This window comes from Bactrocera tryoni, unplaced genomic scaffold (assembly GCF_016617805.1).
Source record: "Bactrocera tryoni isolate S06 unplaced genomic scaffold, CSIRO_BtryS06_freeze2 scaffold_25, whole genome shotgun sequence".
Taxonomy (NCBI): Eukaryota; Metazoa; Arthropoda; class Insecta; order Diptera; family Tephritidae; genus Bactrocera; species Bactrocera tryoni.
Genome location: NW_024395977.1, coordinates 11850920 through 11923008, shown reverse-complemented (window position 1 = coordinate 11923008; position 72089 = coordinate 11850920). Strand labels below are relative to the sequence as shown.

Below are 72089 nucleotides of genomic sequence, written 5' to 3'. Positions count from 1 at the left end.
TTCCTAATGTACTATATATTATACAGAGAAGGCATCAGATGGAATTCACAATAGCGTTATATTGGAAGAAGGCGTGGTTATTAACCGATTTCGCCCATATTTCGTACATGTCATCAGGGTGTTAAGAAAATATTATATGCCGAATTTCATTGAAATCGGTCTAGTAGTTCCCGAGATATGGGTTTTGGTCCATAAGTGGGCGACGCCACGCCCTTTTCAATTTTTAAAAAAAGCCTGGGTGCAGCTTCCTTCTGGCATTTATTCCGTAAAATTTAGTGTTTCTGACGTTTTTTGTTAACGCACTTTTAGTGATTTTCAACATAACCTTTGTATGGGAGGTGGGCGTGGTTATTATTCGATTTCTTCCATTTTTGAACTGTATATGGAAATGCCTGAAGGAAACAACTCCATAGAGTTTGGTTGACATAGCTATGTTAGTTTCCGAGATATGTACAAAAAACTTAGTAGGGGGCGGGGCCACGCCCACTTTTCCAAACACATTATGTCCGAATATGCCCCTCCGTAATGCGATCCCTTGTGTCAAATTTCACTTTAATATCTTTATTTATGGCTTAGTTATGACACTTTATAGGTTTTCGGCTTCCGCCAATTTGTGGGCGTGGCAGTGGGCCGATTTTGCCCATCTACCAAGTTTCATCATGATATCTCAATTTTTACTCAAGTTACAGCTTGCACGGACGGACGGACGGACAGACAGACATCCGGATTTTAACTCTACTCGTCACCCTGATCACATTGGTATATATAACCCTATATCTGACTCTTTTAGTTTTAGGACTTACAAACAACCGTTATGTGAACAAAACTATTATACTCTCCTTAGCAACTTTGTTGCGAGAGTATAAAAAGTGATTGTACCTTTCAGCGTCTAAAATATCAGCTAGTAAAACAATTCCGGTATATAATAGAAACTGTCTTAGTTCTGTAGCCTTAAACCTCTCAATTTCTTGTAGGGTACGTGGATGTCTAGCAAATTCTTTGGGAACCTGGTTACTTAAAAATAGTATTTTAGAATTTAATGAATTAATTTGGGCTGGTTTTAAAGAGTACAATCTATTTTTGTGCCTAATCCAGTCAAGAAGTAAGCTTTTCATGACACCTAAACACACCACATGCATATAGTCATATGGAAATGACTTCACAATGTCGATTGGTAACTTTTCAATAGCTATTTGGTCCAATATTTTATGATGATTTACATTACTTCGTGAGCGAAAATCTGTATCTGTTCTATTCGGATAGATTTCACTACGGAAAATTATCCGATGTCCAACAGATTCGCCTCAACAGATCTGCACCCAAAACATGTTATGCAACAAAAAAAGCCAGTGTGTCCTTTAACATCCAATACATAGGATCTTGCCGGGGCATCACAAATAAACGACCGGTAATAAATTGAAAAATGTTTACCATTGAAGTTTAAACCATGTTCTAATAAGTACAACAGTTCATGACAACTGGTTCCCCATTTACGTTTATTAAAATAGGCCAAGCTCGCAAATTAGAACTTTTTGCGAGTGGAAGGCCATCAATATTAATGTTGAGGTGAATTTCGGTGGAATCAAATGATTTCCTCAATAAAAAATCTGTCAGGGAGTCTTCTATGCCGTAGTGAATATACTCTCCTGTTCCCATTTTCTCTATGGGTGAAATCTTAGGAGTACACTTTAAAGTTTGTGCATCCTTTGGAATATCTCTAGTATATTTTTCTAGAATTCCTAACAGACTACTAGTTGCAACGGTGGAAATCTTAAATTTGACCGCCCACTCCGCTAGCTCTTTCCTAACTGAAGTGTTTGTCACGTTTAGGTTGGATTCCTCATATACATACACTTCACTTTCTATATCACTAAACTCATATTCCACCCTATTGGAAATAGAAGGACTTTCCTCCATAGTCGCATCTACACGTGGGATCTCCAGGCTTTTATTTTTCCCTACTCCATCACTATCTGTGAGCAAGTCAAATATCTTCCTCACTTCACTTTTTATTTTCTTTGTAGTATGCATTTTCTGTTTGAAATATCACAATTATAACAAATATTTATAATATTATACTTCCTTTCACTTTTATTCTTCAAAATTGCTGCACATCACGATTACGTTTCTTTAATTATGAATACTTTTTGACAGATGATTGATTGATTATTGAACGGAATGAAACGGCATGCCGTATATTGGAGAAAATGATTTTTTTCAAATTGTAAAACGATGGAAACAAATTTGAGAAATAGCCTTTGAGAAACGTTTGAGAAAATGTTGTCTTTCAAATTGAATAAATGATGAATTTCAAATTGAAAATTAATATTTTCTCCAACGTTTGAGAATTTCAATTCCAGTGTTTGTTGGGTATTTATATGAAAGCTTTGAGGCATATTTGTTAATTGCGGTAAAACAATAGCGTCTGGTTGATTGCGCTTATCCGCTTGGGGGAAATTAGGGAAAAGGGGCAAATTTTGTTGAATTTTATACTAACCTTCCGCCCATTTTCGTAATTTAGCTAGTTTTGTTGGCAGTTGTAGCCTAATTTGTGCCCTAGACGCTATAAATGATCGTTGAGATCCTTGGCCTATTAAGACCCTAAGCTTAAACAGTTCTCATCAGTGCTCGATGGAGACCACTGTTTTGGATTTCGTAGAGGCTGAGTTTTGTAGAGGCTGAGTTTTTAATGCCTTTCAGCAGCATGGTGCTTATTGGAATTTTATAAGTCGAGATTTGCTGTTGCAATTAGTCCCGCAGCTCTTTTAACACTAGCGTTATTTTGAGCGAAGAGGGAAATGGCAATAAACGCAATTAAATTTGCTTTCGCCATCTTTGAGCGTATGCGCACGTGACAAACGGTTGGTACAAAGTTTTTTGTTCATACGAAATTGTTTCTTTCGTTAGTAATTAATTTTTTAAATTTCTAACAAGATTTCAGCTTGTGCCTTCCTTGAACAGTTCGCATGACTATGTTTGTTTTGTTCTGATGTGAACTATAGTGTTTTAAAAAAACTACGATTTAAGTTGTTGTTGTTACTCGCTTGGGGCCTAATGAAGTTTCGATTTAAGTCTTGTTGAATGTATTTGGTTCTGACCATTTTTTTATCTACCCTTTCCGCAATTTCATATTGGTTAGTTAAGAAATTTTTCATTTGTTTTCACTTTTTTCGTGATGAGAGCGATTACTCCCACAAAAGTAACGATTTTTATAGTAATACAGATGTGCACATATGTATTTACCAGAATGGGGTCTCAATTGTCTGTGGGAATATTCTGTGTCGCTAGAACCTTCTTCACTTATTTCTTTCTGAATTTTTAGTAAATTCATTAACATTGCCACTTGTTTGTCGACTAATATTCTTTCGTTCTCGTAAAAAACTTTCAGAGCTTCCCAAGTAAAGTTGAAATTTTCGTCATTAAGAGCGAACTGTTTGATTATTACGCCTGCTTGTTTAGTATCGGAGGTGATGCAATTTTTGCGCTTGTGATTGTTTTGGATTGTTTATGTACACGGCTGTAAACATGTCCCGGAAGGATGACCATTGTTCATAACCACCATTAAAAATTTCAAAATGTCACATACGGGCACCTTGAGGTGGATGCTCGAATTCCCCTCTTGGCTTTGAACTTGTGGCAGCTCTACTCTCGGTTGTGGAGTAGGTGCAATTGCATTAAGTAATTTCAATTGATAGCGGATCATAGGTTTCGTCTTTTCGTACTGGTCTAAGCAGTTTTCATATTTGGCGTATGCTGAGGATTTGAAATTTTCAAATCTTGTCTTGGTTTAGATTTCTTGGGATCTCCGCTCATTTAGTTACTATAAGAGGTGAAAATAAGAGAAAAAATAAATTCTCTCATATGCTTAAAATGTTTTGTTTGCAATCTTGCCTGCTTGTATGTACCCAAGAACAAGGGTATTGCTGAAAATGTGCCGATTTGGTCTTTGAATATACAATAGATAATTGAATGCCAATACGTATGCGCTTCTTCTACCAATTCTTAATTTCTTTTTCCTGTTTTATTTTGACCGTATATATTTATTATTTTTTTGTTTTTAATTAATAAAAAGTAAAATTTGTAATAATTAAACGTTCGCATTTACCGCTCCGTTTAGTTTTTCGAAATTCTTTAATTGTTTTCGAAAAGTTTTAAAATTTTAATTTAATTTTGTGCCCTATGTACGTTATATATACCGGCAAGGCAAATTGTATGCCGTATATGTGTGTGTATATTATTTTGCAGTACGAATAACGCGGGAAGAGAAAATTGGTGATGTGCAGGTATGCACTTTTAGTATACATGCAATTTTGTAGAATTTAGACGTTGTTGTTGATACATACATATGTGTGTATGTTACATTAGTTTGCTTTCCAACTTTGGTAATCTATGTAATATAGGTATGTACATACGTGGTGAATATTGTGCACATATGTATTGTAGTTTTTGTCCATTTTACTTTTCTATTTTAATTTTTGAAATTGCCATAGTTTACTTTGCGCAATCCTGCCTATATATACTGTTTTGAGTATAAGGGGTATTGCCGGAAAATGTTGTCAAGTGAATACTTGATTTTTTTTTTTTTATAAAATTTGTGTGTTTGGATATACAAGTGTAAGCATAACTAGGCCTTTTTTCAGATATGTATATGCCAGTATGTACATTATACTATAATTATATATTATACTTTATACTGTTCATACATATATTTGGATGTACATATGTACATATGTAGTGTATCAAGCTGTTTTGGGTTTCCCGAAAATTAACCGTAAGTTCAAACAGTTTGGTAGGAACCGTTCTATTAAAATTATAACAGGATTGTATGTATACAGTTTTTAGAAAAATTAACTGTAACTTTCAACATATATATGTATATGCCAATAAAGACAAACTTTATAAGAATAGATGGAGTCGATACACTCACTTTGTTCCGCTTCAAGGGGTTAAGTATTGGGGAGTTAGGTTATGCCACTGCGTCCAATTTGTTTCCTCTCGGTTTCCTGTCCGTTTTCTGCTGATGTATATGTTCCGTACTTATGTACATATGTATTGTTCCCAATATGTTGGTAGTCTTTGTTTTTTATTTTTGAAAATTATTGTATTTTTAAAATTATTGTATTTTTAAAATTATTGTATTTTTAAAATTATTGTATTTTTAAGCTTCGCGCCCGTTTACATTATTTAACAAATTATTTTTCGCGCTCGGTTTTTTTATATTTTTTTTTTTGTTGATTGATTTGTCACTACACTGTTCGTTTTTTTGTAGCACAGTATATTTCTTTTTAGACTACCCTTTTCAGGTATATACATATGTATGTTTCTATCACTTTACGTACATGTATAATATTCTTTTTTTTATATATATTTTATATACAATATTTTTATTGTATATATTTATCTAAAATATGTACACATACATTTGTATATGCTTATATTTTGTAACAAAAAGGTTTCGTTTTTCTCCGTTTTAAACCAGTTTTTTTTTTGTTTTGAGCTCCAAGAATTGGTTTGTTATTTTGGTTACAGCACAGTTGTAGTCTTTCCCGTTTTTTAAACAGTGTTTTTGGCTTTGTTTTGTTTTAACTGCGCTCACAGTGTCACAAGTATGTAGGTATATTTTTCACCACACCTTAATCACTTTGCTTGATTTTATTTTATTATATTTTTTGAGTATTTCTCAGTGCCTTTCTATCCGGCTCGTAGAACCAATGTTAATATTCTTACCCGTTTCACTCTGTTCACTTACCACTTGATTTAGTAAAGCACCCGGTTTCTACTTCACAATAGGCTCGGATTTACTTTGCAATATACTTGTAAATTTGCTTTACAATTATTGTTCGCAATGTATTTCGGATAATTTTGATTTCACAATACAAATATGTTTTTTTATTATGCTTAATAATTATGGAAATCACTAGCGTAAACAGTGAGTAGCGGCGGCGAAAAAGTGACGTGTAGTTCGGTGTGCAAACTCGACAGAACTGAAGTGTTGAGATGATGACCCTTTCTGTTGAGTGGTACCCAGTGCTGGCATGTGGGTTCTCTATGTGTGGTGTATTGGAGTGTTGGCAGTGATGTGACTTCGTGTTTGGCTGTTTTGATGGAGTGGCTTTAAGAGGAACTTATTTCATTTTGCCACCGCTTTTAGTAGTTTTTAAGAGTACCGTTATATGGGGAATCACCGTGGTTATCCTTCGATTTCATCCAATTTCACATTATCTGTACAAGTTCCTTTAAAATTTGTACTGAGCAAATTTGGTTGTTGTAGCTTAAGTGATTTAGGAGCTATGTATGTACATTAAACTTGTTAGAGGGCGTGGACACACCTACTTTTTCACAATTTTCTATGCCAACAGGTGCCTCTTGCCACTGCGATTCTCTGTACCAACTTATATCTTTCTATCTTAATTTGATGCTTAGTTATGGGACTTTATATGTTTTCGGTTAAACGATTTGACGACGGCGGTGCGGTGGTCCGATTACGCCCATCTATCAACGGTACTGTTAACAAGTAAAGAAGGGCAAAGTTCGGGTGTCAGCGAATATTTTATACTCTCGCATGATAAAGTGATAATCAAGATTTCATTACACGTCATTTACATATTTTTCAAATACCGTATTTTTGTAAAGTTTTATTCCGCTATCATCATTGGTTCCTAATGTATATACTCGTATTATACAGAAAAGGCATCAGATGGAATTCAAAATAGCGTTATATTGGAAGAAGGCGCGGTTGTGAACCGATTTCACCCATATTTCGTACATGTCATCAGGGTGTTAAGGAAATATTACATACCGAATTTCATTGAAATCGGTTTAGTAGTTCCTGAGATATGATTTTTGGTCCATACGTGGGCGACGCCACGCCCATTTTCAATTTTTAAAAAAAGCCTGGGTGCAGCTTCCTTCTGGCATTTCTTCCGTAAAATTTAGTGTTTCTGACGTTTTTTGTTAACGCACTTTTAGTGATTTTCAACATAACCTTTGTATGGGAGGTGGGCGTGGTTATTATCCGATTTCTTCCATTTTTGAACTGTATATGGAAATGCCTGAAGAAAACGACTCTGTAGAGCTTGGTTGACATAGCTATAGTAGTTTCCGAGATATGTACAAAAAACTTAGTAGGGGGCGGGACCACGCCCACTTTTCCAAAAAAATTACGTTCAAATATGCCCCTCCCTAATGCGATCCTTTGTGTCAAATTTCACTTTAATATCTTTATTTATGGCTTAGTTATGACACTTTATAGGTTTTCGGTTTCCGGCATTTTGTGGGCGTGGCAGTGGGCCGATTTTGCCCATCTTCGAATTTAACCTTCTTATGGAACCAAGGAATACGTGTACCAAGTTTCATCATGATATCTCAATTTTTACTCAAGTTACAGCTTGCAGGGACAGACGGACGGACAGACAGACATCCGGATTTCGACTCTACTCGTCACCCTGATCACTTTGGTATATATAACCCTATATCTGACTCTTTTAGTTTTAGGACTTACAAACAACCGTTATGTGAACAAAACTATAATACTCTCCTTAGCAACATTGTTGCGAGAGTATAAAAACTACTAAAAGCGCAATAAATCAAAAACTAAAATACGAGTGAGACATCAAATTTAACCTCCGAGATTGTAAGGGAGATCTTTATGATTACGATTTCGACAAAATTACTGCGTACAATTTTTTTTCAATTCCTATGTGGATTCTTTCACTTTTCAGTACACAAATTAATAAGTAATTAATAAAAGGAAATAAAATTATGCAGTAATAATTCCCTTAACGTAAACTCTTCAACACCTTCGGTACCGAATATGTGGTCCCCAGTATCTATAGTCGACTTTTCACCGAAAATATCGGTCAATGTGCGAAATAAGCAATTAAAATTCTGGGAGAATGCTTTCCTGATAATAGTAGTTCTATGTATCAAAAACGGCTTGAATGGGGTGAATATTACATATACATAATACATATATGTACTTAATATAAAGATTTTAGAATTCCACATGACTTAATGCTGGATATATCCGTCAAAATTTGAGTTATATCAATGAAATTAATAGAGCGTGTTTTAATCATTACAGTGTATCTTTGTGCCCATAATGGATAAATTTCAGCAAAAACTTGACCTCTTGTAACCATTACCAGGATTTTCGAACATCCGGCTGACTTTGCTCCATGTGATTGGTGATAGATAATAGTTAACCTTCAAGCCAGCGCGCGTAGTCGAGTCGACCGCGCTTAGTACATTTACGTTCATATTACTATTATTACCTATTACATCTATATAAATAAAAATGAATTGTTGTTCGTTAGTCTGATTAATACTCGAGAACGGCTGGGCCGATTGAGCTGACTTTGATTTTAAAATGTTTGTCGTAGTCCAGGGTAGGTCTAAACGGTGAGCAAATAAGGAAAAATTACGAGTAAGATAGAGTAAAACGACAATTCCTTTTTCCCATATAAAAGTTGACCACTTACTTTCTGTCAAACATTTGACGGTAATTGTACTCTCAGTTCCACTCGAATTGAAGAGCGCATTAAAACAAGACTTTTGAATCGACAACATAATATCATCTTTGTTCATAACATCGTGTATTTAAATTTCAATTTCAAATTTCAAAATATATAAATATAATTAATGTGTTGACATGTTTGATGGTGCCAACCTTACAGTGTTACCAACTCTCAAAAATACTTTTATTATAATAACGGGGCATCTCTGCCTGTGCAGACTCCACACATTGCTCATTGCTTACTAGATATAGAATACTACATAGTTTGCCATATATGGTAAACTAGAAGCTGTCTCTTCAGCAGTTTAACAGCGCAGTTTTCATTTATATGAAAATTTCGAAGAGGCAACATATCTTAATACCACATATATACCGACGGCATTTTAATTTTAGTAATATAAAAATTAGAAACGAGAAGTTAAGACGGTTGTGTTATATTATAAAAATAAAGTACATTTTCAAAATAACATTTAATATTTAGTATAATATTGTTAATTTATAGAAATATTATGGGAAATTGGGTTGGGATGTCTTAAATTTAATAAACTTATACAAGCATAAATCAAAATATCATTTCTCATTTTAAATTTATTATTTTAATTGGTATATAAAAGTTATGCCACAATTATTATATTGTAGTCCAAAAATATAAATTCTTATTTTTCCCAGAAATACATTTGTAAAAAAAGGATCTTTATCCTTTGTTATTATCTTATTTTTTCCAAAAATACATTTGTAAACAGAAGGATATTTATCCTTTTTTTATGTTCCACACAAAAGATTTAAGGAGTTCAAGGGCTCAAACCGTGCCCTACATCAGCTACCTACCCGACGGCATTTCGCAAATGATAAAATAAATTTTTCAAGAGCTCAAAGCATACGCTACCTCATCTCGAACCTACCTACCCTACGCTTTTGCGCAAATGATTATATCATGATTGCAAATGCCCACATACAGATTTGGCAATGGCAATAACAGTTAGTATTCTATAAATTCTATCCTGTCGATATGCCCTGTAATAAGTGTATCCGAACATTCCATTGTTTTGTCATCTCATGTAAAAAGCACGTGTATCCGAACGTTACATTGTTTTGTCCATAAATTTAGAGACTTTTTGCTGCGCTCCTACTTTAACATCCTTGGTTTTGTAATCTCATGTTAAAAAAAAGAAACATTTAATTGGAGAAATATTGAAATACTGCCAAAAGTGATTTTCTTCTCGCTGCTTACAATGCCGAGGAAAAGAAAACGACCTGACATAGGTCGTCGAAGTCGTGTAAATGTGCAACGAGCTACTTTACGCTCCAACCGCACTAATGACCAGCGAGATGCTGATAATGATAACAGTCGTACAAGTATGGGAGAATTACGTTCAAGAGTAAATAACTATCAAGTGGATAGGGGGAGAATGGAACGAGTTCGTGCACATCGATCACAACAGCAGCGAGCACGGCATAACGAATTTAATCGATTCCGCAGACGCAATGCTCCTGTAAACCTCGAACGAGGAGTATTTTCCTACGATCCGGAATTTGATTATATTGCCGACAAATCTGTGACGATTGGAGAAATGTCAATCATTTGTCAACATTGTAAAGCATTAAAGTACAGTAGTGAACCTGCAGGATTATGTTGTGCTGGTGGCAATGTACAATTGCCTCAATTGGTTCCACCACCTGAACCGTTACACTCATTAGTTAATGGGATGGAAAGTGAGTCCAAAAACACTTCTTGACTAACATCCAAAAATATAATAATGCTTCCAAATGACATCGTTTGGTGCAACGCATATAGTACAAGACGGGTTCATGCCTACTTTCAAGGTAGTATACCATAATTGTTTTAGTGAAATTCTAATTTGTATTTGTATCACAATTAATTTAACCAGTTCTTAAACAATTACAGATACAAGGACAAATTCATCACCTACTGGGGGCAATGCTCCCAGTGCCAGAAGCAGATCATAAATTTTTGCAAATTTATTTTATGGGCAATCAAGATGTGGAAGTTGATTCACGTTGCGGTCATAATCCAACCGTCAAGCGAATCGTTGTCCAACACCGACAATAGATGAAGTGGCTATTGTCGTTGTTGGAGAGAATTTGCAATCAAGAGATATTGTACTTCATCGCCGGAACAATGAATTGAAACGTGTATATGAATACCCATTAATTTTCTGGCAGGGAGAAGATGGGTACCATTTTAATATCAAAATAGTTAATCCAACAACAGGTAATTAGATTATACAAAATAAAATATTTTACATGTTCAATATATAAATGTATTTTTTTATCATATGTACTTCCAGGTGCTGATACACACAAAAAAGTCAGTGCCATGAATTATTATGCATGCAGACTCATGATCCGTGAAGTAAATCACATTTTGATGTGTCAACGGCTCTTTCATCAGTATGCAGTGGACATGTACGTCAAAATTGAGACTGAAAGATTGACATACATCCGACTTAATCAACAGCAGCTTCGATCTGAAGAGTACATTCATCTTCGCGATGCAATCAATGCTGACGGCAATGTAAATAATGTAGGAAGAATGACAATTTTACCGGCCACTTACATCGGAAGCCCGCGCCACATGCACGAGTACGCTCAAGATGCGATGTCTTATGTTCGAAAGTATGGCCGTCCAGACCTATTTATTACATTCACCTGTAACCCACAATGGATTGAAATAAAAAAAGAACTGCTACACAACCAAACACTACTTGATAGGCATGACATCACAGCCAGAGTTTACAAGCAAAAATTAAAATCTTTAATGAATTTCATTACAAAGCATCGTGTGTATGGCCAAGTACGTTGTTAGATGTACTCTGTTGAGTGGCAAAAGCGTGGTTTCCCACATGCTCATATATTAGTCTGGTTGGTTGACAAAATAAGGCCAGAAGAAATTGATTCCATTATTTCAGCCGAAATTCCTGATGAAACGGTTGACCTAAAATTGCATACGATAGTAACTAAACACATGATACATGGACCTTGCAGAGTTTTCAACAACAGCTCACCCTGTATGATCGACGGCAAGTGCTCCAAACGGTACCCGAGAAACTTGCTTGCTGAAACCATCTCGAGAATCGATGGTTACCCATTGTATCGTCGGAGATCAGTTGAGGACGGTGGACGATCTGTAGATGTCAAGATAAAAGGACAAGATTTTCATGTAGACAATCGTTGGATTGTGCCGTTCTCGCCCATATTGTCCAAAACTTTTGAAGCTCACATCAACGTGGAATTTTGTAACTCTGTGAAATCCATAAAGTACATATGTAAATATGTTAACAAAGGTAGCGACATGGCCATGTTCGCAGTAACAAACACAAATGATGAAGTGTCTCACTATCAGATGGGTCGCTATGTAAGCAGCAATGAGGCTATTTGGCGCATATTTTCGTTTGCAATTCATGAAAGACATCCCACTGTATTGCATTTGGCAGTTCATTTAGAAAATGGACAACGAGTGTATTTCAACCCCAAACAACGCTGTGGATAAAGCGGCACGTCCACCTGTGACCACAGTGACAGGCTTCTTCTCAATTTGTGCAACTGATCAATTCGCTCGCACTTTGTTGTATGCTGATATGCCGCGCTACTACACATGGAACGCATCATCAAAGTCTTTTCAGCGTCGTAAACAAGGAACACCACTTGAAGGATATGAAAATGTATTTGCCACAGATGCTATTGGCCGTATATATACAGTACATCCTAATAACGATGAATGTTATTATCTTAGATTGTTATTGGTGAATGTTCCTGGTCCGACATCTTTTCAACAATTGCGAACAGTTGATGGACATCTGTGTGCGACTTACCGTGAGACGTGTCAATTATTACGGTTGCTTGAAAACGATTCGCATTGGGATTATACGTTCAAGGATTCCGTGATATCTTCATCGCCGCATCAAATTCGCACACTGTTTGCGATTATAATATCGACATGTTTCCCCTCAAATCCGAATGATTTGTGGATGAAATATAGGGATGTCATGTCTGAGGATATGTTGCTTCGCGTGCGTTGTGAAACTTTGAATCCTACATTAGAAATTACGGCAGAGATTTACAATGACACATTGATCATAATAGAAGATATGTGTTTGTTGATGGCAAATAAAGTATTGTCGTGTTTGGGCCTGACAGCACCCAATCGTGCTATGCAAGATGCATTAAACCATGATTTGCAAAGAGAACTCCAGTACGATACTCAAGCTATGACCGAAGCAGTTCGCACAACTGTTCCGCAATTGAACGAAGAACAAAGGATTGCGTACGATCGTTTAACACAAGCTGTAAACAGTGGGTCTGGGGGGATTTACTTTCTTGATTCTCCTGGGGGTACTGGGAAAACGTTCCTAATTTCATTGCTATTAGCAAAGATCCGATCGCAAAATGTGGTAGCCCTAGCGTTGGCTTCATCTGGAATAGCAGCAGCTTTATTAGAAGGCGGACGAACTGCACATTCAGCCTTAAAATTACCATTAAACATGCATACCAACGAAACGCCAGTTTGCAACATTGCCGAAAATAGCGCTATGGCGAAGACTCTCCAAGTATGCAAATTGATAATTTAGGACGAATGCACAATGGCCCACAAGAGGTCGCTGGAGGCACTAGATAGGACGTTAAAGATTTACGTGATAACCAAAACATTTTTGGTGGAGCTATGTTACTGTTGTCAGGTGACTTTCGGCGACTCTTCCAGTAATTCCTCGATCGACTGTTGCTGACGAAATAAACGCATGTCTAAAATCATCAAATTTGTGGCGGCACGTAAAGACACTACAATTAACTACTAACATGCGAGTGTTTTTGCAACAAGATCAAACTGCGACTGTGTTTTCGAAGCAGTTGCTGGATATTGGCAATGGTAAGGTCGCAGTTGACAGCTCGACCGGATTAATGACTTTTCCCACAGATTTCTGTCACTTAGCTTATTCAGCGTGTTTTTCCGGACATTAAACAACCATATAATAACCACGATTGGCTAAGTGAACGAGCAATATTGGCAGCAAAAAACAAAGATGTCGATGATCTCAATGCTACCATTCAGAATTTCCTTCCAGGAGAGTTGTTTACGTACAAATCAGTTGACACGGCCACAAACCAGGATGACGTAGTCAACTATCCTACAGAATTTTTAAATTCATTGGACTTGCCTGGACTACCACCATATAATTTGAAATTAAAAGTAGGGTCAGTTGTCATCATGCTGCGCAATATTAATCAACCTCGACTTTGCAATGGAACGAGATTGGTTGTGAAGAAACTCATGAATAACATCATCGAAGCTAAAATAATCAATACTTAATCCCACGAATACCTATGATTCCAACGGATTTGCCATTTGATTTTAAGAGGTTGCAATTTCCCGTGCGTCTGGCGTTTGCGATGACCATAAATAAATCGCAAGGCCAATCGTTGCAAGTTTGCGGAATAAACTTAGAGTTTCCCTGTTTCGCACATGGACAATTATACGTTGCGTGTTCGCGTGTCGGAAAACCAACATCCTTATTTATTTACGCACCGCAAAAAAAAAAACTTAAAATATTGTCTACCAGAAAGCACAATATTTATTAACTGTATATGATCATAACTATGTTGTATTTAATTTAAGCAAAGATTTGTTTATCATGTTCACAGTCCAGAAACGAGCACATCCAAGAAAATTTTAAATTTTTGTATATGAAGTGTATAAATATAAATAAATGACTTAATATGTATATAATATGTGCATTTGGATCCTTAATGTCAACGTGTATTAGTAACTCTTTATTTCCATCAACTTGGCTCCATCTACTTCGGAGCCACTTGGCTCGCCAGGACATGATAATATGGTGGAAGTACTAGGCGACTCGGACAAATCTGATTCGATCAGAACATTATCAATGTTGAGCTGCTGGCTGTCTTCAATAACATCAATATCTACCAGAACATTCTTGATGGCTTTTGGCTGTCTTCAATAACTTGAATGTCCTGTATGTCTTCGGCCGATAAATTTAATTCACAGAATGTCTCCTCAGATGATGAAGATGGCATTGTAGAAACGTGTTTTGGTTTAGATAGCAGCTTTTGCTTTAATATATTTTTTTGTACTTTTGCCCTGTTCACGCGTATTATTCGTTCTACATTCTTACCACACTTGGTACAAAATCTGAAGGTAACAGCGATTATGTTGTAGCATTCGTCGCATCTTAATAATAATTTAATACAATCTGGACAGTTATTATTTTTTTTCTGCCGTTCCATCCACTTTTTACAAAACGGACAATGCATTTTAAGGAGTTGAGGGATATATAGCTTCACTGTAACTATATTATAGTTGTTTGAATTCTTTAATTTCTCGATGACAGATGTAGTTCTTCTTCTTTTCCTAACCATGGCGATCGTCAAACAAAAAAAACGACAGACGTAGTTTGATAGTTATAATGTAAATATTTGTCAGTATTCACTCAAAAAAAATTGTCTATGGTAATGGCTAAATGAGCCTTAGTCGCCTGCCCCACACCACACCTACACCCATCACTAACACGCACACTCACCTCGACATCACCACACTCCACATCAACACCACCCACACGCGCGAGCGCAGGATCCACACACTAAAACACACACCACATCACTCCACTAAAAAGGGTCCGCTTTGCACAAGCCAGTTCAGATTCGACCGCCTTTTTGAATCCACGTCGCTTGTTCACCACCGCTACACAGCGCTCCAGCTCGATCCACCTCCATACTTTTAAAATCCGCAATTGACGTTTAGTTTAAGTTGAAATTGTGTTAGATTAAAAGTGCATTTAGATTTGTTCAAAAAAAAGGGAAAACCCACAAATCCAGGGAAAATTTCGATTGTGAGAACGCCTACAAATCAAGTGCTACAATTATAATACATATAGTGTTAAGACACAAGTGTGAATCCCGATTTTTTTTTTATTTAAAAGGAAAGAAAGCGATCAAGTGGTAAGTGAAGCGGGCAGTGAACCCAACACTTGAAATGTTAACGTCTCCTTGCTGTGCATCTATACTATAATTCTTTAATATTCCTAAAAATCTGAAAGCAGCAAATTTCAATAAAATTAAAAAAGTATTGTGTCGTGTGTTTGTGACTTACTAAATATGCCTCCAATAATTAGGCGGTGCGAAGTTCGCCGGGTCAGCTAGTTTTTAATAATTTTAATTACTTTTGTTGACAAAATAGACTTTAAGGACAATGATAATACGAATATATCTAAGTACAAATAAATAAATAATTACTGAATAATTAGTGCTTTATTTCTTTTATTCTTCCCAAACGTCTTTTCGGTTACGCGCGCCCGCTCTTGTTACAAATGACTGCGCGCCCGCTTGAAGGTTAATGGATAACATCGGTCCGGTACTAACACAACTCCCTTATACTACATACATATAATGACTTTCGTTTTTCTATATAGAGTATTTGTATATATAAAACTTCTTAGATTTCGATCCTCTGGTTGACGTTTTACATCTTAAGGTATTTCCCTGGCTTTAATTCTAGCAATTAGCAAGAGTATAAAATGTTCGGCACTTCCTTACTTGAAATCAATTCGGAAGATAAAACCCCTTTTTTCTGTCGGATACCGGTGGAGACGTGACTATGTATATAAAAAATCAAAAAAATATAAACTGGAGAAGCGCGCCAAAGATAGAAACGTCCGCCGATGTCGAAAGATCGCAAGTTCCAGGACGAACGTTTTTGTTCGTCGAGCGGTGGTGGGTTGGTTACTGTGTGTATCGGTGTGTGTGTGAGGATACTGTTGTCTTCAGAGAGTGATGTATGTGCCAGTGTTGCTTGTGATTGGTGTGTTGCGTGGTGTAGTGGCGCATGAGGGCGGGAAGCTTAACTCATTTAACCATTCCGGCCCCCCTAAGTGAATGTTCAGCCTATCAATTCCTGCAGCTGTTGCAACGTTGCCACAACGATACTGCTGTGTTCAAGTGTGGTGTATGTGTCAGTGTTGCTTGTGAGTTCTGTGTTATGTGGAGTAGTGGCGCATGACTCATTTAATCATTGCGCTCCCTTAAGCGAATGTTCAACCTAGCAATCGCTGAAGCTGTTGCAACGTTGCCACAATGTTTGCTGCGTTCTGTTTGTGCCACGGATGCGTGGGGTAGGTGACCGACCATCCTCACGTCTTGGGGTGCGGTGGATGAGCACAAAACCCCAAAGTCACAAACTTGTGTCGCGTGCGTGTATGTCAGACAATTGTGGCAATGCCCATGCGCCTGTGCTATCTGATGGCGTTGTATTGGTGACATGCCCTTTAAGAGCCCACAGTGTTGCAGTTGGTGTGAGCGGCGACAAAGGGGGCACCGTATGAGGTGGGGTATCGTTGGTGGTGACGGTGTGGTTAGTGGTGCTCGTATGGTACTACGAGCGATAGTTGACGGTGTTGTTGCGGTGGTTGTTCGGAGCACCGCTGTTGGGGCAACCCCAGAACGGGGCACACTGATCCTTTCGTTAATATTTAATTTTTTAAACTTCTCGCAAGTTTTAAGCTTATGCCCTCTTGTGCATAGTTCGCATGATGTATGTTTTCTCTGTTCGGATGTGAATGATTGTATTTTGTTAAAAATTATATTTGATATGTTTTTGCTTCCAGCTTGGGGTCTATTGAAGCTTCTATTATGCTGCAGTGCATATGTTTACCAGAATAGGGTCCCAGCTGTCTGTGGGGATATTCAGTGTCGATAGAACCGACAAACAATTAGAAACAGTGGACTCTAGTTTAATGAATTCTACACTTTTTTCTTTCTTAATTTTTGGCAAGTTTATTACAGTCGTTACTTGTTTATCGACCAGTATTCTTTCGTTTTCGTATTTAGATTTTAGAGCTTCTCAAGCCAAACTGAAATTATCGTCATTAAGAGCGAACTGTTTTACTATGACGCCTGCTCGACCTTTGGTTTTGTATCGGAGGTGACACAGTTTTTGTGCTTTTGATAGTTGCGGATGGTTGATGTAAACTGCTGTGTAGATGTCCCGGAAGGACCGTCATTCTTCATAACCCCCATAAAATGTTTCTGTGTCACATGCGGGCACCTCGAGGTGGATGCCTGTACTTACCTTTTGACTGTCTATTTGTGGCAGCTCTACACTACTGTGAGGAGTAGGTGCAATTGCTTAAATTAGCTTTAGTTGATCGGATATCATAGCTTTTCTTTCTTTGTACTGGCCTAAGCAGTTTACGTATTATATTTAAAATTTTGTGGTAGATCTGAATCGTCAGAATCTACAATGGCGTCAGAAATCGTTTGGAGGCGAGTCCAAAAATTTGTAAGATTTTGGCTTTTTTCAGATGGTAATTATTTTTTTTAATTAAATATATTGTGTAAATAACAATGTTAGCTTTAATTTATGTAATTATAATAAAATTTATGTAAATATGTATTACAAATAGTAAAACTAATAATTTAAAAATTGAAAAGTTTTGTTTGAAATTTTTAGAAATTTTTAAAGTAGGAATCAAAAAATGCAACCTTGCATCAGCTGTTTAAAATGCAACTCTGCATCAGCCGTCGATTGGGGATATTAGAGCAGGACAGATATACTATTTTATAGGACACTGCTCACTGAGCGCAACAGAAATGTATGATCACATGCATTCAAAACTGCTGAGGACATTAAAGTGGAGTTATTTGAAGATGTCGGTATGGAAGTTAGCGCGAGAACTGTTCGTCGGAGGCTTCAAAAGGTTGGTTTGAATGCTCTTTGGGCCGCCAAAAAACCACTTTTAACCTCAAAAATTCGTCAATCCGTTTACGATGGGCAAAAGAACATCAAAATATGACTTAGCTTGATTGGCGAAATGTAATCTTTTCAAATGAGTCCAAATTTAACATTTTTTGCAGCGACGGTATGTCCTACGTGGGAAGGAAAACTGGTGAGCGGTTGAAGGACGAATGTGTTCATAAACTGTCAAGCAGGGAGACAGCCGAATGGTCTAGGGTTGCTTTTCCTACCATGGCCTTGGGCAACTAGCCCTAATAGAAGGAAACGTCAATGGGAATAAGTGTCAGGAGATACTTGAAACCAATTTAATACCTTCAATGAAAAACCACTTTTCACAAGCGTATGTCCTTATTTTTCAGGATGACTCTACGCCCTGCCATCGTGCCAAAATAGTAAGTATCCATTTTTTTGTACAACTTGAGTTTATTGCTATAATTTTAATTACACATTTTATACTTATCCTTTTTTCTTTCTTTAAGGTGAAGAATTATTTATCTAAAATAGGGGTCTTGACTTAGGAGTGGCCAGGTAACAGTGCGGATCTCAATCCCATTGAGAACAATGATACAATATCTAAAATGAATAAAAAAAAATTTTATAAGTGCAATCCACTAGACTGACTTTTTTACGCTTAATACTAACGTATTAAATATATATTATTGTTTTAAAATAAAAAATTTAAATATTCCACTAAAATAATAAGGAAAAACTGTGATTTTTTAGTTGTCCGGATTTCACTGTCAGCTACACTGTCAGCTACTACTACGAGTTTAACATAAAAAAAAACAAAAAAAACAACGTTTTTGCCAAAATGTTACAACTAAGCGAAAAAACATCAAGATAAGGAAAAAATTTAAAAGGTCATAAAAAAACTGACACATACGAACGCCAAACCCTTCGAGGGTTTTACTATACTGACCTAGTACCATCACCTAGACATTGAGGATACAAACCAAAAAGGTGAGACCAGGTTAGAATCACAAAATATTTCAAACAAAATGCAAGATTTTGAGTTTATATTTATGCTCACTTTGCGGAATGATATTCTACAAGTTTTTCATCGCACCAGTAAAGGACTCTAAGAAGAAGGAGTAGATCTTAAAACGTGTTCCAATTTGTATCATTCTTTATCGGGTCATCTCGTTGAAATGAGGAATCAATTTGAAAAATTTGAAGGCGAGACAAGAAAAATTTTTCCTAATGGGGAGTATAAGAAAACTCGAAGACGAATTAGCAAGAAACAAGTAAATGATGGAAATGCAGAGGAACTTGATTTGAATCCTAGAGACAAATTCCGCATTGAGACTTTCAATGTAATAATTGACACACTTAATGCTCAAATGCAAAGAAGAGGTGATGTATACCACGAAGTTTCACAAAAGGTTTCATTTCTTGCGGATCTAAATAAGTCATGTTCAGAATATGAAAAAAATATCCAATTGCTCTTAGAATCTTACTCAGAAGACTTCAATGAAAACTTCCTCGGCGAATTTAATAATTTTCATAAATATGTTCGAATAAAATATGAATTTTCAGAAAGAAAGGTCACCTATTCCGATCTATATGAAATGATTATTATAGATAAAGCAAAGTGCTTTTTCCAAATATAGAAGAGGCGTTTAGAATCTTTCACACCTTACAACTGCTCTGCTGAACGATCCTTCTCACAGCTAAAAAGATTAAAAAACCTGCAAAGAACAAAAATCCACCCAGACAAGCATAATTCTTTAGCATTAATATGTATTGAGGCAGACATATAGTAATTCGTCAGATACGACGATGTAATTTCGGAGTTTGTTCTGATTAAGGCAAAGAAAAAATGTTTTAAGTTTTAAATTATACCTACTACATTTTCAATTTTGATGAACTTTCATTTTATACTTTCTACCTTCCATTCCATTTCTTCCATTTCCATTTAAGCAATAGAAGGTCTACACAGGCTCTGTGCTTAGGGCCTCGGATACTCTTAATCTGCCACTGATTAGGGTATTATAATTCCACTCACACCCGCGATGAAAATTGCAAATGAAAATACACGGGTAATTGGTTGTACAATTTACTTTAATATGTCTTATATTTAAAATACAATACAATTTTAAAGAAATATGTATATCTAAATGTTATCGGCGGAGTTTAATTAATCGCACTGCGAAATTGTTGATAAATCGAGTTGATCGCTCACAGGAACCGCGTTGAGACGAAATCTGATGTACATATGTTTGGTGCGTTGACCCGGCGTAGTATAGAACGTAATGTACGTATGAAAAACGAATGCTGATGGTCGAAATGTATGAGAGGAATTGTGTCCGCTCTCCCGTTGTCCATTCCTTTGTTGGTTGGGTTGGTATACAGGTGTGTTGAATTGTGCTGTACTGTCATCAGCTGTGGTGAAATGCGCTGTTGTATTAGGATGTGCCAGGTTTACCGGATAGAGGGGGTAGATGCTTAACTCATTTAAACATCCTGGGCCCCTAGGCGAATATTATGCCTAGTTTTATATACACTATGTATATAAAATAAGACATGTAACAAGATTTTCATCGTAATAAAATACATACATATGTATATGCAGAAATTAAGCAATGAACTACTAAAATGAATCGATACGACTCACTTTGATATCCGTTATGGGATTTTGGGTACGTAGGTTTTCCTGTGTGCGCTCCCAATTCCTGCACTGGAATGGTTCGGTGGGTTCCCTGTGCGTGCTGTTATTTTTGTTTGGTTTTCGCCCCCGTTTTATTTTTGCTTTTTTGTTTTTTTGTAATAACTGCTTATTTTTCTCACCACTATGTTAATTATGCATACATATGTATATATACACAAACCGTATGTATGTATATATATTATTAATTTTTTGTTTTGTCACTGCACTAAACTTTGTTTTTGGGTTTTTCGTGTGCATATGAATTTTTGTTTCTGTAATATATGGGCCATTCCATCAATTGGCGACATGGTTTTGTACCCGTGGTTCTCCGATTTTGACGAAACTTTAGAATAATATAGACCAAAATAAGAATATCTGTAAACTTTTTAGTGGTCAAAATTGGTCCATTGTTTTTCGGCGCGCAATTCAAATTGAGATCAAACAAAAAAATGACTATTTTTTTATTTTTTAACGACCTCAAAATTGAGCGAAAAAAATTTTGCAGTTATCCAATTTTATGTAAAAAAATTTAAGCTTTCTGATAAAAATATTTTCAAAATCCAAAAAAAATTTCAAAATCCCAAAAAAACATTTTTTTCCCCGTTTTTTGTGCTTTTCCCCAATTTTTTTTTTTTCAAAATTGACTTTTTCATTCGTTTCCTCGTTCAATTTTACATAAGAATCAGTGTTCCAAAATATGGGACTCTGATCCCATGAACAGCAAAAAAAATGCAAAGTTGTCGCTATACGTCAAAATCGGAGAACCACGGGTACAAAACCATGTCGCCAAGTGATGGAATGGCTCATATGTATATATTTTTAGTAAGTGTGTATGCACTCTGTGAACTTTTCAAAGCACTTATCCTTTTTTCTCTTTTATGTTCCACTATTTTCCTTTTCGGGCTCTGTATATTTGTACATATGTACGTATTTATGTATGTAACTTATCTGCTTTACTACACTTACACTTGTGCACTTTTTAAATTTTGTTTGCCACCAATTTATGTTTCGTTTTATTGTATAATTCAGCATTTTTAGCTTTTTTTCGCTTTATAATTTTATTTAAAATTTTTTTTTCACAATAGTGCTATTTAGGATGGCTCGAATAACCATATGTTGACACCACAACTTACGTGTAGAATCACTCCGCACGAGAAGCCCCTTTTTCAGTTTAAGCGAAATGTTTTTATTTTTTGTTCACAAAACTTTCTACCTGGTTGGATACCAGAGGAAATGAAATGATACAAATTTCGAATAACTGGAAGAGTTATTCGATTGAAAAAGAGATCAACTTCCTGGTCGGAAAAAATTTAAAACAAAGGAGTAAAGTAAATAAATGAGTTATTCCTTGCAAAACTATTGAGTTAACTCGTTGGTCGGATCCCACTGGAGTTTTGGATGAGGTTCAAAAAATCTAAGTAAAGAACTGGAAAAGCTGGTGGGCGCCGAAGATAGAAAAAAACGTCCGCTGATGTCGTTTGATCGCGATTCGTGATCAAAAGAAACCGTCTGTTTCCACGACGAAGGATTTTGCTCGTTGGGCGGTGCCAATGTTGCTTTGTGAGTGATGTGTTGAGTGGTGTAGTGGCGCACGGTGCAGAGTTCCAATTGGGTTACTGTTCCTTAGATATCGTGGGCGTTGTTGCAAAAGTAATTGATATTCAGAACTTCATTTTTTTCCAAAAAGTCTGTTGCATAATTTGTATTCGCTGCCAATTGCTCAGTCGATTGGTGCTTATTGGTGAAAGGTTTGGTTCCGATATACATAGATGTAAGGTGTGCACGTATACAGGATTTTCTGTAATTGAACAAAGTTGTCGAGATTTATTAACTGATGAGATCAGACAAATGAAAAAAACACCAAGCCTCGAATAAGAGCCCCCCTCTTGATGACGACCATGGCAAACGAATTAAGGACTACGATTTTAGGGCATGCACCTGGAATGTCCGGTCCCTTAATTGGGAAGGTGCCGCTGCCCACCTGGTTGATGTCCTCGTTAGTGTGAAGGCTGACATCACCGCCGTCTAAGAAATGCAATGGAAGGGACAAGGACTAAGACAAGTAGGTCCTTGTGACATTTACTACAGTGGCCATATAAAGGAGCGAAAATTTGCCGTCGCCGAGTACTGTCTTTCACTCCGGTGAATGAACGTCTAGCCACAATCCGCATCAAAGCGAAGTTCTTCAACATTACGCTAATTTGCGCCCATGCCCCGACGGAAGAGAAGGAAGATAGGACCAAAGATTCCTTCCATGAACGCTTGGAGCGCACCTATGAGAACTGCCCCACCCCGACATCAAAATCGCGCTTGCCGACTTTAACGCCAGGGTGGGTAAAGAAGGTATCTTTGGCACTACGGTCGGTAAATTCAGCCTCCACGAGGAAACATCCTCAAATGGGTTGAGGCTGATCGACTTCGCGGGGTCCCGAAATATGGTTACCTGTAGTACTAGATTCCAGGATTAGTAAACACATCAAGCCACCTGGCTGTCTCCGGATCGAAAAATCACCAACCAGATCGATCATGTTGTGATGGATGGAAGACACGTTTCCAGTGTTTTAGATGTGCGTGCGCTTAGATGTCCTAACATCGACTCGGACCACTATCTTGATGCAGCCAAGATTCGCACCCGCCTCTGTGCAGCAAAAAAGGCACGTCAGCAAACACAAGGAAGGTTCGATGTCGAGAAGCTGCAATCACAACAGACAGCAACCGAAACCATTGGTTTTCGGAAAATGCAAAAGAACAGGTGATACGACGAGGAGTGCCGTGTCGCAGCGGAGAGAAAACAGACTGCCTACCTCGCAACGCTACAATTTACTGAAACACGTGCGGGATGGGATAGATACCGTGAGTTGAAGAGGGAAGCGAGACGCATTTGCACACAAAAAAATAAAGAGACAGGGGTAATGCTTGAAAATTCTACGAAAAAATTCGGTGGCTAACAGAAGGTTTCATGACCAGAGCATACTCTTGTAGAACCCCCAAAAGTGATCTTGTGACCGCTGCACAGAGCAAACCCAAATTATGGAGGGAAGACTTCTCCAGCCTGCTGAATGGCAGTGAAAGCACAACGCCTGGAAAAGGCGAACCCGATTTCCCAATCGATGACGATGGAGCAGACGTTTCATTGCCCGACCATGAAAAAGTTCGAATAACAATTACCCGTCGAAGGATTGCCCGCCGAGCTATTCGAACACGGCGGCGAAGAACTGATAAGGAACATGCATCAGCTTTTTTGTAAAATATGGTTGGACGAAAGCATGCCCAACGATTTGATTTTTAGTGTTTTCTGCCCAATCCACAAAGAAGGAGACCCCACAATCTGTGCCAAATACAGTGGGATAAACCTTCTCAACATCGCTTATAAGGTTCTATCGAGAGTATTGTGTGGAAGAGTAAAACCTACCGTCAGCAAACTAATTGGACATTATCAATGTGGCTTTAGACCTGGCAAATCAACAACTGACCAGATAACCACCATGCCCCAAATTTGGAAAAGACCCGTGAAAGGCGAAACGACACACACCACCGCTTCGTTGATTTGAAATCTGCTTTCGACAGCACGAAAAGGGCCTGCCTTTACGCCTGAGTAAACTGATGTTGAGCAACACCAAAAGCTCCGTCAGGATCGGTAAGGACCTCTCCGAGCCGTTTGATACCAAACGAGGCTTCAGACAAGGCGACTCCCTATCGTGCGACTTCTTCAACGTGCTGCTAGAGAAAATAATTCGAGAAGAGTGTACAGCTGCTGGCGTATGCCGATGATATTGATGTCAGTGGTCTCAACACCCTAGACTGAGATTTATGGCCATTTGCGCGTAGGCCACGGCGAATTCGATGGAACGATGAGCTGTATAAAATATACGACGGCATTGACATAGCTCCGCGAATTAAAATACAGCGGCTACGCTGGCTAGGTTATGTTGTCCGAATGGACGAAAATACTTCAGATCTGAAAGTTTACGACGCAGTACCCGCCGGGAGAAGCAGAGGAATAGGAAGACCTCCACTCCGTTGGAAGGACTAGGTGGAGAAGTACCTGGGCTCGCTTGGAATATCCAATTGGCGCCACGTAGCGAAAAGAAGAAACGACTGGCGCGCTGTTGTTTACTCGGCCTTAGTCACGTAAGCGGAATCTACGCCAATAAAGAAGAAGAAGAGATCAGACATACGAGTTTTAAGTTCATCAAAAGTGGGTACTGGAGAACCAACAGTTCGCCAGGAATAGAATTTCGGTATTTTCATTGAGACCTGCCAGAGTCATCCAAAATGAAGATGTCGAGGTGTAATAAACTTTCAGTCAAACCCTCCGGTCAACTTCGGTGATTTAAAAAGGCCGACTTGAACGGACGCGGTCTTCTGATAAGTTTCCCAAGTTTTGCAAAGCTCGGGTCTTAATCTGAAACATCACGTGCACTTGTTTACTCGCCATCTTTCTGCCTCCCAGGGGCCAATATTGTTGCCGTATTGCAGCAAGTAATGCTTGAAGTCCGGAATGTAGATTCGGATGTGCGAATGTGCTCTAATATCATATATTCTGTTAGAAGATGTCCCTTGGTTAGAAAGATTTGATGTTGTAAATGGAAATATGATAATGCATTTTATAAACGACAACCTACTCGGATAAATCGAAATAAGCCTGAAAATATCCGACGCTTAACGGATGGCTTAAATGTACTCAATATATTTTCGAATGAAATGGAGGTCTAAATTTTCAATATGAAGAGTTTGATAACTCTATGGGCAATGCACTTCTCGACAAGATGTGTGCAGGATTCAGATGTGTTGGCCACTCCATGTCATTTGTTAAATGTTTAATACTTGTAATGCGATTAGCGATAAAAAATATTAAAACAAGAAGCCTCCTCCGTTATTCATGACAAAACCGAATTTTACAGACCAGCAAAAGAACCGGCAGTTAAATATTCGTAAATTGAATATATACTGAATTACTTGAGCCAGAAGCGGAGCTCCACACAACTTTAATTTTGGTACTGTGGCCGTGGCTGTTGGCAACGCTTGATTTCGAACAGAGTAACATGGAATATGCCTGCCCATCTAAACGAGACTCTACCTAGATACAAGTGCAGTAAGATGCTGGATTCGCAAAATTCATGTATGTAACTTCAAGCCAGAATTTGGTAAGCCAACATATCTTGGATATATCATATTTCTACACTATTAATTTCATCATTAAGTTGAAGCCACAATGTTGCAGAGGAAATTGATAGACTTTCGTCTCAACAGATCTTCTCCACCCATAGTAGCTCAAACAATATTTTTGCCTTGCAAGCTTCGGGCCCAATTATTCTCAATGGATCATAAAGTTGAGCTATAAGATTAGCGCTTAGTAATTTTTCTATTTATCAGCATCGGGATTACATTGAAGTCCAAGCGTCTTTGTCAAAACACTTCCCTTATCGAATTTGATTCATTTCTCACTATCGGTATCCGATTTATTGCTAAGCATCTCTGGTTTATTTGAACACCAATTTCGAATTTTAAAATTTCTTTCACAACTCAGATGTTTGTTTTATTATTTCTCTTACTTTTTCAACGGTATGAGCACCAGTGATTAAGTCGTCGACATAAAAGTCGCGTTGAATTATTTTGGAGCCAATGGAGTACACAACTGCTTCATAGACAGTAAGCTGATGCTTGGTGCGGTTGGTGCAGACTTTGATCAATACGCAACCGTATCGAGTTTGAATTTTTTATATCTTCCTTTGGATCGTTCCTTGAAAGTATGCAGAGCAAGTAGTTATTAGATGAGGTGACTCGAATGCTCCGATACATTATGTCTGTTGTTAGGGCGACCAAATTTTAACCAAAACGACGAGTGCCGGCTACCTTTGGTTGAATAGTTGGACCTGCCATCAATGCATTGTTCAATGAATAACACTGGTAAAAAAAAAAAAATCCACCTGTTTCTTATGACATTAACCGAACAAAGTTGCAACAAATGTAGAAAATAGCTACAGGTTTATTCTACCACCTAAAGTCTTTTTGCTACGATGATTTTTGTTAAAAAAAAACAGCGATAGTTATATTGTTATTATATTATTTTATTAGCCAAAGAGTACCTTAAAATGTTACTGTCGATTTTTTTCTGCGAGTATCCTTTAAAAATGTCCATCAGTAATCGGCAAGCAAACTAGCATTCCACGTTACCGTTTCTTCATAGCAGAAATGTCTTGGTGCAACTGTTCCCCATGTTCATCACTTATGGCCCCTAAATTTTCGGAAAAAAATCCAGATGGGAGTCCGTAAAGTGAATTTTAAGGGACATGTTGCAAACCATTTTTTTATAGGCAGTAAATAGTTTACTCACAAGATCTTTGTAATTGTCAGATGTCACATTTCCAAGAACAACGCTTTTAAAGCCACTCCAGGTTCGTATTTAAGTTTCATTTTGCATTTGCTCAAATGTTTTATCTTTCATTTGTTCTCTTATTTGCGGTCCCACAAATATACCCTCCTTAAATTTTGTTCCACTGACTCTTGGAAATTTTTGTTTCAGATACATGAACCTTCTTCCGTTTCTGCCCATTGCTTTTAACAAAATCCTTCATTAAACCCAATTTAATATGCAAAGGGGGTAGTAATACCGTTTTGGGTTCATCTAGGGGTTCATTGGTAACGTTTTTTTTTATCTGGAATTGAGTTTCTGACGTACTGGCCACTGCTGTACATAATGACAGTCTCTCGCATGGCTGTCTTATTCGCAAACGAAGCAACAATATTTCGTATATCCTAGTTGCATTCCAAAAAGAAGGGCTATTACTTTTAGGGCTCCACATATTGCCCAACCATACTCACATCACTTTGGAGAAAGTTCCAACCTTTTAGTCTGGATGCTAAAAGTTCGGACTGCGATTCTGAAAGACTTAGATCTCGAACTAAGTCATTAAGTTAACCCTGTGAAATTAGATGCGTCACATTTGAACATCCTGGTAAAGCAAATAAAGGATGAAAAACTAGTAGATTCTAGTTTTTTATCGAGACTCTAAGATTCTGGTGCTTTTGGAATAGGAAGTTGTTTACTATGTTTGACAGGTCTTAAAGTTGATTGTAAACTATATTACCTAACCGTATTTTTTTACTTCAGTCCAATACGTTTAATATTCGTGAGGCAAAATAGCAGTCTGTAAGATGGTCTTTAGGTTCTGCCTATGGTAAGCACTGCTAAAAGCATTTTATGATTTGAACCTTTTAGTTCGTAAGCCTTTAGCACAAGCGGAGTAAAATTACGTTTTTACGATTTAAAAGTTAGTTCTCCGTACACATAACAAAAACGGTACCTAAAAATCTTAAACACAATAATTTCAAAAACGTATAAGAATGTGAACTCAAAAACGGTTTTGCTATCTAAATATAGAACGCGTAACCGATGCGTACACCGTTAGGCTACTGATAAATTATGTAAAATAAAATGATCGTACAATACGGTGTGTACTTCAAACAAGCAGGCAGAACCGGTATAAACCATATAATTCCATGATCGTATGGAAATATGAGATGATGCAATATAATGCAATTTTATGTATTGTAAAATCTAAAGCCTCAGGTTACAGAATATCTGTGGGTGATAGAAAAATTCTGTTTTCAGAGATGACTTCAGGGTATCAAACTGCATTAGAAACATCTAAGAATTTTCGTGCCACAAATTATGCGTCTACTAGTATAATCAGTTGTGGTCGGTGCTGAGCCGTCGAAAACGACTCTCATGCCCGGTTTCACAGTCCATACTTAAGAAGTGCCCAACTAATTTTTTTTTTTTATAATATTTCTTTATTTCTGCTTTGTGTATTAAAAGCCTAAGAATAAAATCTTAAAATCTCATGCAAGTGATTGAGCTGTTTTGGTGAAACGTTGTTCTTTAGTACGCAGTCATATCTCTTCTTTTAAGGCGTATTTGATCGCAGGATTGTATCAAAGCATTAGCCTAAGGCAGTTGTTCCCAAACTTATTTTGTCTACCGTCCACTTTGAGAATAAATGTTTTTTTAGCGCCCCCATTTTTTCACCTATTTAAAAACCACTATAACTTCAAATTAATTATTGTGACCTATATATGTATATTAACGGAGAATTCTAAACGAAACTTTTACTATAACCAGCAACTTGAAACCTAAGCGCAGTAGGTAACATACAACGGCGCTTAGGTCTCAAGTTAACTCTTACGGGCTCCACCTGCCAATAAGAATGATTATTGAAACACAACTTTATAGTATTAAAAATAAAACTAAAATAATCGATCTATATATAAAAACTAATGTAAAGGATGAATCTGGTGCTGTTTAATAATTTTATTAATATCAGGTTCCAATTTACTCAAGAACAGTCGCAAGTCGCCACGTTCGGTAATAAGCAAACGATTTCTATTTTTAGTAAGCAGTGTTGTCACAGCACCAAATCCACGTTCACACAAATATGACGATGGGAATGCTATCAAGAATCGTTGAACGATTGACCACAATCCAGGGTACAATTGCGAGATCGGTTTTTGTAGCCAAAATTCTTGGTAATCATTTTTGAACTTGATTTTTATTTCCTCGTTTGTTGTCAATTCTATAAGTTCTTCTTCCAGCTGAGGTGACATTGCTGTGTTGACATTTGAAAACGGATCCAACATCCAGTCTGGTATTTCCAAGTTCAAAATGTCCTGGTATCGTTCGGTCAAGTCAATATGGAGGTTTTCCAAATGTTGGCAGTAGGCAAACAATTCGTCGTTACTGCATGATACTGATAAATTCGGAAAATTGTGAAACTCACGTCTGCCCAGATTCTTTTTGTGTAGAAGCATTTTGGCTGCGAAAGCAGCAACGACGTTTTTTGTTTTAAATAAATTTAGTTTATCGCCTTGCAGTTGGAGATTCTTGTCGGAGCGCCATCCGTAGCAACTGAAATAATATTTTTCAAAGGAATTTCTTTCTCATCGCAAAACTTTTCCAATATATTGAATATGGTTTCGCCTTTTGTATCGGTCTCTAAATTTCTATCAAATAATAGTTCTTAACATATTTTCTCATCTTTAATAAAGCTCACGTAAGACAACAACAATGCTTCATTAGTTGGTAAAGTGGACTCATCCAGCTGAATTGAAAATTGACTTGACCTCAGGTGATCGTACAATGATTTTTCAATGTTTTCAGCCATTTCATCAATTCGTCTTTGCACAGAATTATTACTCAAAGGAATTTTTCGGATAATATCTGCGGCCGGCTTATGAAGCACGGTAGTTATTACTTCATTTATTGCTGGCAGTATTAACTCTTCTCCGATGTTATGTGGTTTTCCTATTTGAGCAATTAACAAAGAGATATTGTACGAAGCTCGAAGTCCGTCGTCAACTTGCTTAGCAGCCGCCGAAAATAATTTTGCTACACTTGCACAATTATTATATGATTTTATAGGATATTATATTATATAGTAGTCCAAACATATGAATTCTTATTTTTCCTAGAAATACATTTGTAAAAAAAGGATCTTTCTCCTTTTCTTATTATCTTATTTTTCCCAGAAATACATTTGTAAAAAAAAGGATATTTATCCTTTTTTATTTTCCCCAGATATACATTTGTAAGAAAGGATAAAGATCCTTTTTTTATTTTCCACATAAAAGATTTAAGGAGTTCAAAAGCTCAAAACGTGCGTTAAATCAGCTACCTACTCGACGTCATTTCGCAAGTAATAAAATAAATTATTCAAGAGCCCAAAGCATTCGCTACATCAGCTCGAACCTACCTACCCTACACCTTTGCGCAAATGATTATATTATGATAGCAAATGCCCACATACAGATTTGGCAATGGCAATAGCAATACGTTTGACAGTTAGTATTCTATAAATTCTATCCTGTCGAGATGCCCCGTTATGAAACGGAGCGACCGATTGACATAATTTTCATTTTTTCTATATTCAATAAAATAGGACAGATATATGAACTATGCGGAGAGAAATATAGAACCGAGTTTGAGCAATCTTTTCATTCATATTAGTTGATGTTCACAAGTTGTTATTGAGAGTCGAGAGCTCATGTAGTCGTTGCCTAAGAGGCCTCCTAGCTAAATAAAATTACAAATAACCCCCCAGGCCTCTACACAACGCCCCCATTCTCTTTCTGGGTCTCTTACCGCCCCCTTGACACCCGCAGCGCCCACAAGGGGGCGTTATAGCCCACTTTGGGAAACACTGGCCTAAGGGTTTGGGTGATCTCGGAGTTTAAATATATATTTAATTCTACTGTCCTCTTCTTCTTTCTTTATCATGGGAATAACAAGATCGTTATGGATATTTTCATTACGCATGTACCATGGTGAACACGTGATTTTCCTAAGCAATTTTGATTGGAACCTTTGTATTATATCAATATTAGTTGCACAGGTCGGATCCCACAGTTGAATGCCATACATCCAAATCGGCTTTATGACCGCATTATATAAAAAAAAAACTTTATTGTCTAGGCTAAGTTTGGAGGTTTTATTAAAAAGCCAATTTAAAATTGCAGCTCTTATCTTCATGGAAGTTATTTTACTCGCTATATATTTTCTCCACATAAGTCTTCTATCCAGGTGAATACCAAGATATGTTACTTCATTCACTTGGGGTACTAATATATTGTTCATTTTCATTGCCGGGCACATTTCTGGTCTTAGCGAGAACGTAACATGCTTACACTTTTGTTCATTCACATTTATACGCCAGTTGGCTAGCCATTCTTCGACAGAACTTAAGTGCTCCGCTAATATTTTTGATGTTATAATGTGGCATTTGTTACGGTTCACTAAAGCTGTATCATCCGCAAAAGTTGAAGCCAATATATTATTAACTGTTGGAAGATTTGCTGTATATGGGCCATTCCATCAATTGGCGACATGGTTTTGTACCCGTGGTTCTCCGATTTTGACGAAACTTTAGAATATCATAATATAGACCAAAATAAGAATATCTGTAAACTTTTTAGTGGTCAAAGTTGCTCCATTGTTTTTTGGCGTGCAATTCAAATTGAGATCAAACAAAAAAATTTATATTTCTTTTATTTTTTAACGACCTCAAAATTGAGTGAAAAAAATTTTGCAGTTATCCAATTTTATGTAAAAAAATCTCAGCTTTCTGATAAAAATATTTTCAAAATCCAGAAAAACTTTCAAAATCCCAAAAAAACAAACGGCAAAATGATCTTCGCTGTTTTTTAATATTCAGAAAAATACTTCAACAATTTTTTTTACAAAATTTTTTATAAAAGATAAAGAGTTGTACACTCACAATATAATAATCTGAATAACAATGAAAAATATTAATTTTTACTCGAATACTCTTCAGTCTTTGAATTTGTCTTATATTTTTTGGCTCATATCGTTCTTAAAAATAGTGATTGAACTTAAAGATGCACTTTTCTAGCTTTAATCGCTGCAAAATCACATATCATATCATTGTAATTTAAAGTTGAAGCAGTTTCACATTCTATTGAGAGATTCGCAAGTTAGAGTAGACTACTCTAACTCACTATACTTTAAATGTAACAAATACTTTTATTTCTCCAAATTTTCAAAAATGGTATTTAAAAACTCCAATTCGGGCAAAAATTCCTGCAAATTGTGTCAAAAGTGTACAAATATAGGGCGAAAATGGTTTTTTTCTATGGCTTTTAATAAGAAGTCTTGTAAATTTTCTATCAATTTCCACAAAATCCGTATTATAATTTTGTAACTTCAGAATATGCGTGGCTTCTAGTTCCTAAATTTTATATACTTAATATCGAAGATATTTTGTAAAAATTAACTTTTGCTCGAACCACCTCATGAAACTTGTTGGTAGGTAGATAAAGGGGGGCGGCAGAACATCCTTGGCCCCGGGCGCCCAAAGTTGTAGCTACGCCACTGTTCCCCTGTCTGTACTGTATTCTCTGTGTTGAAATAGACTATTTGGTCATTCTCCAAATTAACTGCGAGACGCAGAACAGTCGGAAAATGTTCATGAATCGCAAAAGTAAATATCATACAAAGCGCTTTATTGCAGTTCACGTATCGACCGTATCGTTCAAGACCAGTAACCGCCATGTTGCTTCCTTTGGTGGCGTATTTACAAACGTATTTTATCGATTACACCAAACTGCAATACGCAACATTGACATGACTTTTGAATGTGAATTAGACAACAGTGGCGAATATGGTACGATCCATATGTTGTCGACTTCGATGTGTTGTTAACTTCAATGACTTCCATTGTCATCTGGTGAGCGACGCTGATACATTGGATATCCATCATTTCTAGTTTGTGTTTCTGAATGAAAAGCACGTGGATAGTGTTTCGTGAATTTATTGTCAGACTTACAAACCGAAGTGGGATTGTGGTGTCCGCAAGGTCCATGTAGCATATTGATTTTTATCACTTCTTATAATACTGAATCTTTCTATGCGTCAGGAATTTCCGCAGAAATGATTTCTTCAATTTGATCTGGTGTAACCACCATCCACCATCCAAAGAAGAATGTGTACGTGCGACAAACCTCTCTGTTGTCACTAAACATAGTACATCTAGCATCTAACAGCACCACATATACCAACATTACTCCAAGATAAAGTCCATGAAACATCGTAACTGTTGTTTGAAAAGTCGTGCTGTGATATCGTGGCGATCGCTTGCTGAATGACCGCGATCCATAATTCCACACGTATGTATGCCATCGCAATTTGGGAATACTTCTTGCCTTGCCTTGTTGGGCTGCCAAACGTTGATGGCAAAAAGAACGCCGACCGATATTACGGCGACCTCTTCGTGGCTTCGTAACAAGCTTCAATCTGCAACACACATAAAGTTTTCAATGAATAATTTTCAAAAGTTTTTCTTTTAAATAGCCGGAATAAAAAAGCAAGCGACCGAAATTGAACGATTCAAATAATTTACAAATCAAAATATTAAAAAACAAAACAAACAAAAATTGAAAAAAAGTTTATATGAAAAAAAGTATATATAAGAAGATTAAGTATTCATTACACATATCGAGTTTTCATTGTTTTTAATATGTATTCTGCTATTTGGGGCGGAGACACATCCAACGAATCAATAACCATGAAAATTGGTTCAGCAGATCTCGAGTTATAAGTGTTCGAACAAACCCGTCTTTGTTTTATATAATGTATATAGATGAGTTTCGGATATAAGCATTACATCTACATATATTCTTTTCAGACAGAAATCTGATAATCTCTAATTTATGTTGGTTAACACCGTTAGCATTCCATATACAGATATTTAGTAAGCTTGTGTAAGATTTATAATCATACTTTCAATACCTCCATTTAGAGGATTTTGCGGCAGTTGCATTTGTACAGTATTGCCTTTCACCACATTTGCAAAGCTTTCACATCTGAGGTTGCTATAATTTCATTACGGGGTGTTTCTAACAATTGGTTACGACGTGCTTGAATGCTCTGTGACAACTTCGATTTAAATTCTTTATATACAGGATTATCCCTGTAGTTAGCAGTGTGATTTCCTTCACAATTGCTGCATTTTTTTTTTACTTCGTCTTTCCTAAAAGGGACCACATACGACATACATGTGCGTTCGATCTGTGTGAATTCGTTTCGCCCATACTCGAGACACAAATCCATTTTGCGTTCGTTCTTCACACAGTTAACATGTGCGACAGGCAAGCGGAACATTTCTTTGAATTTATTTCTAGTGTAGCACTTTTATCTATTTCTTGGTATTTCGTTAATAAGTTATTCCAACTTTTATTTTTCTCAATTTTATTTTTATATTTATCATTTTTCGTTTGCCAAATTGCCACTTCATTTTTTATAAGATCAATAAATTCTGATACGAACTCTTTATTCAGGTGGAGCCTGCTTTAGAAGCTTCAAACAATCGATTTTTTTTTTTGCTTAGATCTCTTTAAAATTATCTAAAAATATGTCCCCAAAGTTATAGATGGGAATTCGAAATATTATCGAAGCTAGAAGGGAAATAGTGACCGAACTTCTGACAGATATATGAGCGAGTTAACAAACTGTTGTTTGTCGCGAGTAAAAGAGATTATATTTATTTGGGCAGTACACTTATTTTCGTGTTGCTTTTTTATTCATAATTTCTTACTGACTACATTTTATAATCTTAGTGCTATTTATACTTATGAAATGCGGCTGCTGTTATCTGCTTGCAACTTCTTTGTTGTAATTCGATATTTGTGATCATGTTATCACTTGTTAGAACAAAGATAGTTTTGTTATGCTTATCAGTTTTTCGTTACGGAATTCTGTCTGTTGTGTTTATAATGCGGGAATTTTATTGTTTGTTTAGGTTAAGTGTGAAATTTACTTAGGCTATCTTCGGCGTCGCTAACTCCCCTCCTTCTTAAGATAAAGCGTCCTCGCTACCTTGCTGCTAATTGCTGTTATTGTAAACGGCTCATTTCGATCTCAAATAACTCATCGATCAGATATAGGCATATTATTTCAAGAATGCTCATAATCTATCAAGATGTGACCGTTTTTTATGATTTGGAGTGGAGCGTTATTTTTTTTTATTATGAATTGTTTTACATTGTGCTGATTTATCGTTTAATATTTTGATAGTACAATTATCAGAATGTTCTGATTTACAAACATACTGAAAAAATTCTTACAATTTGAAACGCTTTGATAATTATTGCATTTTGTTAACTTAGGATCTAAATTAATTTTACCATGCTTATGAGCTAAGGGCTAAGGCTAATCTACATTTAGTTTCGAGTATTGGGTATTTGTAAATTGTAATTATAGCCTGTTCTAAATATCAAATATGGGTATCAGAATATTCCAATATATTGATTAGTGGAAGATCCAACTCCTCATGGTTTATTAATTCATGCAAATCATTCAAATTAAGTGTGGCAGAATAAAAATTTTTATGTTATTTTTTTTATTGAAGTTATACTTCTTATACGAGTTCGGAAAAGGTTGCGATAGATTCACGTTGCGCAACCTTGCTCAATATGAATCTACGCAACCTTGCTCAAGTGGTGAACACAATGACTGCGACAGACTGCAGCAGTACGACAGTGAACTGAAAACGTCGTTGTGCATCTTACTACGTGTACATTTTGAGAAGCAACAACAACACAATGGCCGGCATGCACACAAAACAACGCAGTTGTCCATTTTGTATGTACACATTTTCGTTGTGGCCATACTAATTCCTTTCACTTCAATGAAATTTTAATATTTTGTTCAAAATGAAATTTTTTATGCAAAAAACAAGTAAATAGGTAAATATTTCTGTTTTAAATTATCAATTGTTATTACAAATGATACAATAGAGCTATAATAGAGCTATTTTATGCTTTTATTTGTAAAATAACGTCAAGTTTGTTAGAGCTGTGAATAATTTTACATTTTACATATTAGTGGCATCACCCTCTACCTCCTCTTTCTATCTTCCATTCTACTATCAACTCTACTGTCGTTGGTAAATATAGGAGGATATTGAAGTTAGCGAGAACGACAACTGTCGGCCTGCAGTGGTGTAGTTGTGCAGCTGTCAAAATAACAGTGTCCATAAGAACGTGTGTATTTTAATATTTGACAGATGTAGTTTGCAGTCTGTCGCGCTCTATGTGTTCAGCGCTTCAATATGAATCTACGCAACCCCTTGCTCAATATGAATCTACGCAACCTTGTCTGCGAAGATGTTCGAGCAGCAAGCGAAGCGGTGACAATCGGCGATCGTTTGTTCGTTTCTTTCGGCACAGCTCAGCTTTTCTACCAACAACACATTGTTGCCATGCTTATGCTGTTGTTGTTTTTGTAGAACAATGTTTCAATTTTTGGTTAGTGACATATTCAACTAAAAAATCAATTCCGTTGGGATTCGAACCTACGTACCTCCTACGTGCTCATCGTAATTTTTGAAACGCTTACCACATACACCACCATTAACACTTGAATTGCATTGTCCCAATTATGGTTTGGTTATGCATGAAAGAAATATACAATGGATCGCCGATTGTTGGTGACATATTCATATGTGTACGCATATGTATGTTTGTATGCTTGTGCATTATTTGTTTGGCAATGTATGCAAATATATGTACATATAAGTATATATGAATAAATCGTCCCCTCAATATAACAATAGCGTATAACTTTTTTTGGGTTTTGAGAAAATCGAGTTTAAAGTTTTTGTCAAATCAGATGTCTATTAAAACCTCAATTTCGCGGTAAATAAAAGTTTTTCATAGTGGATTTTTCGATGAGTACATTATACCGTTTCTTATCTTTAAATTTAACAAGGTTTTTCATTCTACGCATCCTTTAAGACCACAATTATGTTTATTCAAAGCGCAAGTCCTCCATATAGGCCATTTTATTTTTTAATGAATTTGTATGATGTATCTGATACACTATTTTATTTTGTATGGTATACGCTGTTTTATTCAATAATTTTACGGTATTTTTATTAAAATATTTGATCTCAAAAATATCAATTTGTAGCATTATAAAACAGTAATTAATTCATAGTTTTGTTAATTCAGTGGCATTTATTCATTACTTTCCAATTTGGGTTATTATAAACAAAAAATTATGACATTTGAACCACCAACACCACCATTGGCACTTATGTAGGTTGCGCTGACTTAAGTATGGTTTGGTTATGCATGTACATAAGAAACATACGATGGTTCTAACAATTTTGTTTAAGTATAGAAATATGCTTTTGTAAAACATTTGCTTTCGCAAATATACAGACAAATGTGCAAACGACATAATGTACATATGTATGTATGATTGTTTCGCATTTTGCTTCTACGCCGGTCAAATTTCTATACAAAAATCGGCTGAAATGTGTGAGAAAATAAAAAAATGGACAACTAGGGCAAATAATTTTTCAAAAATTTATTGGCAATTAAATATAAATGAAAATACATGTAAATTTACTTAAATTTATTGAAATTTCGTTTCGCATTTTTCGGCACTTTCAAATTAATTAATATAAGTAAAATTCATTACTTAACCCGCACACGTCTTATTCGCGCAAAATTTCCAACTTTATGAAAATTGGCGCAATTATTGACACTTCAATTTTATGTAAAGTTTAAAACATGTTTATATATGAATATATAATATATTTGATTTTGGCGCAATTATTGACACTTGGCTTAATATACAAAATTGGGCCAAAACGAAACAATGAAATACATACATAATTGCTTTTGCATGTCAATATGGAAATGCCGACGGCAAAACGCAAAGGCATATATTGCACATATGTACATACGTACATACATACATACAAGCGATTTCTTGGTTGAAAGCAAAAATTGAAGAATGAGAAATTGAAATGCCGACGGCAAAACGAAATTGCTTACATTCGTACATTGCGTATGAATCATGAAAATATCATCATAATGTTTAGGTAAATCTTTTATACATATATTTATTATTTTGAGTTATTATAAAATAAGATCACATATTCAATTAAAAATAAATTCTGTTGGGATTCGAACCTATGAACCTCCTACGTGCTCGTCGTAACTTTTGAAGCGCTTACCACCAACACCACCATTGACACTTGAATTGCGTTGTCCTAATTATGGTTTGGTTATGTATGAAAGAAATATACAATGGATCGCCGATTGTTATCTCTTTTCTTGCTCATGCTGCGCATATGTATTTTTGTGTGCTTGTTCATTATTGAAGTTATACTGCATTTTCTTTCCTTTGTCTTTCATTTCTGCGAATTCTCAACTATTTTATGTGACCTTTTGTTGAAATACCCTGCGTTGGCCGTTGAAAAATTAAGGTTATACTTTACAGGATTATTTCTGTAGTTAGTCTTCATTTACATTTTTTGGAAATCGACCCGCGATGACGAAGTATATCGTTTTATCTGACAGCGTGAGGTTTAAGAAGTTCATTTCTAATTTTGTCTTGTGGCATATTAGAAATGATGTTTCTTCGAAAATCGTTCGCTTACAACGGATAAAACGACTTCTGAGTGGTGATTTTAATGAATAAATTCCTTTTGGTTGAAATGCTCAACGTTGGCCGTTGAAAAGTTAAGGCAATACTTCTCAGGATCATTCATTCCTTTCATTTCTTAAAAGAAATTAATGACCTTTAGAAATATGCATATTTGCATTATTTCGTTGTCATTTCCATATTCGTAGCAATGGAATTTCTATGGCATCAGTAAAGTAATGGCCGCCGATTGTCACCCCTTGCCGCTGTGGCAGCTTCGCCTACAAACATGTGTAAATATATATGTATGTATACGTATGATCGTGAATACATACCCTGTAGTTCGGCTGGTGTCAAGCGATTACCAGAGCGCGAATTCTACTAGCGATTTCATGCATTACCGCTAGTTAGTCTTTTCGCTAATGATTTGTAATGTAACGAGGCATCGAATCTGAAAAAACCCACCCCTAAAAAGCGAAACTCAATGCGTATATGAAATTGCAATAACAACAATGTGCGAGCAGATCAAAATTCAACATAAATTTAGTGTCCCGTACTATTCCTGCAGAAATTCGCAGGAATTGTAGTTCGATCGATCGCTCAGTCTGCCGTTGTCATTTTTACACTAAATTGTTTAGATCTTGGGTGTCAATTGTAGTTGAAGAGCAGTCGAAAAAGGTCAATAAAGAACAGACATTCCTTAAATAAAAATAATTTATTTTAGTGTTGTTAGTGAAAAAATTAAAGTCGAATAAAAAATAAAAAAAGTGAAGTGTAAAGTAATTTATAAGGTATACATTAATACCATAATAATCAATCAATATAATATTAACGTTAAAAAATTTTGAAAGTGAAATAAAACAAATAATAATAAAAAAGAAGTTATAATAATAAAAAATAAAAACAAATGAAGGTAGCTAAAGAAAATTGTAGGTAGGAGACCGAACCAAAACAATTAAAAAGACTTGCTACAATCAAGTATATACAGAAAGGCATGTAAATGCGAAGATAAAGGAAGCTTTAAAGGCTTTCTTCGAAGGTAAAGTATAAGCTGCCAACAAGTATATTCCTCTTTTCATTCATATATATTTTTTATTTCTAGAACTGATGGAAAGAAAAATGAGCCAAATTTCTGCACAGTACCAAGAGCTCCTAGAAGAAGTAGCGCAACAGAAAGTCCTCATTCAGGAGCTTCTGAAAGAACGCACCGACGACTCATCGATAATGAGAGAATTTCCAATTAAAAACAAAACAGATTTGGGCCGAATTAATGAAAATATAGAAGTTCGCGGAAAGAAGAACTACGTAAGTAATATTTTTTCTTTCGATTTCCTTATTTTAAATACGTTTCAGTAAATTTCGATTTTTTTTTTATTTTTACCGTTTCAACCCTTTACTTTCCTGCAGATCAAATGTATGACTCAAATTCTCCAGGGTTCTGGAGTGGTGAAAAACCTGAAGAATATTATAACAGACGAATTGGCCATGCAGTACAATATTAATGGAGTGTTGGGCGAAGATTCGCTCAAAGGCTTTACAAATTTTTTCGACGCCCTTATTGGTAAGAACAGGACAAGCTTTTTAATGTTAAAACAGTTAATAACAAATATATTTTAATTATTTTAGAGTCCATTCCTACCGGGATAGACGCTGGATCGCCAGAAAATCAACTGCGCCAAGCCCTTCAGCGTCAAAAAAAACGCGTAATAAAAAAAAATCATTTGGTAAATGAAAAAAAAAAATGATTAATAAATAACAATATAATGTAAGATAGTACATATTTTAAAACTACTAAGTAAGAAAATAAATTAAAAAATACATATGTATAATTGAATTTAATAAATCTATTGCTTTGAATTTCATAAAAATTTCTTTTTTTTCCTAAAATTGAACCAGTAGAATCGCTAGCGAGTAAGAATTAATGAAATCGCTAACGATTTTGAATCAGTCAAACCAGCTGTAATTTCGAATTAACGAAATCACTAACGATTTGGAATCAGTCAAATCACTAGCCATTTTGAATTAAGGAAAACGCTAGCGATTCTGTATTAGCGATTCACTTACGATTTTGGAACTAGTCATTTCACCAATGACTGGTAATGCAGCGTCGCACCGCTCGATTACCCTCGTAGGACATTGCAATGTAAAAATCGTTAGTTAAATAACATTGCGAGTAATCGGGCTGGAACTGGTTCTAATGATTAGGAATTAGTCATATCGTTAGCTCTTCCCCGATGGTACCGAACTACAGGGTAGCGACGCAGATTTTTGCGAGAAGCACCAGAAAGTTGTGCAATTTATGATTTTTAGCTTTTGCCATCGTCGCGAAAAGACGACTTGTTGGCAAAGACATGCTCGGGGAGATAATAAATTATAATAAATTTATAAAATGTGAATTTAAGTTTTCTACTTTTCTTTCATACAAAATGATATGCATTTCTTGGAATATCACTAAGAAGTATAACTTCATCCGCGCGTAGGGACTCCACGCACCTTTTTTAATAGTATTAGTTATTGTTTGTTATTCGTTATAAATTTCTCCTATTATTAAATTCTCATTTATTGCTTTAGGATCAAGAATGTTTCATGAATTCTTTCAAACTGTGAATTATTGCTCTTTTGCTTGTTGTTATTTTTTATTAGCATATTATTTGAAGTTTTTATTTCGATAAGGTCGTCATGATCTGGTGTACCAGTTATAAATTTAAGTACAGAACCAAGAAGGTTAAGAGATCTTTTGGGCCTGTAGATACTTGGCATAAGTTGATTTTTAATGTTTCTATTTTATTAATTAATATTTTTGTTTCGGGCTGTTTTTTTAAATTTTTCTAAATTATAAGAAGATCTCATTACATCTTCATAGAGCGCAAGTATTTTTGATAAATTTGAAATATGATATAGAAAGGAACTATTTTTATATGTATATGTATGTATACGGGGTCAGTTTCTACGAGAACATATTTTTTTTACTTAAATCTATTATATTGTCGCATAATGCGATAAGGAAAAGTAAAAAGAAAATTATTCCGTACATGCCTTTACTCTTATGTTATCCTTATGGATAATCCGTCCTTTATTAGTCATTACAGTCTTTCCGTTTTCTTTTTTTACAACGTGCTTCGCGTATTTTCTTACGCTCTTATTACGACTGTGCGTCCTGGAAAATATTACGTCACCTGGATTATAGTTCAGCTGCTTTCGATTGCGATTATGATGACGCAAGACTCTTTCCTGGTTTTGTTGTATTCGTTCTTGGATGTCGGGATACCCCCTTTGATTATAAAACACGTCCTCGGGTTTCTCGTTGGTAACGGAATGTATGGAAACTGCCGAACAGCTTCAAAAATTTGGTCTTCCGGTGCTGAATTATTCTGGTTAGCTAAACCTTTCGCGATTTCGATAATTGTACTGTGCGTACGCTCAACTTGTCCGTTTGTAGTAGAATGGAACTCTGGCGTTTTTGTGTGCGTTATTTGTAATCGTTTGTAAATTTGTTGTGCACATATGCTTGTAAACGATAGATCGTTATCAGTCATTAAAAATTTTGCGTTTGGGTATATTTGTGAAAGAATCTCGTCGACGTATTTGTATGTATCTTTCCTTGAAGCTATTTGTCTAAAGTAGCAAAATTTTTAGTATTTTTCCGTTGAGCTAATGTATAAGTTAAAAAACGTTTAGTTACTTTTAATAAAAAAAATGTTTCCCGGGAGCTATGCTCCTTTTTTTGGGAGCAATGCCCCTTTATTTGGGAGCTGCTCCTTCATTGAATTCTGTGCAAGAACTGAGTTTTACAATTATTTACGCTTAACTCTAAACCTACGTTTGCCGCTGCAACGGGTATGGAGTTTGCTGACGCTGCGCTTCCCTCAGGTTGGCACTTCGCTGACGCAGCGCTTCCCACAGGTTGCCACTACACGTGTCGCACTCTCAGCGATTTATTGGTGTCATATTATATTACTTTGTATCATATGATATTAATGCATCATATGATACCTACTTTTTGAATGTATGGGGTGCTAACTTCCCTGTAGTTCGGTACCATCGGGGAAGAGCTAACGATATGACTAATTCCTAATCATTAGAACCAGTTCCAGCCCGATTACTCGCAATGTTATTTAACTAACGATTTTTACATTGCAATGTCCTACGAGGGTAATCGAGCGGTGCGACGCTGCATTACCAGTCATTGGTGAAATGACTAGTTCCAAAATCGTAAGTGAATCGCTAATACAGAATCGCTAGCGTTTTCCTTAATTCAAAATGGCTAGTGATTTGACTGATTCCAAATCGTTAGTGATTTCGTTAATTCGAAATTACAGCTGGTTTGACTGATTCAAAATCGTTAGCGATTTCATTAATTCTAACTCGCTAGCGATTCTACTGGTTCAATTTTAGGAAAAAAAAGAAATTTTTATGAAATTCAAAGCAATAGATTTATTAAATTCAATTATACATATGTATTTTTTAATTTATTTTCTTACTTAGTAGTTTTAAAATATGTACTATCTTGCATTATATTGTTATTTATTAATCATTTTTTTTTTTCATTTACCAAATGATTTTTTTTTATTACGCGTTTTTTTTGACGCTGAAGGGCTTGGCGCAGTTGATTTTCTGGCGATCCAGCGTCTATCCCGGTAGGAATGGACTCTAAAATAATTAAAATATATTTGTTATTAACTGTTTTAATTAAAAAGCTTGTCCTGTTCTTACCAATAAGGGCGTCGAAAAAATTTGTAAAGCCTTTGAGCGAATCTTTGCCCAACACTCCATTAATATTGTACTGCATGGCCAATTCGTCTGTTATAATATTCTTCAGGTTTTTCACCACTCCAGAACCCTGGAGAATTTGAGTCATACATTTGATCTGCAGGAAAGTAAAGGGTTGAAACGGTAAAAATAAAAAAAAATCGAAATTTACTGAAACGTATTTAAAATAAGGAAATCGAAAGAAAAATATTACTTACGTAGTTCTTCTTTCCGCGAACTTCTATATTTTCATTAATTCGGCCCAAATCTGTTTTGTTTTAATTGGAAATTCTCTCATTATCGATGAGTCGTCGGTGCGTTCTTTCAGAAGCTCCTGAATGAGGACTTTCTGTTGCGCTACTTCTTCTAGGAGCTCTTGGTACTGTGCAGAAATTTGGCTCATTTTTCTTTCCATCAGTTCTAGAAATAAAAATATATATGAATGAAAAGAGGAATATACTTGTTGGCAGCTTATACTTTACCTTCGAAGAAAGCCTTTAAAGCTTCCTTATCTTCGCATTTACATGCCTTTTCTGTATATACTTGATTGTAGCAAGTCTTTTTAATTCGTTTTGGGTTCGGTCTCCTACCTACAATTTTCTTAGCTACCTTCATTTGTTTTTATTTTTTATTATTATAACTTCTTTATTATTATTTGTTTTATTTCACTTTCAAAATTTTTTAACGTTAATATTATATTGATTGATTATTATGGTATTAATGTATACCTTATAAATTACTTTACACTTCACTTTTTTTATTTTTTATTCGACTTTCATTTTTTCACTAACAACACTAAAATAAATTATTTTTATTTAAGGAATGTCTGTTCTTTATTGACCTTTTTCGACTGCTCTTCAACTACAATTGACACTCAAGATCTAAACAATTTAGTGTAAAAATGACAACGGCAGACTGAGCGATCGATCGAACTACAATTCCTGCGAATTTCTGCAGGAATAGTACGGGACACTAAATTTCTGTTGAATTTTGATCTGCTCGCACATTGTTGTTATTGCAATTTCATATACGCATTGAGTTTCGCTTTTTAGGGGTGGGTTTTTTCAGATTCGATGCCTCGTTACATTACAAATCATTAGCGAAAAGACTAACTAGCGGTAATGCATGAAATCGCTAGTAGAATTCGCGCTCTGGTAATCGCTTGACACCAGCCGAACTACAGGGGTATTATCGCTCATGTAGAATAAGTCTAAGTGTATGTATTCGCCTACTTTGTTTGGCGTTGGTGCGGAACCAATTGGTTGTTTGTTTGGTCGGCGTTCGTATTTGTTTGTGAGACAGATTTCACAGTCTTGTACTTCTTTTTTACAAGCATTACGTATGTTTGGCCAGTAATATTTTAGGGAAATTTCCTGTGCATTATTTTTGTAGTTTCTGTCTGCACGTCTATGTGTGTTATTTATGATTTGTTTTTGTTGTTCTATGTCGGTTATGTCGTCAACCATGTGTTGAGTTAGAACGATAGAGGCATTGGGAAATGTATTGATAATGTCATTTTCGACGTAAAATAATAATTGTTCGCCTATTTTTATAGCGTTTACTACTTTTGGTTTGATTACATTTTTTAATATGTCCAATAGCTCAGTTTCAGTGTTAAAGAAAAGTGTATGTCTACCGCATTAAAAAATATTTTGCGATGATATTTTGGCGTGGTTCCCATTTGATTGTTTTATGATAATTTGATTTTTAAAGCAATTTAATGGTTGTTTTACACGTTTGATTTTTTGTATAGGGGAGCTTTGTGCTGAATGTTGGGAATTATCAGAATTAGATGTGCTATTAATTTGTTGGCGGGAAAGTGCATCCGTAACAACGTTCTGATGTCCAGGTTTGTAAGTGATTTTAGCACCATGTTCTTCGTTGACATTTTTCCATCTTTTTAATTTTATATTGGGGTTTTTTTCTGATATGGCAAAAATTAAAGATTGATGATCGGTGTATATACATAGTTAAGTCTGCTATGCCATATACGTAATTTCGGAGTTTCTGTAAGGACCACACAATTGCGAGTAACTCTTTCTCATTTGTAGAGTAATTCTGTTCGATTTGACTAAGTGTTCGTGAAATAAATAATATTTGTTTTTTATTTTGTGATAATACAGCCCCTATTGCAAAGTTACTAGCGTCTGTGGTCAATTCAAAGGGTTTGCTGAAATTTGGTTGGAAAAGTTCAACCTGAGCTTGAAGTTCTTCTTTTATTCTACTTAATGCTGCTGTTGCAGGTTCATCTAATGTGGTTTTAATTTTTGCGCTTTGATTTTTTGATATTTTACCGTTGTCTCCTTTGAGAAACGTGGCAAGTGGTTTAACAATGGCTGCAACACTTTTTATGAATTTTCGATAATAGTTTGCGAGACCTAGAAAAGATCTAAGCTCCTTGAGTGAAGTAAGAGTGGGGAAAATCTTTTATAGGGATCGGCGGTGATTTTATTGTCTTTAATTATGTTCCCCAAATATTCTACTGAGTCTTTAAAGAAGTGTGACTTTTCATTGGACATCTTCATGTTAGCTTGATGAAGTGCATTTATAATAATGCGTATGTGCTCGACATGCTCTTCTGGAAAAGAAGAGTAAATGAGAACATCGTCTATTTAAACATACGCAAATTTGCCAATATATGGTCTCAGGATATCATCGATACACCTTTGAAAAATTGACGGAGCATTTCTCAGTCCAAAAGGCATGCGAAGAAATTTATATTTGGTTCCATTTACACTAAAAGCTGTTTTCTCTCTGTCAGATTCTTTGATAAGAATCTGGTGAAATCCAGATTCCAAATCTAAAGTTGTAAATATTTTTGCATTACCAAGATTTTGTATAGTCATAGCTATCATATATATATACATCAGGTATGGGGTATCTATCTGTAATAGTTTGAGCGTTTAGCTTTTGAAAGTCAACGACCATTCTGCGTTTATGTTTCCTTTGTTCGTCGGTTCCTTTTTTAGCAACTGTCCAAATGGGTAAATTGTACGAAGATTTACTAGGTTTGATTTTTTCACTTTCTAAAAGTTTAAATATTTCTTTGTTAACAAAATCATTATCAGATATAGGGTACGGATATTGTTTTGTCCAGGTAGGATCTTCGGATTTAGTCCTAATTGTGGATTGTACAGTGGTAGTAAATGGTAATATTGAGTTAGTACCTTCATTTTGTTGCATTATTTTTTCAATTTCAGATCTATATTTTTCATTGCTTACTGTATAATTAATTTTTTGCAACATTTTTCTTTCTTTCTTGGCCCTATATTTATAACTGAGCTTATACTCGAAAAGATTAATCTCTGCTTTAACTGTTCTGAGTCCCTGTTCGCCCAGAAGCATATGAAATTCTTCTCATGCATCAGTTTCAAAAAATGTCGAATTGGGTTATTTGGAGGTAATCCTTGCATTTGACGGTTATAGCTGTTTTGTAAAGGTGCAGCGTTGAAGTTGGTGCGTCTTCTGTATTGCCGTGAGGAATCTACGTCCATTGGTTGGCACCTGGGTGGGTGCACTCTGTGTATATTGCACTTGCACGTTTGGTCTATATCTTCGCTAATCACCGCGGTATCTTCTGTTTTGAAAGGGTTGATGTTGATGCTTGGGTGCACGTGTTTCTTCATGATGTCTTCTGTTTTGAAGGTGTTGATGTGGCATATTGTATTTCCTGTAGTCATCGTAATGAGGAAAATCGAATTGCAATTTCTCGTTGTCGTGGTATATCGTACTTGCAATGGCGCACTGTGTTGCGGCTAGTGGAAAAGTAACTTTTCTCCGATTATTTTTTTCAGTGTTTTTAATGATGCAATTTTGTCACAGACATTCCAAGTAAACAAAAAACACATAAAGCTTATTTTTATGTTGACCCGTTGATTTTTAATTGATTTTAGAAGTCAAATATACAAAATTTTCACGAAAAGAGGATTTCAGGGCTGTATTCAAAATGATCTCATTTGATTTTGGTGACAGATATTTTGATTCGGAAAAAAAATCTGCCTTCGGACAAGTATCTTCTGTAAAACAAAGGAATGTTGTTTGAGACATTTTCATATGCACCTTTTTTAGAGCGAAAACCCGACTAAAGGTCCATTTTTCCTTTAAATTTGGGTTAGGTAAGCAATATCTAAAAAGTTATTGAATAATTTAATCATATTGGCTTTCGGGTGACTTTCCGTCATCCCGCGTGAAATTTTTATTATTTTCAGACCGGTTTTGGCTAATCGCCATCTTTTCTTTTTTGTCACTAATTAGTCCGCATGTGTGTCCGTCTTTATATAGTGTTTTATTTTAGCTTGTGGTAGTACCTTTCTCTCTCTCTGTTGTTTTACTATTTTATTCTCTCTCTTTCGCTCTATCTTTCTCCCCCTTTGTTTTTACGTCTTAGTAGGTGGGTAAAAGAAAGAAAGAAGAGGTGGGTAAAATAATCCGTTATTGCGCGCTTATTTGTATTGTTTTTATTTTGTGGTTTCCCTTCATTTACTACATTTAATTGCTTTCTGTTGCGTTTTTCATATAAGTGTTTAATGGTTCGAATATTACATCAGAAAATATAATTATAATTTTGACAGTCAAGAATTATGGAATACATTAAAATTTCCTATCAGGAACTGCATGAGTTGATGCAACAGAGTAAAACTAGAAACGTGGAGGATGTTTTGGAATTGCTTGATCATGAGCATGGAGTGAAAAGTAGTTTAATATTTCCAAACATTAAAGATAAATTGTAAAAGTTTGTCAATAAGTACAATACACGTCTTCAAGAGTTTAACAGGATGTATGAACGGCTTGGAGCTACGGACTGGATTCAAGAAGGCTATATTGAAGTTGGAAATCATCCAACTACTTCAAAACGAAAACAGGAACCTAAGGTATTTACATTATGCTGTGAGAAAACAAAGAAGAATAGAAGTATGGAACTAATGGAAACAGAAGAGGTTTCTGCAGATTTACTTAAATACACAGCTGAAGAATTGAGAAAAGAGGAAGGAGGGGATATAAAGGCAGCTTTGACTTTCTCCATGCACATGAAACTCAGCGTCTATCAGTGGCAAAAGTTAAAAGAATATCATGAAAAATACAATTACTTTCCTAGTTACAGAAAACTTTTAGAGGAGAAAAAGAAATGTTATCCAGAGGATGCCGAGGTAACTGAAAAGTCTGCTTCAGTCAAACTACAATCTCTTTTGGATCACACCGCGAATAGAATTCTGGAATCCCAATCAATTGACCACCTTCACGCATATGCAGAGAAATTAATGTTATTGATTAGCAAATGGGGTATGGGTGGATCTTCAGGACATAGCCAGTATAAACAAAACTTTACTGACAATACAGCAACTGATAGTAGCTTGTTCACTATATCTATGGTTCCTTTAGTTCTTTCATACAATAAAGAACAAGTATGGGAGAATCCAACGGCATCATTAACCAGATATTGCAGACCAATCAAGTTTGAATATGCTAAGGGGACTGCAGAGTATACAAAACAACTGGACGATCTCATGAAAGAACAAATAAATAGTATACAAATTATTTGTAGGCACTAGTGCGCTTTATTCAGGCTCGATCAGAACTAAACTCTAAAACATTCTTACTCTTAAGTCTAAGCCTAAGCCGTCCTCACTGCCGCTGCCGTCGTCGCTGCTGTTGTCGCTGTCGTTGCTATGTTTTGTCAAATGCAGTGTCAGCGAATCCCACGATTACGCCGACTTACGTGTAGTGTAAGTCGTCGCTTGTTTGCGCTATATTTGTGCTGCTCCAGCGGATGCCACGGCTACGGTAGCTTGTGAGTATCGTTTGTTGTTGCTTGTCGTTGGATCATAACTCGGGCCGTTGGTCATGGATTGGGGTGGTGTTAATGTTCAGCATTGCCTGAAACGGATGTTAGGCAGACAATGCTGACTTGGTATTTTGGTGGTTTGCGATTCGAGTTAACTTACACGAAACGATTATCAACATAAGCGGATTACAATTTAAAGTAGAACATAAATTGGAGGAAACAATGGTTGATGGAAAAGTCTGTAATTCTTTATCAGATAACAAGTCTGCAGCAACGTGTTACATTTGCCACGCAAAGCCCAGTGAAATGAATCAGTTGGACAAAATTGTTAAAAGAACACCCAATCAGGAAGCTTATAGATTTGGATTATCAACATTTCATTGTAAAATAACATTTATGGACTACTGAACATTGCTTATCAAATCACTGTGCGCAAGGCAGGGGAAACAAAAAGAACTAAGCTCAGTGAAGATGAGAAGATTATTAGAGATCAAAGAAGAAAGGAAGTTCAACAAAATCTGAAAGATCAGCTCCAAATAACTGTCGATGTTGTGAAACATGGAAGTGGAACAACTAATGACGGTAACCCAGCAAGGAAATTCTTTAGTGATCCTGAGGAAACCGCTCTGGCTACAGGAGTAGATACCGAACTTATAAGTAGGTTTTCTAGTATTCTTCAAGCTATAACTTCTGGATATAAGATAGACTGCGATAAGTTCTCTAAGTACGGAAAAGAAACTGCTGGTCTCTATGTAAAGAAATATTCGTGGCATTATATGCCACCAACTGTCCACAAGGTTCTTATTCATGGAGCTGAAATAATTCGTTCATTTTTGGTCCCCATTGGGCAACTATCAGAAGAAGCATTGGAAGCAGGAAACAAGGACTTCAGACACAAGGCTTTACCATGCGAGGAAAACATCAAGAAAAAACAATTATGAAGACATTACATTTTCTGCTCGCCAATTCTGATCCCGCAATCACAAGTAGGAGAATGCTGAAGGAGAAGAAACACCTGAAATTATCAGAGGAAGCAATGAACTTATTGGTAGAAGACTGATAATTTGTAATTTTTCAGTTTAATGCATTTTTTTTTATTCCACATCTATTCTACATCTATTCTAGCACTCCACAAAAATGAGCATAACTCTCTTAAAACTGAAGCTATTGACTTCAAACCGATATCAAATTAAAGCTTTTATTGCCACCTTTCAAATAAGAAATTAAATAGATTTTGGTTTTATATAAAATTTCAGAGTTTTTCAACAAATATCGAAAAATCATGAAAATTTTACGTTTATAATTATTGTTCGGACCACCCTATTCTTTATTTAAAAAACAAATCATAGGGTATTTATCAGAAATAAAAGAAGAATTAAAATAATTTTTTTTTGTAAATTTTTCGAACTTTTTTTTTTTGGCTTTTGTTGAAAATTTGACCCAACAATTTTTTCCGGTGTAAATTTTTTTTCACTCATTCTGTTTGGGATTTCATTCTGACCAATCTGTAGAAGTTTCTCATCGATACAATTAATATTACAGTTTAGGCAATATGATTTCCAAAAAATTCCGTTTTCGCAACACTGTGTGGCGTAGGCGGTTTCTAAGTCCTTTGGATTGTGGCTGTAGAGGGTGCCGCTTGTATACTTGCTGTTCAAGCCATGGATAAACGTTCTGACGGCTTTTTGATTCGCATACTTTTTCATTTCTGATGGTTCACCTGAGCTTCTCATTTCAATTTTTGTTAGAGCAAGATTCAATGTCCTGCTAACTTCGCAATGAAATTCCGCCAGTGTAAGTTTGTTTTGCGTAATCCTTTTCAGGTCTCTGGTCCACATACGTGTAGTCGAGGCGATTTATGATTGAGTAGAACTTCGTGTTGTGGTTGATTAAAATATCGGCTGCTTCTCCTTGAATTTTCGAATGCAATATCGAAAGTGCGGTATAAAATGTCGGGGTTGTGGCATATTCTTTTATGTTTTCCATGTGCGTCCACGAGCGTTTTCTCCAGGATCTGTATTGATTTATATTGCCCGTGAAGTCTGGCAATGCTTTAAAAAGATCCAGATTAATCTGCATTTCGTTGATTATATTTGGTTTGCAGTTCTCGTGCTGATCCGTAATTGTCACATTTGATGGCAGACTGTTCTCCAGGGTAGCCACTCTTTGTTGGTTCTCAGTTAGAGATGTAGTTAAAGCAGCAATTTGAGCCCTGAGATTTGCAATCTCCTGTGCAGACATCTCAAAGTTGGTGTTCAATATGGGACGACGCAAATTGAACAGTTTTTGTCTATTTTTATGAGATTCCAGCGTGATTCCGATATTTATCGGTGCTGCTTCCAATTTTCCAGGAACTTATTTTTTTCCTTCTTCAGGAACGTGGATTTTAGTTTTATCCCTTTATATCAGGATATGGCAGGTTCAGTTCAAACGAAAAGAACGGTTGAGCCCCCAGTTAACAAACTGTTGTTTGTCGCGAGTAAAAGAGATTATATTTATTTGGGCAGTACACTTATTTTCGTGTTACCTTTTTTATTCATAATTTCTTACTGACTTACATTTTATAATCTTAAAGCTATTTATACTTATGAAATGCGGCTGCTGTTATCTGCTTGCAACTTCCTTGTTGTAATTCGTTATCTGTTATCATGCTATCACTTGTTAGAACAAAGTTAGTTTTGTTATGCTTATCAGTTTTTCGTTACGGAATTCTGTCTGTTGTGTTTATAATGCGGGAATTTTATTGTTTGTTTAGGTTAAGTGTGAAATTTACTTAGGCTTTCTTCGGCGTCGCTAACTAGCGCTTGGACAAAAAGCGAAAACTTTGAAGCGCGATTTCTCGGTTTTTCCTTTTTACGATTCTTATTAGTATTAAAAAACTAAACGTCGTATGGAATTGGGGCAAAGTTTATTATCTTTGGCATTAAATTATCTTCTACTTAAATTAAAACAAACTACGAAAAATAAAGTTTGAACATATTTTTAAACAACATAAAGTAAACTTTTTTTGGCCAAAAGCCACTTTTTTCAATTTTTAAAAAATTTGTAAAATTTTACATTTTGTTTGGAATTTTCTTAGTTTAACTAGAAGATAAATTATTAAAAAATATGAATCTCTTTGAATTTTTTGTTTCCGATAGAAATTGCGACCTGCATCCGCCCGACAGATGTTGAAATATATAACTATAAAGCCTAGAAATTTCGCTTGAATCAATTATTTCTTTCCTCCCAAAAAAGTCCTGAAAAATTGACTTTTTGAAGGCTCTAAATCAGGCTCCCCCTTAACACTTGCCATTGTTCGTCCACGATCTTCACTGTTCGGCAACAAGACAGAAATGAGGTTTCGTGTACACACAGCGCCATACACGACACACATGTGCGCACACCGATCGTAAAAATCCAAACATTTTCGCGAACATGGATCGGTATGCACACAAGCCCATACTCGAGTAAACCGCATGCGCACACATACCGATCGAACGCACATGTGTGTCGTGTATGGTCACTTTAAGGGTGCATTTAAAAGTGGGATGTGAATCACCACATACCACACAAACACTGCGTAGAGTGCAATATAATTTAGTAAGCCCATATTTTTGGCAGTTAGTACATTGTACCAGACCGTTCCTTTTAAGTGGTTCTTCAACAGTTACTCTACGATGTAGCAAATATTTCAGATTATACAGGGTGCGTTCCTAAGTAAACAGGACTAAAAAAAAACAGAACAAATGATTTTTTCGGCAAAATCAATTTACTTTATTGAAAATAGTCTCCTTCTGCTTCAATACAGCTTTTTGCACGGGCCAAAAGCATGTCGAACGAGTGTTTTAGCTCGTTGGCCGGTGTGGCCGACAGTATGCCGGTGCAAGCATTTTGAATGGCCTCTACGTCTGCATAACGCTTTCTTTTCGTAGTCAAATGCTTTTTCCGAAAAGGAAGAAGTCGCACGGTGCCATAGCAGGTGAATACGGGGAGTGGTTAATGGTTAAAATGTGATTTTTGGTCAAATAATCGGTCACAATGATGTGCTTCGAATGTTGGATTCTGAGCAATTTTTGGTCGTCAGTCAATTTGTGCGGAACAAACCGTGCACACACTTTTGATAAGCCCAAATGTTCTGTCAAAATGCGATAAATCGATGATTTGGAGATGTTCAATACCCTTTCCATGAATTTCAATGATGATTTCGGATAATTTTTGATGAATTCACGCACAGTTCCGATGGAATTACCGGTGGTCACGGATTTTGATTGGCCCACATGTTGATCGTCATTTATTTACTTTACTTTGAAAACGTTGAAACCACTTGTGCACTCTGCTGCGGGATAGGCAATCTTCGCCATAAACTTGTTTCATCAATTGAAACGTTTCGGTCAAAGTTTTAGCAATTTTAACACAAAATTTAATATTGGCTTTTTGTTCGAAGCTCATTTCGCACCAATAACACAAACATACTGACACTTAAAACGCAATAACTTCACTTCCAATCAATGAAATGTCATGAAATTCTCACTCTATAATCGATAGAGATAGATTCAAAAAGTCCTGTTTACTTTGGAAAGCACCTTGTACATAGGATGTGTTTCATGTTTCTTAAGTGGATAAGAGTTCAGCAACAATTCAATTTTAAACGTTGGCTGTGGTTCTTTGTCTCTATTAAATATATTTACAACAGTTTTAATACCAAAACCGCATTCTTACATTGCTTCTTTGACTTCACTATAGTCTACGACGGACTCTATACCCTTAAGTACAACAACTATGCCCTTAGAGCTCTTTAGTTGATACGAATAATAGTTCTTGTTTTTATTTAACAAAAATTTAACTATTTCCATAAAGCTTTTTTCAGTATAGGACTGAATTTTTGATCATCTATATTGGTTTTTTTCAAATGAATTATGTGAATATTGTTGGTAGCGGTCAATGCCAGTTTGCACAGACTGTTTTTTGTTTCTTTTGTTGTTTATTTCGCACTTACTTCTTATTTTATTATGTTTTCTGTATGCAAAACTCTAATTTTTGTGTTTTTTATGTTTTGATTAACACTTTCGGCGTTATTTCCTAACGCTTGCACTTAATGCACTTTTTTTACGATTTTCCTTAATTGGCGGGCAGGATAGAAAATAACCTAAACGTCGTATGGAATTCGGGCGAACTTTGTTATCTTTGGCATTAAATTATCTTCTATTTAAACTAAAAAAAAACTAAGAAAAGTCAAGTTTGAACATATTTAAACAACATAAAGTAAAATTTTGTTGGTAAAAAAAACACTTTTTTTCAATTTTTATTTTTTTTTTAATTCTACACTTGTTTTTGGATGTTTTATAGTTTAATTAGATGATGAGTTATTAAAAAATATGTATCTCTTTGAATTTTTTGTTTCCGATAGGAACAATCCTGCCCGCCATCCGACAAATGCACATGCGAGATACTTCTTGCAATTGCTTTTAAATATATAACTATAAACCCTATAAATTTCGTTTTAATCAATTAATTCTGTCCCTCACAAAAAAGTCCTAAAATAATCGATTTTCTAAGCCTAAAGTATGAACTGTAAAACATTATTTTCCCGTTTTATTTTAAGGGGGTATTCTCATGTAATCACTTCGAAAAATCGATTTTTTTTTTATTTTGAAAATATGCTGTGAAAAATTCAGACTGAAATTCGTAGTATTTGATAAGTTACAGCTCATAGTCGCCGACGTGTCGTAAGCGACTGTCTACCTCTCTTGAAACTTTAAACGCATTTTTCTCTAATCATGATTTTCTGAAACTGTCATGGTCCTAAAAAAAAGTATTTAACCGATTGCTTTAAAATTTACATATGTTCTTCTACTCATTTATAGTTATCGTCCCTACCAGAATTGTTTATTTTCGAAAATATTTTCATATTTTTCTCAAACGATTTTGAACGAAAAAAACAATATTTTCGTGAGTTTTTTTTGAAGTTCGACATTTTTTTCTTTATGAAATTGATTATATTTGGTAGGGACGGAAGCCGCAGAACTACTGAATAATAATCCATTCGATTTTTTTATTTCAGAAAACATGAACAGCTGATATGACCATGACCATTGAACTACTTCTTTTTGTTGGAGAATACTTTGATTTAAAAAAATATGTACATTAAAAATGTAAAAAACAAAAAAAAAATTTTTGTACATTTCAAAATGCAAATAAAAATGTATTAAAAAATTAAAATTATTGAATTTTGTTGTCTCATAAAAAAATTTTTCCTAAAAAGTGGTAAAATGTAAGCGTTCACATGAGAGTACCCCCTTAAACACAACTTAAGTATGGACAATGAAACCGGACATAAGCTGTGGGTTAAAATATGTGGGCACCGATGGCGTTGACTTCGATGGTGGAGACATGTTTTGAAGTTAGAGGTATTCCTTCATAAATATTGACGCTAGAGTTAACAATAAACTCCGAATCTCCGACACCGAAAGAAAGACGATTTATATTTAATAATTTGTAATTGATTTGCTAATTTCGTCGTTATAAAGTTGAGTTGTGAAGCAGAATCAAGGAAGCAGTTCCAAGTAGCCCACATTGAATAAAAGCTTGACTGAGGTGAAAGTTAGTGACTTTTTAATGTTCTTGTGACGAGGACTGCTGGCTGTGATGGACCAGATGTGGTTTCTGAAGTATCAGTTAAGGCTTGGTAGACTTGAGTAGAGTGCAGCAGGGTATGATATTTACTTCATTGCAGCACCTGAATTCCTAGTTTGGTACAATTTATGTTCAAATGTGCTCTTTTGGCTTCCTTACACCTATCACTTGGACTCAAACTTGCAAATAGTGGGCAAGTGTAAACAATATGGTCATGTCTTTGATAAATTGCAGAACTTTTTATACTAGGCTTAGAAACTAAAATACATGTTTACGATACTTTGTATGGCTCACCAGTGTGCTAGGTGTTTTTGCAACCATATCATAATTCACATTTTCTAATGTTTAACATCTCCTTTGGAAGAATGTAGCCATTTCCGTCCACGTGGGCAACTTCTCAATTGGAACCTTTTCTTTCCACAATGCATGTGTTTCGGGATCCAATTTCTGTGAAGCGATATACTGAAGCATGCAATCGGCTATTTATTCGAACGTACCCAACGAATGCAAGGCGCCCTCTGCAATAGGACTAGCTCTTGAATCTGTGCCTGAAAAATCAAAAGTCGATTATTGAACCTTTGACTAAGTAATTTCATTGGAATTGTATAATTTTCGTCACGCAATTCAAGTGATCAAATAGTATCCAGTATACTCTTTTCAGGCATGAAGGAAGATGATGGAATTTTTCTAAGTTTGAATATTCTGTATCATCGTGTACTATGGTTTGAAACATGGCAAAAAGTTCGGCAACTACGTATACGCTCCTGTAAACATAACTTGAGCATCCAACTTGTTTAACTACCTCGTAAATGCTGCCTTAACTCTGATGAAAGCCGCAGTGAATTCATCACGAGTGCTGGATTCAAGCTCATTAAAGCCCCCTTCCTCCAGTTGTGATTGCGTTAGTTCAAATTAATGTTGAATACGATCCAGCTGTTCTGATCTGATTAACAGCTCTGTATGGTCCTGGAATTAAGTTCTGCTATATCAACTAGGGTTGAATTTACCTTCACTTTCCCTTTTAAACTTATTAAGCCGCTCGAATGTTACGTGATAAGTGTTTGCACGGCAAACATATATTTTAATATGGTTTTAATAAAACTGTTTAATTAAATTAACAACTGAAGTTCGTGATTTGCACACAGTATATTTTTGCACGGCAAAATAGGGTAGTTAACTATAGGATCTGGTGATCTGGTGAAGAAAATATGCAATGCATTGCTTCGGATTCTCCAACAAATGTATGTCGTCGAACAGGGATGGAAAGCGGGTTGTTTTGTTCGCCTTACGAAACGAAACGACGAGTGGTGTAAGCATAATTGCGACGGAGACGGAAATTAAAATAGAAGCAAATTGTCTGTGTTTCTTTTTTACCAATTTTTTAAATGAATTTAAAATGAAAACGAGAATGGAAGTTTTTTCCGTGTAACAAAAATAGTCGGCATAATGTACACAATGTATGAAATGTACATTGAAACAAGCATGCGGTTGAAAAGAAGATGGTGGGTACGTCCTGTGAACCTCAATAGGAACAGGTGGGGATTCCATGTCATAGGAATTCAGAAACTCCAGTTAAGAGACGAGGAACTCTTTTTTGAAGCCACTATGATGAGGGTTCCAAATTTCAGGTGCTATTGGCACTGATTAAGGAAAAGCTCTAGCGTTTTTCTAGAAGAGCGCTGGCCAAATGAGCCTCAGCGTACCACACCAGCACACAACCTTACATAGATGCACAACACCGACACACCGCATTCATCGTTTGACAACACACGTTCCACATCACTTCACCCCACAACATCCACAATGTCACCGCTACAACAGATCTCGCAGCTGGCCAACACCCCACACCAAACTTTAACGAGTAGCGGGCCGATCTCTTTTTCGACATCACGTCAAGGAAACAACGACCGCGCGCTCGACCTCTTCTTTACGTCTCTTCTAGAAGGTGATCTTTTCCAAAAATTTAATTAAAGTTGTACTTCTTTTATTACAACTATAAAAAGACTTACAGCACAGTTTTATTGGCAGCCTGCGACTCCAACTACACGTTGTGTATATACATTAAGGTGGGCCAAAAAAAATTTGTATTTTTTTTTTTCTTAGTTACCATGAAAATCTCATCCGACATGACTAAAAACAAGTTCTGGTAAGACCTGAGCTCTTAATATTAATATTAAGAGGTGCCTCATCGACATTTTCGATTTCCCATATAATGACACAGGAAATTTTGTTTTTTTTTTTGCTTGGAGTTTTAATGTACACAAACAAATAATTGGTAAGTGAGGATCAACACTTATTCTTATAGGAAATTTAACGATCTACAAAAATGGTCTAGAACATTTTTTGGCTGAGTCAACTCATTCAAAGTTATTCGTAGTTAAAGTCCAACAAAAAATTATAAAAAATGATTTCCACAATTTTTCATCTTATATTACAAATTTATGGCTAAGAAACATAACATATCATATTTTACTTACATATGTACGAAGTCTTACTTACTGATACTTATTTCTATATACTCAGTAATGATAACGTAAGCAATACTCGTAGCAAACCTCAGTAAATTTTTGGAAATGAACTTTATTGAGCAACAATGATATTGTTTATCTGCAGAATATTGCAGAATTGAATTTCTGAACATAGTTGCAACATTGTTGTTGGTATACTTAGTTAGCTACGACAACTTTGTTGTTGTATATTTTGTTAGCTGTGCTACATGTGCTAACTGTGATAAATCACTCCTTCTTAAGCATCAGCTCTCGCTCATTATTAATTATTGGCTACTGAAAGTATCCACAGCCATCTACATATTATTGGTGGGATAAAGAATGAATATATGTTTCTTGGTTTAAGAATGATATACAAAGCTAACGATAATGTTACTGCAACAGGAATTGCTACGAAGCTTGAGTTATTATTTAAATTAACACAAGCTTCGCTTTCTGATGCTATTCGTTCTAGTTCATTTCCATTATTTAAATGTAGTTTATGTATAGTAAATAGTTTAAGTCTAGTTTCATTTAATTTTCTGTAAGGCTTTTATGAAGTTTTGCGGGTAAAATCTGATAGGAACTTATTTGATCGTTACGAGCGGGTGTCTACCGTTGCAGTTATCCAGAACGGTAAGAGTCTAAAGAATAAATGTCAGTCAGTTTTTTAAATGTGATTTATGAGACGGGTATTGTCTTCAGCGGCAGTTTATTTCTTAAAAATGGGTTTGGTTTTACCTTTAATTTGTTTGTTCTTCTCAAATATAGTACCTGTTTTGTAAATCTTTATTATACTTTTGAAACCCGTTGTTACAGAGTATTATAGTTTTATACACCTAACGGTTGTACGTATCATCTAAAACTAAATGAGATAGATATAGGGTTATATTCTTTTCACAATGCAATATTTAAGTTTAAATATGAGTATGAGTATATTAGTTTAAATTAATTTTTTTGCAGCAAAACGCATTCCTGGCGAATAATTCTTGTTTATGGGAAAACAAACAGTTATTTGAATGTGACATATGCAAAACCAACCAGGCAGCACACCAAATAAGAATGAAACGGAAGTTTTAAATGGCAACACATTTGCCTTACTAAACAAGAGTTCAGAGACGATGCGAAGGGTACTACCACAGTCGTTATTGTCAAACCACCTCCAAAATATTTACGCAAGCGAGTTAAGGAACGTATTCCTTATAATAGTAAAAAACCTCAAACCAACCTTGAGTTGGAACAGTTGAAATGCACTATCACTACAACAAACAATTCCAAACAAACAAGTATCAAAACAACCTTGAGGTTGAATACCACAACAACCTTATCTTAAAACAAAGCAAATGTTTTTAAGCAAACAAAATATATGTAAACAAACCTAAACAAATAATACAATCGTTACATCCGTGAACGTATCACTTGTCACGTAAAAGTTTGTATTTCGTATTATGACATACGCGATCGTAGCGCTTATATACGTGATCGGAACGTTTATATCGTAATCTGGCATGATGACATACGTGAGCGAGTATATAAACGTATCCGTTCGTTCGAATCGTCATTCGAACGCAAATTACCAATCGTAATATACAAATTTATGGGAATTCATTTGATTGAATTGAATTTCATTGAACATAGCTTCATTTGAACCATCCGAAGCGTTTCTGTAAGGAGTTATGCCTCATGGTTCCAATGGGTAGCCAGAATCCCCTGTTAAAATATAAATAAAATCAATATCGTAAAAAGAACAAATTGAAAATATGTATACCTTAAAGCCATGAATTTTCATTCCTGTTGTGCTGAAATCGTTCTTCCAAAACTCTTCTCTGGTCCGAGTGTTTCCAAACAAATGAGTCGTGGGCTGCACCACCGTATTGACAGTTAATATCCATAAATTTGTAAGTCTGATCACATATCTGACAATACGAAATTTAACAAATATACATATATGTATATTCAAGAAATATATTATAATAGCAACTTACTATCATAGCGTTGATACTATGGTAGCCTTTTCTATTGAAGACCATGTGCTGGTTTACTATGGGTTTTTGTAAGCCGATTCTTATATTTAGTAATATTACTATTTTCTTCTTCTTAATTGGCGTAGACACCGCTTACGCGATTATAGCCGAGTTAACAACAGCGCGCCAGTCGTTTCTTCTTTTCGCTACGTGGCGCCAATTGGATATTCCAAGCGAAGCCAGGTCCTTCTCCTTCTGAGCTGGAGTGTTTTCATCCATCCGGACAACATGACCTAGCCAGCGTAGCCGCTGTCTTTTAATTCGCTGAACTATCAAACTACAAAGGACCATAAATCTTTCGCAGAATTTTTCTCTCGAAAACTCGTAACGTCGACTCATCGGTTGCTGTCATCGCCCAAGCCTCTGCACCATATAGCAGGACGGGAATTATGAGCGACTTTTAGAGTTTAGCTTTTGTTCGTCGAGAGAGGACTTTACTTTTCAATTGCCTACTCAGTCCGAAGTAGCACCTGTTGGCAAGAGCAATCCTGCGTTGGATTTCCAGGCTGACATTATTAGTGGTGTTAATGCTGGTTCCTAAATTAGACGAAATTATCTACAACTTCAAAGTTATGACTGTCAACAGTGACGTGAGCTGCCAAGTCGCGAGTGCGACGACTGTTTGTTTGATGACAGGAGATATTTCGTTTTGCCCTCGTTCACTACCAGACCCATTTTCTGTGCTTCCTTGTCCAGCCTAGAGAAAGCAGAACTAACGGCGCGGGTGTTGAGGCCGATGATATCAATATCGTCGGCATACGCCAGCAGCTGTACACCCTTATAGAAGATGGTACCTTCTCTGTTTAGTTCTGCAGCTCGAATTATTTTCTCCAGGAGCAGGTTGAAGAAGTCGCACGATAGGGAGTCGCCTTGTCTGAAACCTCGTTTGGTATCGAACGGCTCGGAGAGGTCCTTCCCGATACTGACGGAGCTTTTCGTGTTGTTCAACGTCAGTTTACACAGCCGTATTAGTTTTGCGGGGATACCAAATTCAGACATCGCGGCATAAAGGCAGCTCCTTTTCGTGGTGTCGAAAGCAGCTTTGAAATCGACGAAGAGGTGGTGTGTGTCGATTCTCCTTTCACGGGTCTTTTCCAAGATTTGGCGCATGGTGAATATCTGGTCGGTTGTTGATTTTCCAGGTCTGAAGCCACACTGATAAGGTCCAATCAGTTTGTTGACGGTGGGCTTTAATCTTTCACACAATACGCTCGATAGAACTTTATATGCGATGTTGAGGAGGCTACTCCCACGGTAGTTGGCGCAGATTGTGGGGTCTCCTTTTTTATGGATTGGGCATAGCACACTTAAATTCCAATCGTTGGGCATGCTTTCGTCCGACCATATTTTACAAAGAAGCTGATGCATGCTCCTTATCAATTCTTCGCTGCTGTGTTTGAATAGCTCGACCGGCAATCCGTCGGCCCCTGCCGCTTTGTTGTTCTTCAGGCGGGCAATTGCTATTCGAACTTCTTCATGGTCGGGCATTGGAACGTCTGCTCCATCGTCATCGATTGGGGAATCGGGTTCGCCTTCTCCTGGCGTTGTGCGTTCACTGCCATTCAGCAGGCTGGAGGAGTGTTCCCTCCATATTATGCTCTGGGTATCGGTCACTAGATCACCTTTGGGGGTTCTACAAGAGTATGCTCCGGTCTTGAAACCTTCTGTAAGCCGCCGCATTTTTTCGTCGAATTTTCGAGCATTACCCCTGTCGGCCAGCTTATCAAGCTCTTCGTACTAACGCATTTCAGCCTCTTTCTTTTTCTGTCTACAAATGCGTCCCGCTTCTCTTTTCAACTCTCGGTATCTATCCCATCCCTAAAGTGTTGTGGTCGATCGTAAGGTTGCTAGGTAGGCAACCTGTTTTCTCTCCGCTGCGACACGGCACTCTTCGTCGTACCAGCTGTTCTTTTGCTCTTTCCGAAAACCAATGGTTTCGGTTGCAGCTGTACGTAAGGAATTTGAAATGCCGTCCCACAGTTCCCTTATACCGAGTTGTTGATGAGTGCTCTCAGAGAACAGGAGTGCAAGCCGAGTAGAAAATCGTTCGGCTGTCTGTTGTGATTGCAGCTTCTCGACGTCGAACCTTCCTTGTGTTTGTTGGCGTGCGTTTTTGCTGCACAGAGGCGAGTGCGAATCTTAGCTGCAACAAGATAGTGGTCCGAGTCGATGTTAGGACCTCGGAGCGCACGCACATCTAAAACACTGGAGACGTGTCTTCCATCTATCACAACATGATCGATCTGGTTGGTAGTTTTTCGATCCGGAGACAGCCAGGTAGCTTGATGAATCTTCTTATGCTGGAATCTGGTACTACAGATAACCATATTTCGGGCCCCGGCGAAGTCAATCAGCCTCAATCCATTTGGGGATGTTTCGTCGTGGAGGCTGAATTTACCGACCGTAGTGCCAAATATACCTTCTTTGCCCACCCTGGCGTTAAAGTCGCCAAGCACGATTTTGACATCGTGGCGGGGGCATCTCTCATAAGTGCGTTCCAAGCACTCATAAAAGGCATCTTTGGTCACATCGTCCTTCTCTTCCGTCGGGGCGTGGGCGCAATCAGCGATATGTTGAAGAACCTCGCTTTGATGCGGATTGTGGCTAGACGTTCATTCACCGGAGTGAATGATAGTACTCGGCGACGAGTCTCTCTCCACCACGAATCAACACCAAACTTGCGCTCTTTATATGGCCACTGTAGTAAATGTCTGGGGACCTACTCGTCTCTGTCCTTGTCCCGTCCATCGCATTTCTTGGACGGCGGTGATGTCAGCCTTTATTTTGCGAGGACATCAACCAGCTGGGCAGCGGCACCTTCCCAATTAAGGGTCCGGACATTCCAGGTGCATGCCCTCAAATCGTAGTCCTTATTCCGTTTGCCATGGTCGTCATCAAAGGGGGTCTCTCATCCGAGGCTGTGTTTTCTTTTTCATTGGTATTGTTTTTACGTGGCGGGTCCCAAGCCCAGCGCACAACCCTATGTGAGGAATGTTTCGCCTTCTCACTTAGCTCACCTTCGAACGGATGTTCTTAGGCTACCCAGAGGATACTTGGTCAAAGACCGGAAGTAGTGAGCTGCTTGAGCCATGTGTAAAAGAATCGTTTCTGGCCACTCCCAAGTGAATGGCGATCAGAGAACTTTCCTCACTTGCGTGAACTTCTACACATGACTCCATCCTCCAACTATTACTATTTTAGTAAAGTGTATATTTACCTCCAGGAATTTTATATTGGTGAACAAATCACTCTTTACACGTAAGGGAATCCTCTGGTGTAAATCGTATAAACTGTGGGCACAACTTCGTTTCCATTTCTTTAAGCACATGGGATGTAAGCTTCGAAACAGTGCTTTGACAAATTCCAATCAAATAGTCACTGCCCACACTGTGCTGGTATCCACCGCTAGCCAACTGTGAGAGCGTGGTTGCTAATTGTAGTACTGGAGGCACTGCTCTGACGTCAGATTGCGTTAAATATATATTATTTAGGACATATTCAAAAACCTCTTTAGTTAGACGAAATCGTTTAAAAATCTGCAAAGAAAACTTCGTTAATGAGGTTTCATGATTTATTTTTTATGTAAGTACGCTGTATTCGGCAGTGCCAAAGGATTGCTCCGATCTCTTAGTTGACTCCGCACTATTTTTTCATCCCCATCACTCTCACTAGAGCTCAAATAAAAAAACAAAGTCGGATAAATCCTGATATTCAACCACTTGATATTTAAACTAACAAATTTATTGAATATTTTGCAACAGTTTTGACAGTTCCACATCTATTGTGACCTTAAAATACGATTCGAAGCAATGTGGAATTAAAAAACTATTGTGAATTGAAAACACATTACGATCCGTTTGCTATCGTATGTCATAATGCCAATCGCCGCATACGATTGACGTATCACGTAATTTTCTTTGGTGTGTTTGCCGATCCGTGCACGGATGTAACGATTCGACCCCTGTATTCAAACAAACTATAAACTAGTAATAAGTAAACATACTAGTTAGTATAAAAATAAGCAAGAACCATCTAATAAGTTAATCTTAAGAGTATAAATAAAGAGTAGACATTTTGGTGCAGCTCAAAATATATTCTTTTGACTCATTTTTACTTCCGGTAAAAATTAACTAGCGCAATAATGCTTTTGTTGTTATATTAAGTGAGATTGTAGGTACTAACAATTTTCATATATATAACCAATATAGATGATAAAAAATTCAGTCTTATACTGAAAAAAGCTTTATGGAAATAGTTAAATTTTTGTTAAATAAAAACAAGAACTATTATTTGTATCAACTAAAGAGCTGTAAGGGCATAGTTGTTGTAATTAAGGGTATAGAGTCCGTCGTAGACTATAGTGAAGTCAAAGAAGCAATGTAAGAATGCGGTTTTGGTATTAAAACTGTTGTAAATATATTTAATAGAAACAAAGAACCACAGCCAACGTTTAAAATTGAATTGTTGCCGAACTCTAATCCACTTAAGAAACATGAAACACATCCTATGTACAAGGTGCTTTCCAAATCTAGTGCCCTCTGGTGACGCCATCTATATGTCGATGGTGCGTTAGAATCTGCTATCTCTATCGATTGTAGAGTGAGAATTTCATGACATTTCATTGATTGGAAGTGAAGTTATTGTGTTTTAAGTGTCAGTATGTTTGTGTTATTGGTGCGAAATGAGCATCGAACAAAAAGCCAATATTAAATTTTGTGTTAAAATTGCTAAAACTTTGACCGAAACGTTTCAATTGATGAAACAAGTTTATGGCGAAGATTGCCTATCCCGCAGCAGAGTGCACAAGTGGTTTCAACGTTTTCAAAGTAAAGTAAATAAATGACGATCAACATGTGGGCCAATCAAAATCCGTGACCACCGGTAATTCCATCGGAACTGTGCGTGAATTCATCAAAAATTATCCGAAATCATCATTGAAATTCATGGAAAGGGTATTGAACATCTCCAAATCATCGATTTATCGCATTTTGACCGAACATTTGGGCTTATCAAAAGTGTGTGCACGGTTTGTTCCGCACAAATTGACTGACGACCAAAAATTGCTCAGAATACAACATTCGAAGCACATCATTGTGACCGATTATTTGACCAAAAATCACATTTTAACCATTAACCACTCCCCGTGTTCACCTGATATGGCACCGTGCGACTTCTTCCTTTTCGGAAAAATGCATTTGACCACGAAAAGAAAGCGTTATACACACATAGAGGCCATTCAAAAGGCTTGCACCGGCATGCTGTCGGCCACACCGGCCAACGAGATAAAACACTCGTTCGACATGCTTTTGAACCGTGCAAAAAGCTGTATTGAAGCAAAAGGAAACTGTTTTGAATAAAATAAATTGATTTTGCCGAAAAAATGATTTGTTCTGTTTTTTTTAAAGTCCTGTTTACTTTGGAACGCACCTTGTATAATCTGAAATATTTGCTACCTCGTAGAGTAACTGTTGAAGAACCACTTAAAAGGGACGGTCCGGTACAATGTACTAACTGCCCAAAATATGGGCTAACAAAATCATATTGCACTCTACGCAGTGCTGGTGTGGTATGTGGTGATTCACTTCCCACTTCTAAATGCACCCTTAGGAAAGACGAAGTAAATAAAAAATGCAGCAATTGTGGAGGAAATCACACTGCTACAGGGATTGTCCTATATATAAAGAATTAAAATCGAAGTTGTCACCGGGCATTCAAGTACATCGTAACCAAATGTTACAAACACCCCGTAATGAAACTATAGCAACCTCAGATAAAAGTTCAAATCCTATTACTTCTAGCAATATTAATATGCAAGGAAGCTTTGCAAATGTGGTGAAAGGCAATACTGTACAAACGCAACTGCCGCAAAATCCTCCAAATGGAGGTATTGAAAGAATGATTATAAATCTTACACAGTGTATGACACAATTTATGTCTACCATGCAAAACATGATCCAAGATTTAATAAAATCACAAAATCAAATGCTGCAGAATTTGTTAAGTAAAAAATGAGCTTACTAAATATCTGTATGTGGAATGCTCACGGTGGGCATAAATTAGAGATTATCGGATTTCTGTCTGAAAAGAATATAGATGTAATGCTTATGTCAGAAACTCATCTAACAAATAAAAATCATTTCAGTATACCGGAATTTAGACTCTATGTTACAAATCATTCAGATGGAAAAGCGCATGGTGGCACGGCAGTGTTGATTAGAAATCGTTTAAACCACTATGCTATAGAATCTCATGATACACCACAGTTACAAGCTACAACAATATCACTAAAACATCGGGGTTGTGACTTTATCCTTACGGCTATATATTCTCCACCTTGTTTTAAAATTACAAATAGCGAATTTAAAGACTTTTTTGGGACACTAGGTCAAAGATTTCTAGCATGTGGAGACTACTACGCAAAACACACGTACTGGGGCTCACGTCTTATTAATCCGAAAGGACAACAGCTGTACTACACTATTAAGAATAAGCACAATAAGCTGGATATAATATCTCCTCGTAAGCCGACATACTGGCCCAGTAATAGAAAAAAATACCAGACTTAATAGATTTTACTGTAGTCTAAAAAATATAAAGATCGCTTATAACAGCTGATACATGTCCAGACTTATCACCTGATCATTTTCCTGTAGCGTAGCCGCTGTCTTTTAATTCGCTGAACAATATCAATGTCGTCATATATCTCGTACAGCTCATAGTTCCATCGAATGGGATATTCGCCGCGCAAAGGACCATAAATCTTTCGCAAAACTTTTCTCTCGAAAACTCGCAACGTCGACTCATCAGTTGTTGTCATCGTCCAGGCCTCTGCACCATATAGCAGGGCGAGAATTATGAGTGACTTATAGAGTTTGGTTTAACATCACACAAAACTAACTGGTTGAAGTGTAGAAAATATATCAGCAGCGCTTAAATGCGAGGAAGAACACAACATTGAAAATTATGTAAAGAAACTGTGTTGGGGATAAAGCAAATTGCTTTGTAAATCATCTAGAAAGGTATTTCAACCCACTTGCCCAAGAACAACTTTAAGTTGCCAGCCTTGCCCACTACCGCTAACAGGTCGCTTGTGTCTATTAGGATTTATACTTCTGAAGTTACTAGAATCATAAAAGAGCTAATTCCGAAAAAGGCATCAGGATACGATAATATTACACCAAAAATGATAATTTAATTACCAAATATTGCTATAAAAGTGCTCTCCTTGCTCTTTAATGTAATTCTTGGTTTCGGATACTATCTAATTTCGTGGGAAAAGTCGCAGATCATCATGATAGAAAAACCTGGTAAAGACCTAACGCAGCCGTCTTCCTATAGACCAATAAGTCTCTTACTCTGTATTTCTAAAATATTTGAAAAAGTGTTACTATCAAGGATGACTCCTTTCCTCCACGAAAATAATACAATACCAACGCACCAATTCGGGTTTCGTGCACTGTAGAGCAAGTAAATAGAATTACAATTGAAATCAGGAAAGCACAGAGAGTGTTGAGTGTTTTTCTAGATGTAGCTCAGGCGTTCGATATAGTCTGGCATGAAGGCCTTTATTGGAAAATCAAAAACGTTTTACCCTACGAAGTGCATACAACTTTGGAGTCATATTTAAGTAACAGGAAATTTAGATTTAAAGTAACAGACTTCATATCAGAACAACGAGTAATAATGGCTGGTGTACCTCAGGGTAGCATGCTAGGCCCAACTCTGTACATAATATATACAACAGATATTCCAACAGCTATTAACGTATTGACATCCACTTTTGCGGATGACATAACTCTAGGAAGCCGTAACAAATGCCCCATCACAGCATCAATATTATTAGAGCAGCACTTAACTTTGATTGAAGAATGGCTATCCAACTGGCGTATGGGTATGGGTATGGGTATATGGGTGTCCGTTATTTACCAAATTGATTATTTTTGACGAGACGCCCCCTAAACTTTTAGTTTTCCATCTAAAAAAAAATATCAGACCATAAAAAGTCCTTAATTTTCATAATAAACCTTGCCCCAAACACGATACATTTCCCATGGAAATTACATGGGATTTTTCCACTTTTTACGAATATTTTTTTTTCTCTGGAACTTTCTCGTTTGTAGGAATAAAAAAAGTCATATTCTTGTACAGAATTGAATGCTCTACAAAATACGTCTAGACAATTTTTCGATATACTCACTCCTTTAAAAGTTATTCAAGGTTAAAGTTAACTTCTGTGTAATTTCTTGAATTTTCGAACTTTTACGGCAAATTGATTTTTTTTTGTAAAATTCAATTGATTATTCTAAAAAATATAATTTCTCTGATGTTACGGCAGAAAAACTCTGAAACATGAAGAGTAATTAATCACATGTTGTTAACGATTAATAATAAGTTCATTTAATTTATATGAGTTATACTGTGCAATTTGGCATCAGCATTATCCAGGTACACGCTGCCCTATCTGGCATCACCATGATCAGGTGACTCATTTTCGTTTCGGCATTTCTACCGTTGTTTGGGTCAGACCATTGTGCAGTATACAAAAACAACTAGAAACACAATTATGAGGTGATGCGTTTTAGCTTGGCACATCATACGATTATACAGTTCATTGGTCAGACCATTGTCCCGTATGCAATAACAACAGTATTATTTTCGCCAGTTCGCTTACATATTCTTTTTCTATATAAGCTTGAGTTAAGCATAGAATTGTGCTTAGTTGTCCTTCAAATGAATTGGGTGGTACCTGGAGAGCACTCCATAAATAAAAACTTAATACCTCCATTCACATTAACCATAGAAATAAAGTAAAAATTTGAGCAGTGTTTTAACCATTATCAATTGTAATTTGCTTTATTTTTAAAAGTGAGTGACAATCAATCGATGAATCTGAGGAGTAGTATATTTATGATTGAAAAAAGAATCAGTTCTCTCAATAAAAAAAAATTACCAACGAATAAAGAGGTTTTGCACCTCTTATATCATCACTCAAAAAATCTCAAAGAATCAATCGATGACAGCGTTGCAAGTGTTATAAGTGAAGTTAGAGAGATTTGGAATATAGCGGAGATTCCAACGCAAATTATTTAACGTTGTAAATTAAAATTGAATACACTCCATAAAGAGTACAGGAATGCTCAAAAACACGCCAACCGATCTAAAGAAACCAAATTTTTTTCCAGTAAACTCAACCAATTATTTGATATAGCTCATGGTAATGTTTTTGAATTGATTGATGAGGAAAAGAAACAATTTTTGCTTGATCAACGATCTCAACGTATTTTTCATCTCACAGCTGCAAAAGTTAATAAAACAACAAATGAAATTGGTAACTTGAATCACAATTAAGTAATTAGTTTCATTAATTGACTATTTTAAAGTTATTTATTCTAATGTATTAATTTTTGATTAAATATATAATTGTAGTTGAGGCTCTTTTATCACCTAAAAATAACAATCAAGTTGGTGATGAAAACAAAGTTGTAACTCAAGCTGACACTTTTACGACAGATCCTATTTTAAAAAGTGGAAATGATCAGACATCTGGTAAGCTAAAAATTTAATTTTGTTCTCTTTAAATCACCATTTTGATTTTTGTTAGAATATAAAATTCTGAATTGTTAACAAAATATAAAGCAATTGTAAGGTATTCAGAAAATGTAAAACCATGACACTAAAATCGTTCTACTTCTACTTAGATATCGATGCACTGTGCTCGTCAGGAACTCCGAATTTCATGAAATCCAGTGGAGAAACTGTGAGCAACTCACAGACAACATCAGTGTCAGAGTTTGAGGGAACTGGAAGATATTTCGAGCCAAAAAATATCCGAGGAACTATTAGTATTTTCACTGATGATGTTGTTGCTGCCTTTGACAGCTGTAAAATTTCTTATCGAGGATCGGTTCGACTTGTTTCAGCTTTGGCACCGGCTCTAGGATTGAATCCTCATGTTCTAATCTTGAATAAAAGTTCTTATCATGAGTTACGGTAAAAAATTAGAAAAAAATGGCTGAAAATATTGAAATCCTGTTTGATGAAAGTGTAGTTGATAGCGGAGTGATTCATTGGGATGGGAAATTTATTCCTGATAGTATGACTTCAGAGCGCATTGAACGACTTCCTATTATAATTAGTTTTAATGGGCAGGAAAAATTGCTCGGAGTGCCTGCATTGTCAGATGGACATGGTTTTACACAAGCTGAGGAAATATATAACACGATTTGCGAGTGGGGATTGAACAAGGCTGTCAAAGCACTCTGCTGTGATACCACAAATTCGAATTTCGGCTGCAGAAAAGGAGCTGCTGTGATTCTTGAAAGTAAAATGGAGACTGATTTATTATACCTTCCTTGTAGGTATCTTGTGTTTACTCCACAAAAAACGAAATTTTACAAACCGGGGGCTTTTCATCATGCTCGATGGATGGCGAAAGCCATTTACAGTTTAAAAATATACATCTTTCGGAACAGTATTAAATTAAGCGCTGAAGATGAAAAAAGTTTGTTAGAGATTTCATTATTTATTGTTTTTGTATACGTCCCTTATTGGTTCTCTGCACCTTTAGCTGCAGCTGCACCAAATCAAGATATTGAATTTATAGAATCTGTTTACAATTATAGAATGATAGATAAAGATTTGTCTAATGCCGTTCTTCAAAAATTTCGAAACCATTTATGGTACTTAAATCCTGAAGCAGCGGCCTTATCATTTTTCGATAAAAATATATCTCTCAGCGTCAAGAAAGAAATGGTTAAGGCTTTAAAAGTCAGTAATGACGAACAGTTCGAGATTCCTAAACGTTTCATCTTTAATGTAGAAGATTTTAAATGGTTTACAAATAAAAATATTGATTATTTTATAAATTCAAATTCTTTAAAATTTTCGAAAGATTTAATATTGATACTAGATTTTTTGCAGTTAAGTTATACTGAGTGGTTAGAGGATCCAGAATATGTAAGGGGCTTGGAAATTGTAAAAAAATTGCGGGTTGTTAATGATACAGCGGAGAGGGCGGTAAATTAGCCGAAGAATATGTTAATATTTTAGCAAGAAGTGAAGAAGAAAAACAATATGTGATTCAAGTTGTAAGCGAGTATAAAAAAATATTCAAATGTAACTAAGGGAGAAATGTTTAATAAAGGAAATCTGATGTGCTCAAATGGTTTAAATTTGATTTGATTTGCAAATTTTTCTTATTTTTTTATCTTATCTTGTAGAACAATAAAACCAGACAATAAAACAGATTTGATTTTTGGAAACCTGTAAAGCCATGTAACCCCTTAACCGAGTTTTATGAAATTTCGAAAATCATTTTTTTCTTCACTCCGTTCTAGATATTAGAATCAGAGTAGAGCCGGATTTATGACCAACAAAAGATTATATTTTTTAGAATAAACAATTGAATTTTACAAAAAAAAATTCAATTTGCCGTAAAAGTTCGATACTTCAAGAAATTACACAAAGTTAACTTTGGCCCAGCCGAATAACTTTTAAGGAGTGAGTATGTCGAAAAATTGTCTAGACGTATTTTGTAGAGCATTCAATTCTGTACA

The 72089-nt window shown here is 36.1% G+C and overlaps 1 long non-coding RNA gene and 1 pseudogene across 1 annotated transcript; one reads left to right on the top strand and one right to left on the bottom strand.

The window, feature by feature from the left end:
• Window positions 1-38717: 38717 nt before the first annotated feature.
• On the top strand, window positions 38718-38920 carry LOC120781021 (annotated as a pseudogene).
• Window positions 38921-59922: 21002 nt separating this feature from the next.
• LOC120780615 lies at window positions 59923-60668 on the bottom strand. The gene is made up of 3 exons (XR_005705930.1): window positions 60496-60668; window positions 60279-60426; window positions 59923-60220 (listed from the first exon to the last, which is right to left on the bottom strand). It is a non-coding gene; the product is annotated as an uncharacterized LOC120780615 (long non-coding RNA).
• Window positions 60669-72089: the final 11421 nt, after the last annotated feature.